The sequence below is a fragment of the Phaenicophaeus curvirostris genome, chromosome 18 (assembly GCF_032191515.1).
Source record: "Phaenicophaeus curvirostris isolate KB17595 chromosome 18, BPBGC_Pcur_1.0, whole genome shotgun sequence".
In the NCBI taxonomy this organism is placed as follows: domain Eukaryota; kingdom Metazoa; phylum Chordata; class Aves; order Cuculiformes; family Cuculidae; genus Phaenicophaeus; species Phaenicophaeus curvirostris.
Window position 1 is genome coordinate 6079423 of NC_091409.1, and position 71524 is coordinate 6150946.

At 47.3% G+C, this 71524-nt stretch overlaps 1 protein-coding gene across 1 annotated transcript; it reads right to left on the bottom strand.

The window, feature by feature from the left end:
- Positions 1–22560: 22560 nt before the first annotated feature.
- On the bottom strand, positions 22561–35209 carry GATA5 (GATA binding protein 5). The gene is made up of 7 exons (XM_069871828.1): positions 35063–35209; positions 33735–34328; positions 31671–31837; positions 26075–26200; positions 25139–25226; positions 24432–24556; positions 22561–23403 (listed from the first exon to the last, which is right to left on the bottom strand). The coding sequence occupies exons 2-7, from the start codon at positions 34252–34254 to the stop codon at positions 23248–23250; spliced, it is 1182 nt and encodes a 393-aa protein (XP_069727929.1). The 5' UTR covers positions 34255–34328; positions 35063–35209; the 3' UTR covers positions 22561–23247.
- Between the last annotated feature and the right edge of the window lie 36315 nt (positions 35210–71524).

Below are 71524 nucleotides of genomic sequence, written 5' to 3' on the forward strand. Positions count from 1 at the left end.
GTGTGAGTACCAACTTGCTCCAACCATTAACGTATTTTTCTAAAGATCTGTGACCCAGAGCTAGTGTTTCCTCAGTGCATCTACATTTCCCTCTGAGGAACAAGCCTGTAGAGCAGAGATTTTGGACAAGGAACACACAAGCTTTCCACTGATAAAGCAGAGACAAGGTTCCCTCATTTTATCATGCTTTTTAAAGGATATTGCGATAGAGAGAGCAGCATATAGAAGTAGGTCAAAGGAAGGATGTTATATTTTAAGCGACATCTGAGAAACACAGGCCCACCTTTATCCATTTGCTAAAAACAATCAAACAAAGAAAAAAAAACAACAACCCAAAAGAAATCCAGGATGTAAGCAGCGCAGATAGCTTTGGATCGAGAAGGGTCTTTTCATAAGCGAGGAAAGCAGACTTTGGACGTAGCTTGTGCAACATTTATCCTAAGAAGACCCACAGGAATGTGACATATATTTAGCCAACACGTCTTGAACTAGAGAGGACACTGCTGTGTAACTCATAACTCCCATATCCTTATGTTTTTATTAAGAAAGGCTCCCAGGAATTGCCAGACATCTGATGTGTTCCACTGTGAGTGAAGATAGGCCTTCTGGCACCAAGCACACAACCTTTTGTTTCTGCAGAGCGTTGCTGGACTGACTGGTGAAGTGGCTGTCACACTGCACTGGCGCGTTTTCCCCAAGTTAAGTGACATTCCCATACCCTTGGCAGCAGAAGACATGTTTCTCCTGTGGTGGAAAGGCTTGGAGGAAAGCCCTGCATGCTTTGGCAAAGCCAGCTGGGTACCTGGCAAAGATCACTCAACGCTGCCTGCCCTCACTCCATCCCACATTGCCTCCACTACGATAATGGAAGCCTGCAAGCACGCTTCTCCTAATCCCAACAATGAAGAGTGGAATTACATCAATCTTAAGGGAAGAGAAGGACATACCTTTCCAGACGGACGAGCTATGCTATCTCCTGTCTGATTTAGAGCAGAGAGGACAGACCACAGTCCTAGCTCATCAATGCAAGCATGGGAGCACAGCCACAATGCACAAGTTTCAACATGACCAAGGGGAATCAGACACACTGAAGACAACAGAGCTGTCATTACACATTGAGTTACCACACAGTGATCCCATCAGTGCAAACAAGAATCTAACAGCAGCAGTTAAAGATGTTTTTCTGCCATTCCACCAGCGATGGGCAGACATTTAGAATCAACATTGGGCTTACAGCACACCCAACCCTTTGATGCTGTTCAGCAAATACAGCAGTGGCATGTTTAGATGATGTGATTCAGCTGTACACCTGAGCTCCAAGTAACTGTGTAAATACAAGGAAAACTCCTTCAGGATCATAGAAGTAAATGACAGGGGTTTTGAACATTCACATTGAAGGCATAGCTCTATGCAGAGCTCTCCTGCCTCTCTGCCTGTACAGAGAGCAAAATGTTACTGGTTCCTTGGTGGCTAATGGGTCTCTGATGCCATAGTACGGCATACCTACACAGGCAAACTTTGACTTCTACAGGGAAAATATTGTTTAGGAAGAGAGGAATAGTCTGAAAACACCTCCTGTGTTCCTTTTCCAGGCACTGAACAGAATAAATTTTTTTCTTCCCCCACCTGTGCTAATTTTCTTTATCTTAACAGAGAGGGACGATTATCAGGAGGAAAAAGCCACAGCGTCACTTTTTCCCCTGCTGCATCTTGCTTAAGTTAAATCTCATCTTTGGGCTTTCACTTCAGAACATACATCTACACTAAGCCTACAAAACTCCCCTGGTTTTTGAGTCACCCTCTTCAGGCCCCATTTGCCCCAGCCTTGCCCAAAGCACGAAGTTGTTGTGGTACCAACACCACCTAACAAGCTGGCTACTGCGTAAGCATCACAAGTCCAACTCCAGTTCACAGGGCTGAGGCATGAATGGAGTTGAATGAGACATTAAGCTCCTGAAACCTCAGCTAGGACAGCACGGGACTCTGCCAACCAATAATCAACTGGCTGTTGGAGACCAGAAGACCAGAGATAGTAGGTTAATACCCACAAGCATTGGCTTCCTTACTGTCTGTTAACATGGCTTTGAGAGGAGACCCCTTGTGATTGTGTTTTACTCCCCCCTCCTTCCCTTATGAACTTAATTTAACGGAAGATGATTATGGCAGAAGAGGAAACAAAACGATATATCCAAGACTGTTATCAGGAACCATCAGAAGGGTTAGAATAGAAATAATTCCTTGAAAATTCTCAGCTGTTATCACAGCAAAGCCAGGGTTTAGCTAATAAAGCTGCCAGGACTGCCTGCATTGCCCCAGTAATCCCATACGCAGATAAACAGCTGCAGGTAAAGCTGAGTAAGTGGGCTCCCCTGGGCCACGTGCTGCCAAACTGGAGCACAGAAACCCTGTAAGTGGCAAATGCTCATTAGCAATTTGTGAAGAGGAACACACAGAGGTCTCGGACCCAAGCCCCACTGGGGAGAGTGAGAATTTCAAGGCTCTCTGCTGATAAATGAAACACCACTGGCAGAAGCCAAGATTACTTCAGATCCTGAAGCCACATCCCTGAGACAACATACAATTTAACACAGATGGTGTCCACAAGAGCCCCAGGCAGAAGCAGGTTCCTGGCTTCCACTTGCCTTAGGCTTGCTTGGACTTTGAACCTCATTTGCCGCACATCAGGAGAGGAGCAAGTACTCACACAGGGATAAAAGCTGCATTAACAGTGGCTGTTGCTTCCCTGAGCCCACCTAGGACCAGCAGTGCCTTCACCTCCTCTCTCCAGCACCCAGAGCAGCCAAGTAACCTCCATCCTAAAGCCCAGCCCCTCCAGCCAGGGCTGGGGGACATCCTGCTCATGCTTAAAGGATGACTACCTGGGATCTGGCCTGCCCTCACTGAAATAAACTTTCTTACAGGGAGATAAGAGCAAAGGAAAAGCTTTGGGGAGTGGCTGATGGATATGCTATAGCTGGGAGTGGATGTCAGTAGTGCACCCCCTCATCTAGGACCCAGAGCATTGATGGAGAATCCTCTGCTCTGTGTAAGGAAGTGTAGAATGAATATTTTATGCATAATTAGTAGTTTTTTGCTCATTGTCGCTTCTCTGAAGTGGCTCCAATCAGGAGATGATTTAGCTGGAGGAACATAATATTATTTCAAATTCCTACACTTTCATCAATTTAACATCTTCCCAGATTCTCTTCCCAGACCTGTCTCGCACTGTTCCTTTACCCATCATGGTTACCTTTTAGGCATAATTTCATTATCTATTACTTTACTCCACAAACAGTGAGGGAGTGTTACATGGAAAAAAAAAAAAATGGGAAATAGGCCCAGCAAATGGAGTTAAGGAGAGATAGGAAGGAGCCAGGGTCTGTCAGCTCCCCAGGGCCCCGCAGGATGCCTGCAAATGACAGACAGCATTTCCCAAGTATCAGACGAGGCCAAACGCATTTCTTGATAAACTAATTAACTGAATGTGTTGAAACAACATGAGTGTGACTGGGTTCTTGCTCTTCTTTCACACTGGCTGGGGCTGCTCCCAGGGCAGGAGGCAGCCCTGCGGCTGCTGGAGAGGGGGTAAATCATCCTTCCAGGAAGGCAGGACCAAATAAAGAGCAATTTGGCATCGGGTTATGACCAGGGTACCCATTATCACTGCTCAAGGGAAGCTCTTGGGTGCCCATCCCTGGGGCCACCAAGCAAATAAGGGTCATTTGTAGGGTTTGCCAGGTATAAAGTGGGAGTGCTGAGCTGGGCTGTGGCACAGCACAATCCCTGTTAGCTGGGGTAGCCCTGGGAGCACACACATGCTGGGGGCTCAACCCCAGAGCAACGTTCCAATCCCATGAGGGTTTGTGGGTGAGACTGACAGGTGGATAATAAGGGACCAGTGGAGCATTGACACTGGGAGGATGTTGTGTAGGGACTTACGGGAAATAGCTCTGGGTAAGACAAGTTGCATATATTATTTAGTCACAACACTGATGCTGCTGGAGTTGCTGGTGAGAGCAAAGAAAAAGGTGGTGGTGTCCTGGAGAGGAAGGAAGCGCAGTGCATCCATCACCTGCTCTTTCAGGCGAGCTGGAAGGCCACCCTGGGGTACATCAGTTCATTGCCATGCCTACAGTCTCCCTCCTCAGCTTACATAGCCACTCTGGACCCTGACCATGGGGCATTTATGGCTTTAGATCTTCTCTTTCTTTGCTCACATAAAGATCGCCACAGAGTTTAGCAGGATGTCACAGACATTTTCCTCACCTTTTTTTCATACAAACATAGCAAACAGATTCTCAGGAGAGCAGTGTCAGGGCTGTGGAGATGGCAGCTGCTCTCTGCCTGGGCTGGGGACTCCCTTCCTCCACCCACTTGGGGCCAGACCCTCAGCAGCAGCAAAGAAATATTCCTGTCCCACATGCTTGCTCACAGGATGAAAGATTACATCCTATCCTTCCTTCTCAGTCCTCCACTGCCTTCCAAACATGATGTTGGGCTGTGTGTATCCTGAGCAGCTTTCGCTCAGACATGACAACCTGGACTTGACCCCTGAGGTTCTGGCTCCACTGAGTCTTCCTGGCCGTTTCGGGCAGCAGGAACCTCTGTCAGCACTGGTGATGGATGGGTTCATTGGGAGAGAGTCCTACAGACAAAAAGTCTCATGAACAGAGCAACGGGCAAAAATAAAATTGACATGAGCAGCAGTAGCTTGCTACAAGCAAAGCTCATAGTTTACAGCTGCAAAGAGCCATTCCTCCTTGAGATCACTTGGTTGTCACCATCTTTTCTGCAGATCATGCAGTAGATGGAAATCTCTCCTGCTCAAGCAATGCATGTTGGCTTTCAGGATTTCCCACCCTTCAGCTTAACCACCAAGAGCTGGAAATAGAGCAAATAACAGTTAACATTTCTCTAGTGCATTAAGCAGCAGCAGTGTGGGCTTTCCAGGTGGCAGGAGTGCCACCACAGACAGAATAAATGCCTGCAGCCACATCTGTTTCTTCACAGCTTAACTCCCAGGAGAGCAAATGGTCCACAGTGGTGTCTCCAACTAAATGTGACCAGCCTAGTTTGACTAGCAGATGACTCCATCATATTGAGCAGGGTCAGGATCCACCACCCCAGGACTGCACTGACTACAAGATGTCACTGAATTAGAGATGCTCCAGCATCCCTACCCAGTGCCCACTCCTCACTGCCAGTAACCTGGATTGAGGTGGGAGTTCACACTGTGGGAGTCCCTGATGAGAGGCATCCTGGAGACTGGTCTCAGAGATATCAGCCTCTTAAGTCCTCTGCAGTGTCTGGGCAGCCAGAAGAGGAAATGAGGGCAGAGGAGAGAGGATCTGACCTTGGGTTTCTGCCTCCTTTTCCAGATTAAGCTATTTCCTTATAAGAGATACACACCCTGCCGTCCAAATATCTGACTTTCCATTTCAGGCAATGCCATCACCAGCAAACTCAATCCCAGCATGCATTTGTACCCACTCTCCATTTCATAACATTTAAAAAAGTAATAGAATTTCAGTATTAAGATGGTCATGGCGCATCCTGTGCAGAAGGCATGGTCATCTGAAGAACCAGTGACACGTGAGCAGCGGTCTAGGGGAACATCACACTGGAGGGACAAGTCACAACAACCCTTTGCTGCTGCCCTGGCTCTGCATACTGGGATACAAACAGAATGCTGCTTTGGGGAACAGCTGAATTTATATCCCTCCTTATTCCACCACCAAAAGCCACACTTTGCAAATCATTTCCTTCAATCAGGATCAAGGCTGAAGGCAAATCCTTTGGGAATACTGACTAAGGAATAGGGGTTGCTGTCAGACAGTGACTGCATGCACTCCAAACCCTTGCCCTTGCTGCCTGTGCCCCTTATTCACCTGGTACTTTATGATGGGTTATGCTAGCAGACATTAAATTTAATTTCCGGTTATTAACCCACAGAAAGGTAGTGCTGCCTTCAGAGAAATTACACTGCTCCCAATTAGTGTTGCCCTTTGGTTTATGGTATGTTGTTTTTCTTGAAAACCTTTGAACCAGGTTGTACACCAGCTGAAGGGCATTCTGGGGCTGTTAATAAAGATTAACTCTTTTGAGCAAAGATGTGTCCCAATTCATTTGCTGATTGTGCCCTCACAAAGGAAGGGGATCTCAAGAAGTGTTAGATGGCTCCTTGCTTTCCCTTCGAATTTCTCCATATATTTTTATGCTTTTCCATTCTTTCTTCTTATCCTTCTTTCTACTGCTACAGTAGGATGGTCACAACAAATTAAGAGTGGTCTTCAAAAGCTGGACACCTAGCAACCATCCTGCCTCTGCTAGAGAAAGGCTTTCGATTGGCTTTGTCCAATCCCTACGTAAAACTTGCATAGAAAAGAGGGAACTTGTAACACCAAGAGGAGGGAAATGGGGGTTATTACCACTTAGAGACAATAATATACAAATGTTCGATGTCTTGCTCAGTCTTGACTTTCACTGCCCATCTTTCCCCATGCTCCTGGACGAGGTGCTAAGGGACATGGTTTAGTGTTTGATAGGAATGGTTGGACTCAATGATCCGGTGGGTCTCTTCCAACCTGGTGATTCTATGATTCTAATATCTCATTCTCCCCTTTTTCACCTTAAAACCGTCCCCCCTTGTCCTGTCCCTGCACTGCCTGATCAAGAGCCCCTCCCCAGCTTTCCAGAAGCCCCTTTCAGTACTGGAAAACTGTTTTAAGTTGTCCCCAGAGCCTTAACTTCTCCAGGCTGAACAACCCCAGCTCTGTCAGCCTGTCCTTTATGGGAGGTTCTCCAGCCCTTAGATCATATTTGTGGCCTCTTCTGGATTTGCTCTAGTAGATCTATGTCCTTCCTGTGCTGGAAGCTTCCCCAGTCAAAATATTTAAAATCAGGGGAAAAAAAAGAAAATTTACCTTAGAAAACTCAGCTTTCATTCCTGCCTTTCAGCCAGCCACCTCTCGACTTCTGAGCTTTCAGCTCCCACAGGAGAAATGTGGTTTGGCATGTGGATGTTTGGACTCTACTTCTATACAAAGAAGGACATCAGTTGAAAATACTTCCATTTTTCTTTATTAAAGTTGGTTGCATTACCAGCATTTGATTTTTATCCTGCTCTTATTTAAATGAGGCACACAGCCTGTCCTGTTCCTCACATAACAGAATGTAGCCCTTATTTTCCAGTTAGATCACTTGAAGAGGAGACCATTGGTATTTCTGATCAGTTGATGGCAGCTTTTCTCTTTGGGCACTAGGCCAGTTGAAGAGGCTGTCAGAAGTGATCCAGCAGCTAACAACTGTCACTGCTGCAACCTCTCAAAACAGTGCAGATTTATTAGCTCTTTACCACTCAAGCTATGATGATGCTAAACAATAAACAACAGCTGGTGGATCTGAGCCACCCACTAGTGGGTCTTCCATCTAAACTCTTAGATGTCCCTTGGCTCCATATTTACCCCCTCCTGTTGGGTCTAGGTGGCACGAGGTATAATTTCATGCTTATTGGGTGCTTTCTGCCTTAGTGCCAAGCTCCCAGCACCCAAGTTATCCCACAGACTGTCCCATGTGGCTGTCCAATCTGGTGCTCCAAGACAGGAATCCTACCTTTGTGCCCATACTCCAGAAAGACACAGGCATCTTCCATCTCTAAAAACCTACCACTGAGCTCTTGGAGCACCAATGTCTAAAGAAATCCACGATCTTCAATTTCAAGCAAAACCTCATGAATTAGACATTCATTTATGAACAGGTTTGATGTGTAAGGAGGCAAGGTCTACCTGGACTTCCTTACAATGAAGGAGCATCTCAGCCCTTTGCAGATTTTTCTTCATCTGACCAGGCTTGTTTCATCTACTGACCAAGGCTAGCACTTCCCCTGAAAGGTGGTCTATAAAGCAGCAAGCCTAAAATCCTGAATGGGAAGTACAACTCCTCGATTTTGAGCAACCATGTATCTGCAAGGATGGGCAGGGAGCAAAATAGCTGCAACCATGGTGGGTCTGAGGATGTTTATTGTGAGAAGCAACCAGGGAACAATCAAAGTAATTGCTCTAGGCCAACGTACATGTTTGTAATGAGTCTCCTTGCAGAGGGACTTATTCAGTGTCTGCATTATTTATACAGGACACCACTATCAGTAAAAGGCCTTATTATCTAACTCGGCATTTGGTTTTGTGTCTTCCAGGTTAGCAACTCTCAAATTCAGTGTGGTTGGGGTTTTTTTAATTATTTTTATAGCTTGTTTCCTCTTTAGTGATATTATCATGGAGCCAATAAAAATGTTTTCCTCCTACATCTGGTCAAGGAAAGATTTTGCTGGGTACACGAGTCATATTTCTGAAAAAGCCTCTGAGAGAATATAAAAAGCTGTTGGAAGCAATTGAGTTTACTGTTGCCTTATGTACTGTCATTAATTAGGAAATAAAGCAAACTGCATTTTATATCACTTGTAATCAAAATGTTACAGTCTTAATGTGAAGCTTTCCAAGTGTGGAGCCTGAAAACAGATTCTGTTCTTGTACAGATGAGCAGAGAACAAAAGGATGCAGAGCTGCTTTAAATCTTAAAAGCCATGGCCCAGATTTTCAGAATGACAACAGAGGAAAGGATGCTATGCAGCCAGGCAGGATGGGGGCAGCTGCCCTGATGGGGCAGGCAAGCAGGATAACTGCCTTTTGTAGCTACCCAGATAACCAGGTAACCACTTACTTATTCCACCACTGCAGCATCACAGTTACTCTGGTAACCGGCTGAGCTACAGCTCATGGTCTGGCTCCTGTTCTTGGGTACCACAAAACACTGATATACCACACTCGCTCTTTTCCCTGCTTTAGATTAAATTGACATTTTTGCCCCCTAGTTCTGTTTTCATATTTCAGAGCTTTCACCATTCCTTTTACTGACTCTTGGTCCAAAACACTGAACATAAAAAATAAAAAAAAAACAAAATACTTTAAAAGAAAAAAAAAAAGCATTTCATCATCAACCCTTTTTTTCCACAACCTTTAACATGAGTTGCCTTTGTCAAATCCATTAGGACCATATCTGCACTTTCCGGAGTTTGAATGCTTTCATATATTTGGCTCCATATGAACAAACTGGTGGAGCAAACATATTAGTAGATCATTTGCCATGTACATGATTCAGATACCCAGACATGTACAAAACCCAGGCAGGGATTAACCAAGTCTGACAGCACTGAAGTGACTCCAGTTCTGTGTATGCATAAGCGATAATGAACCAAAGGCCCTGTTTGTCTTCAAATAGCACACAAAATGATTAATTAGACAGAGGGGTATGAGTAATAATCACAATATTATATGCTTTACCATAATGGAACGCTGCTCTCTTCTTGCTTTGTTTCTCTAATCTCTGTGGAGCAAATATCCACAGGGTGTTACCAACAGAGCTGGAGGCAGATTGCAGTTGCACAAAGTTTATAAGCAGCACTTCTTTCCCATTGTGATTTTATACCCCTGGGACATACAGAAAACCTCTTTCAAAAATACACATGGTTGCTAAAGGATTAAAGGTATCTGCAGGAAGAAAAAGCAAAGAGCTGTAGTCGCAGATTACAGACTTGAACACGTTCCCATTCCATTCAACGGCAAAGTTTTTAATTCAAGGCTGGATCCTAACAGAATGCTTTATCAAGATATTCTTGGGTTAAAGTCACACGCTTTGCCACATTAGAAAAAAACAAGAAACTGTTGCTCACCCCCATTTCATGCTTATTCATCTATTTCTGGAGTAAGGCAAAACTGCTTTTCTGAACTTTTATCAAAGCAGCTTTTCTGGTAGGGTGGGTTCCACCCTTGGAGATGCTCATGGTGAGGGGTCAGGCTCATGTACCAGCTGGGACTAACAGGTCCCTGCCTGGATTCGAACCCAGGAGCTCAACCCATGCTGCTGCTCCTCTCCAGGCTGAGCCTCTTGCTCTCAACCAGAGTCAGCAGAGGGAGCAGCAGCCTTGACTTGCTCGTGGCTCCTCGTCCCTCCAAGGAGCAGGCTGGATGGCAGCTCTCCAGCACAAACTGGGGAGCAAAAGGTGAAGTTAGGAGCCACCTTTAACCATCACTCCACAGCCCAGAGAGCCAGGTAGCAGCTGCTGTGCAATCCCTATCCTCCACCCCTCTACCCTACTAAATAGCAAACAGAAGGAGGTAAAATCCCCCCAGCACCTTTACACCATGATCCATACTTGCCCAGGAAGCCCACGCACTGTGTACAGCCCTGGGGCAGTGCAGCAAGGGACAGAACTCAAAGAGTTATTGGTATTGAAGTGAAACCTCCATCAAACCAGTTAACCAGCTGAACAGCCACACTACTTTTTTTCTCATTGAAGCAACAAACCCCATTTTTCTGTATTGGCTATATACAGCTCTGCCATCCTCCAAGTTTAAAAATATTATTGGCAAATTCCTGTCTCTGCTTATTTTTAGTTGCTATTGTCCAGTTTGACATTTTGGTGTACAGTTCTGACTGGGACGTATGTGGATCTGGGAGAGGTTTTGAAGGGGTTTTTCAGTAGGAAGTGGCCAGGGAACACAAGCCATGATGCATTTCTGCATTTTAATTCATAAACTAGAGCTCAGCCCAAGGGAAGCCAGGGCATTTCCTCAAGTACCACTTTATCTGCTCCCCCAGGGACCTTTGGGTTTGGAAGGAGCAAGAAGGCGATCGCTCCGCCTGCATGGGAACCAGTGCCAGACAATGCACTTAATGCATATTTGTTTTTTGCCACTAGTTTTCTCCTTCAAATGACTCCCACCTCTCCTTCCTCAAAGATGACTTGTTTTGCGGAGCACACTTTGCAAGTAGACCACGTTCAAATGGAAACAGCATGAAGTTTTTCAGTCCTCAGGATATTTCTATCTCAGCAACATCAGTTTCTGGTAGGGATTTTTATCTAGGATTGCAAGAGGGCTTTCTCATTCATTCAGAAATAAGTTTCCAGCATGACCTCTTGGTCCACCTGCGTCTTTGAAGAACCTCTTGTTGGTCACTGATAGCCAGTGTGAATGGAGATGTGAGATACCCTCACAGACTGTGCCAAACTCTTACTTGCTCAGGTCCTTTCACCATGAGCAGGAGTGAAAGTGTTCTTCTAGCCTCCTCTAGAAACGCTACCTAGAAAAACTGGTAACTCCTCATGATTTAACTGTCCTTGCAACCTTGCAGTAACCTCTGAGATGCAGAGGCAGGCAGCTCTCCCAGCACAACTCAAACACCAGCTTTTCCTTCACCACTTCTTGGCCCGCAGCACCCTATTCCTATCAGGGACTGCCCACCCAGCACCTCCTCTTCCCCACAGCCTCTGAAGAACCCTGTACCCCATAACCACACTCCTTGCCAGCCCTGACATTTACAGACACGCCACTGTGACCGACCTGGGTGAAGTTGGAGTCTGATGCAGAAGGGAAAACATTCCCTTCACTTGACATACCTACGTGTTAAAATGAAACAGACTCGTACGGGGGAAAAACCTCACCCTTATCAGTGCAACATTGCGGAGTCCCACGATCATAATCCAATATTAGCGTGCGATAGGGACCCTGCTGGTGGTGCAGCCTGTACTGGGGGATAGATTGGACCTTGCGAGTGACCTCTGGCTGGCTCACAGCTCTGCCTTTGCCTGCTGTATAACTCTCTCCAGCAGAGGTTTTTTGACTTTGGGAGAGGAACAGAAGGTCTAAGACCCTTCCTCTTCAATCACCGCCTTTCTGCAAAGTGCTCTGTAGGAGGAACCATCTATCAGGAATAACCACATCTCTGCTTCCTTCACATCCTAAAAATTTCCCAAGATAACAGCAGGAAGGACCATGGGAAATCTCTGTGCTGGGAAGGTGCAACAGGGCTGAAGGCAAATCTGAATGAAAATTAACACCTCTTCCCATCAATTTGCCCTCCAGATCCAGCCCTCTCCTCTGCCCCGGAAGCCACAAGCTCATTTGGGTTCCTACTCTTTGTCTTACACTTGCTCAATTATTCCATTTTTTCAGGTTTAGTTTCAGTTTCACCTTTTTAATGCAGTAATTACAGGAGTGTGGGAGTGCTATTATCTGCACTTTATTCTGCTGATATCCACTTCTCCCACAGCACAGGGCAGCAGTGGACAGGCCAGCCCCACTGCTCCCCTTTTTGCATGCAAATGACGTGGAACCAGGCAACTTTGTCCCCAACAGGCACATCCCTGAGCTCCAAGACAGCAGAGACACAGCTGGTTTGACCCCTGCAAACATAACATCCTATATCAGTGGTGCAGTCATCTGAAGCTCCATCTCAAGTCACTGGACTCTCACAAACCAACTGCCTTCCTCACCCTTGGAGGAACAGACTGCTTTTTAAAACACAAGTTGAGATGTAATGGCATGAACCCAGGAGCTGAATCTTCAAGGCAAAAACCCAAGCATTCTAAGAGTAAAAAGAAAGCATAAGAACCCACTGAACGGAGCAAACCAGAGTGGATTTGCACTGGCAGAATCCTTTTGCCACCCGAATAGTCCTTTCAGGGTAATACCTGTAGCCCCTGCCCAAGTCCAGGGTGCAGGTGACAGCAGTCTTTGACTCAGGGATTATTGCATGAAGCAGAGCTTGGCATATGGCCATGCTTCTGAACAGGGATGTTGGACAGAGACAGAAAACACAAGCAGCTTTTCACAGTCTCTCTTTCCTTTGAACACAGTGTGGCTTTGCTGAGGAGTATGGAGGCCACCAAGCTTACACATCCAACTGGCACCCATGAGAGTAAACCTAGTTCCCTCATCTCACAACCAAATCCCAGCCAGTATGACCCAAAGGAACTCCGAGACCTTCCCTCTTTTTGTAACTAAAATGATATATGTCAAAGCATTGTACTTGGATGTGAACCTGAGAGGCCCTGTGCCAACTGATGAGCTTTGGAGCATTAAAGCCACGTGCTCTGCAGGGAGGGCTGCAGCCAAGTCTTTCTGACCCTCCGGCACACACCAAGCCTCCCACAAAGTTGTGCCACAGCTGCCAGAGCCAAACCAGCCACATGTGCCTTTTCAGATCTATCATCCTATAATCTCTCTGGCTCAAGGAAGGACATTCCACATGTCAACCGCATTCCCATTACTGTAGCAATTCATTAGTGCAGTGGAATTAGATCCTAGGAGAAACCCTGTTGAAAGAAAGGGGAGGAGAAACACGCTGTGGAGTCTGCAAGGTTAATTTGCTGGGGAATTACTTTAGTTTTTAATTCAAGGCAAATTCAATCATGCTTGCCAACTATTTTAAAGAAAAAAACAATTACCTCAGGTGCTAACACACTGCATAACTAGGGACTGACCAACTTATACCTCTAAACCTAAAACAGATTTAAGATTTTTCCAAACAGGACAGCAAACAGCACTGCCACCCAGGCAGCCACATATCGCTTCTCCCCATTGCAAGATCTAAACCTAATCTTCAAGTCCAGCATGACAGTGCTAGATGATGCTAGAAACCCTCCTTTTGCTTTATACCCACTCGTAGCTTTGCCTGTACTAGGTAACTCCATCAAAACAGCAGCATAGGGAGCAGCCTTTTTGCTTGCACCTCACACCAGATCAACAGGATGCACGTGAGCTCCTGAAAGCACAGAATTTGTCCCTGTCCCAGACTTCACCGAGAGCCACACGTGGCTGTTGAGAGCATCCATTTATAACAGACTGTGGAGATCCTACTCAGCACTACGGAAAGGCTTTTTATGTCATAAATTGTATTTAAAGGCTCTTTCAAGAAGACAAGCAAATTTAAGAGGGCAGTTAGCTTCTGGCACCTAGATGCATAACTTTATTTGAGTATTCAATTTCCTCCTTCATTCATAAAGTAAACATCTGAGTTATCTGAAAGTGACTGTATACTTATGCAGTGTTTTCTTAAAAGAGTCAATAGGAGCAAGGCGACATAAAATGCTTCAGAGAGCATGACACAGGAAAACACAAACCTTTAAATTATACACATTCAGGAAACGGTTGAATTCAGCATTTTAGATGGAAAGGTTAAAATGTTTGTGCTCAATTGTATTAAATCTTTCACCAGTAAATCCTGTAGGAAGCAGAACATTTGAAGGAGCCTACTTATTCCCAGTGTCTAGGAAAGACTCCCAGAGTTTCAAAGGAAAACGTCCATTAATCTCATCAGACAAGTGCAATCTAATAAAAGCTGTTGTTAAATTAAGGCAACTTTGTTATTAAGCTTTTTCCAAATTTAGTCTAGTTTCCCCCCCCACAAAAAAAAAATCAGTTTTTGTTCTGAAATGAAGGAACCTTCTTGCCCTTCAGCCTGAAATTATAATTTTTAGGAAGACAACTGAGGGTTAGAAGTCCACCTACAACAGAATAATTTACCACCTATCTGCCTTTACAGGGTTTTTAGATAGATAGATGAGGTTTTGGGTTGGGCATCATCTTGGTGGTATCAATATTCTACTGACCTTTAGGCAGTGAATGATGCCCCAATGCTTCAGGGGCACAGAAGTCCAGCAGAAACCACACTCAAGCCCTAAGGACAACTGCCTGGTGCTGGCAGGGATGTCCAAGGCTGCTCTACAGTAGCTCAGCTCTGCTCCAGGATGGGTTTGCAGGGTTGGGTCCATCAGCAGGACTATCCCATACCCACTTGCTGCCCCTAGCAGTAACTATTTCTCAAACACAATCCAAACTTTACTGACAGTGTGGATGCAACAAATGAACTTTTACATGAAGGTGACACCAGCAAGTGCTTTCATCACTTCAGTGTGGGGAACCAAGCTTGAAAGGCCGATGGAGATTAAGCATTTTTCCAATGTTTTACCAAAAAATCTCTCCAGGGAAGGGAAGGAAATCAACTGACAACAGGACAACATATTCACAGTCTCTTTCCAAATCAGAACTGAATTAATACTCAATTTCAGTGGAGGACTAAGAATACAAATCTAGATTTATTTTTATTTCTTTTTTTAAAAAAAGAAGGAATTTAGCACTTCTAGAGCCCAGAGAGCCTGAGGATCTGAAGCAGTGAAACTCATGGGCTCCTCTGTGGTCAATGCAGACTTGGCTGGGAAGGGAAATGTTCAGCTTTCTTACAAAACAAACTAAAAGCAAAACAAACCACTTTTCACGGTGAGACTTTCATTCAATTCTGCAGACTCAGGAAGCTCATGAGATAAGCCTGCACTCCGAGGATATACTCTGAGCTAACTGAAGCCTAAACCCAAGCTGGTGATCAGCAGGAACGCAGCACACAATGAATTAACACATTTGGGCAACCTGACTCAGTCTAGGAAAATAACCTAAACATTTGCAGTGTTTTCTGCAGCCCAATTGTTCACCTCAAAAAAAGGCATCAGTGATAAAAACCACATTGGTCTCCCAAAAAACCTCCTGAGGAAATCCCCAAATTTCCTGGTCCTGAGTAGGACTGAGATATCACAGAGATTTCTGTGGGCTTTTTCTGGTTTGTTTTTTTTTTTTTACTCTTAATTTTGGATCTCAATGGGAAATTTAGAAGCACTCAAATACTGAGTTAAAAAAGGCTTATAAACCTCAAATCACATTCTGGTTCTGTTTAGATTTGGTTTGTGATGAAAAGATAAGTAGTTTCCTATTCTATCCAAACCAATTTCCTACTAATTACAGACTGATCTCTAGCCTGCTTTTATTTGAAAAAAAAAAAACCAACAACAAAAAATGAATTTAATTACAAGAGCAGAAGACATCTATTTTATCTGGTAAACACGGATGCTGTTGTGGTTTTATTTTTGGCTTTTGCCTCCTGAAAATGCAAGAGGGCTTGGGTACCATTTATCCAGGCTGCCTTCAAAAAACAAAAGGAACTCCATCCCCAGTGACCTTGCTCAGCAGGCTCCAGATGTAACTGATTTTGTGGTTATGTTACAAGCCCCACTGACACTGCTGTAACTAAAAGGAGTGGTGATGCACAAACCAAGCCAGAAAGGAAAAGCAAGCCAGAAAAAGAAAAGTCAAGAGGTACCTTCACTTTAGAGCAACTGTAGGCTTCAAAAAGTTTAAGAGAATCCACTCTGCAAGGACAGGGACCTTCTGAAAGCTGGAGCTCCCAGGGACAAAAAATGCCAACATCTCAAACCAGCTAGTGGTGTCTTCAGTCTGCCCTGGCTGTCAACCCCCCAAAATTGTGCGAGGCAGAGCTTTTCCTATTCCCATCTGCAACTTTTAGACACAGGTACGATTTTCCAGGGGTAGGAGACAAAGGCAGGCCAAGTGCTCCTTCCCCACCAGCACCCCAGGGTGCTGCTCACGCCCATCCAACCACACAACTTCAGGGTGATGGAGCAGATGAGGCTCTTCTCTCTCTAGGTTTATTGCCCTTAACTCTGCAAAGGTAACAACAGCTCTGAAATAGGGGTGCCCAGGGCACCAAGGAAAGGAAGCAAACCAAGGACCGATTCTGTATCTTTGTCTAAAGACAAGGGCAAGCAGCAATGTCAAAGTCAACCTCAGAGCAGAGCCTGTCCGAGAAGGAGCACTGTCATTAAAAAATTGCTGCTCAGAAATGATTTATCCATTATTAATATTTTAAATTGCTAAATCCTTTCTAATCATGTTTTAATATGAGGCAAAGCTGCATCATTTAAAAGGAAAGCTCAAGCCACTGCCAATCACCCCTGGGCATGTGGAGAAGCCTGCCTTGGGAATACTGATGAGACCAGCTTTCCAGCAAGGAGATACTTCTGAAGCAGCTTTGCTGGGTCCTCAGCCTCCTTGAAGAGAAGCTGTGTGGTTTTTTCATGCTTTGGGACTTTCTCAGGAGCCACAGTCACTGCAGGTACATCAACCTCAAACACAGAAGACAGGGCCAAGCTGACACAGAAGCCTCATGCACACTCAGAGATCTGCTGTGGGTGCAAGGCTGGATTCAGGAGCAAGCTCTGTGATGTGCCAACAGAGAAACACAACGAGGAAAAACCTTCTTTTACTCTGCTTTTATCATGGGCTTTCTACAGACTCATGTGGAACAGGATCCTTCTGGAACCACAGAATGCAGGAAGGATTTGCTCCTGGGCATTTGCCTATTTAGGGGCATGACCTGAAGCTCTGATGCACCCATGCTGAAGACAGTAAGATTTGGGTTGCTGTTGATTAGGATGAACTTAGTTATGGAAGAGCGACAGTATATTTATCACTTGTTCCTCTTGAAGGAAAGTGATGGCAATGGGTTCAGCTGCATCTGAGTGCCAAGTCAGTTCCAAACCTTGTATTGTGATTATGTCTGTATAAAATACAGACAGAATATATACTTATTTATCCACAACAACATAAGAAGTTTTAAATGCTGTAGGACAACAGAAAAGCTTGCACTCTTCCAAGAGAATTCCCATGGAGTAAGGCTCAAACACCACCATTATTCCTGAATCCTCACCACTAACCATCACCTCCCACAGAAGACCTCTGCTCCTGTTTGGTGCTGAGCCATTATTAATCAGGGAGGAAAGATGCCAAGGTCAGACAATCACCCTGCAGTCCCCATCCATGCTGTCTCATGGTGATGGCCCTGCCAGCAACAGGGCACCACAGCACTGGAATGTGCTTCCACAAAGCAAACAAGGGTGGATCTGAATAAACTACCTCCCCAAAAGGTCACTTTATGGTGCCCTTTGAGCAGCGGCTTCCCCATTTAACATTTATGCTTACAGATCCCCATACACACACAAAGTGTCTATAATAGCCTCCATCGCACTCAGGGTAAATGATTAACACTGCCGATTCCACCTTGCCACTCACCTTAGTCCTCCTGCTTGCACACGGAGGGGTGGTGTCTCCAGCACTATTTTCCTACCCCACTTACTAAGGCCATATCACTAAAAGCAGCTTAAGCACCCCTCCAGTCGGATGTTAGAGGAGGCTCCTGCAGCTAAATACCCATCATTTCCATTCATTTCACAAGCCAGAGCTATTCTTCTTGATCACAAGCAAAGATTGAACAGATGGGAAGAATGATACCAACACCTGAAATAGCAGCAACATCACAGCCCTGCTCTGCATCCCATCTGTGCCCACTTCTCCTTTCCTCCCACTCAATATTTTGGTCAGTCCCAATGCTGGGAAAGTGTTGGCACAGGTGAGACTGGGACAAGGACTGGAGGCTTCCAGCAGTGGTTGCTTTAAGCTATTTGCTTCATTTGGAGGAAAATACCTAGTAAGAGGCACCATTACTTTACTCTTTCCTACCCATCTATTCCATGCTCTTATTTGTGCTCATCCCAGAGACAAGAGCTCCCACAGCCTTCACAGGCATGAAGCAGCTAGTTTTGCACCAAAGGCAAGACAGACTTTCCTATCACAAAGATAGATTTTCACACTTTCTCCTGTTTTCTTCTGGACCATCAGGAAATGTAAACAGTATCCTGCTAAGGAAGTTAAACGTTTATAGGGGAGACAGATTTGACACCAATAACCTTGCACCACCTGTGGAATTGGCTCTGGAAACAGCTCAAATTCCAACATTTTCAAACACACAATAGTCAAAGGGGCACTCTCAACCACTGCTGTGAGAAAGCTTGTTACAAAAATCTTTAAATTCCAATACTAATGCATTTCCTAGTGACATTAAAGACAACCCACAATAACAGGGAAAAGGGTGATAAATGCTACAGTCCCACTGGCTTTAGAGCACTGTAGCACCTGTATTTTGCCAAGTTTGACCGTAAGAACCAACCCAACACTGCTCTTTTCCTTCCCTCTCCATTCCTCCTGTATCCATCACATTACCCATGGTGGTGCTCTTGGGTAGAGATTTTACTGAAGCGTGGGACCTGGGGTTGTCAGAGAAGACAACAGGATGGGAATAAACTCCCTTTAATTAGGGCCTTTTTGTTACATGCTGCTTCTCACTAAGCTTCCCCTTGAGGACGAGTTTCTTTGAAATAAAAACACTTTGCAAAAGGTGTTATTGCTCCTCATGGAGTGTTATTCAATGTAAATTTGACATTGAACAGGAGAGCTTCTTGGAGACAGCACCTTCTACCAACCCCTGGCCACAAAGCTTTCTCCAAGAAGGAACACCTGATGTGATGAAAGGAGCAGCGCTGTTTGTTTTTTCTACACATACAATGGTGAGGTTGAATATTCAGCTCTGGTTTAGCTGCTACACAAATAAATAGCCTCAACATTTAATTACTACAGCACGTTGACCTGGAAAGCAACACAAATTGTTTTCCTAGTATACAACCAACTTAGCAATAAAACGCACTGGAGAGCAGCAAGGAAGCAGTGGACAAGGACTGGGAATTAAGAGTGAATTTGCCTCTTTGCACCACAAGTCACTTCCAGAACAATTAAAAACCAGCAACAAAGCCCCAACACCCACATCATCCCCTGGCATACCTGGATTATAACCTCGTTGCTACCTTCTTTCCAGCAAAAAAACCTCTTGGAGCCACACAATGCCTCATAGAACTTCTAACCACTAGGACCAAGAAAAGGAAATACACTGCCCCCATCCTCTTATAACCATGATGGGCATGTTCCTCAGCTGGCACCACTCAGCCTAACCAGGGACTTTGGTGCACGGCTTCACCTGGGGTTGGGTGTGCCCAAAGCTTTTGCAAAAGAAGAGTCAAACCCATCTGCCAGGTGTGTGGTGTTTGCAGTTCAGGCAGAGCCTGGTCTGCAGCTGAGCTGCCACACAAGTTGTGCTGAAGATTTCTGTGTGTAACGCAGAAAAAATGATGACTCTCTGTGCTCCAATGTAAAAGTAACACCCCATTAGAGAGTCTGGGGTTTCAGGGCTCCCAGAAGAATTTAAACCACAACTTTCCTTTTCCATGCAGAAATCGAAAAGCAACAAACATTTCTCTTTTCTTGAAAGCAGCTGCTTGGGTGAGCAATGATTTTATTGTGCTATTAATATGAACATAAACAAGAACAACACGTGTTTATAGGCTCAAGTGCTTCATTACTCACTCGCTGACTTGGTAAAAATCACTGTGGTATCAGTATAAAGTGCAAAATGGAGCAGATCGTTGTAGTCATGTTGTAAAATCATCTGGGCAGGTGACCTTTGAACAAAGGTAATTGATAGCTCTGAGGCAGCTGTACAACAACAGTAAAGATAATAGTTGTCCACAAGCCACCAGACCTGTAGGAGAGCAAATATGTACCATGCTTTGGAAGGGGAGTGAGGCTGGAGAAAGGTTTGGGGAAGAGAAGTAGAAGTTGATCTCTGAAGTGTGTCCGTGACTCAGCCCTGCTTGGGGATGGGGCAGGGAGCTTGGCTGAGGAAGGTGGAGGTGGTGGTGGTCCAGAGTCAGGTAGGGCAGGACAATGGGTGCCGTGTGGGGAACCTGTAACATCCAGATCAGCTGGAGGGACCGGTTCTCCCAGATCTCAGTTTTGGGTCTGATATCCATTGCTGCCACTTCAACCATTCAAACTTCTGCAAACTTCTGTGCAACCAGGCAGCTGGAGGCTGTAGGAGCGGGACTGAGGGTGTAGCATGAGCTGAGAGGACCTGAAATTTCCTGTGTCATTGGGTTTTCTTCACACCTATTGGGGCAAATGCTCCTCTTAGTGTGTAATGAGAGGTACATAGAGATGTGGACCCCTGAAGGAAGGTCTTCAAAATGGTATATGGAAAAATGATGACTGGAAGATGCATGGGTTCCCCTGGATGTGGCTGCTGCAAGGCTGGGACTTGCACAGGGTGAGCTTCCTGGGGTGCTGGATCCTCTTGGGGGTGCAAGAACGAAGAGAAAAGGAAGCCTTCCCTCTCCTGCAGGGCTGTGCAGATGGTCCTGTCTCTCCCGTTAGGGCTGCCCAGGAGACGGAAGTCTGCAGGGTTGGCTTCTGCCCTGGGGATGGGGGTGAAAGATTGGAAGACACCCTCGAGAAATGAAAAATGAGCACTGTGGATGATGCCGTCCAGTGAGCGCAGGGAGCGAGCAGGAAGGAAAATTACACATGTCCCTGTTGTTTCACTTCTTGTCCCTCTGCCTCATTTCGTCAGCCACCAGCCCCCGGCACATCCCGACACCCGGTCGACGGTTACCAACAGGCAATAAATAAAAACGCTGGAGCCACTGGTGTCAACATCTTGGCATTGTTTGGGTCTTCTTGTTTGCCTTTAACATAACTTTCCCCCTCGAGGTCATGCAGACAAAAAAGTGAGGACCCTCTGCCATCATCCATAGAAATTATCTTGCCATGACTTGTGTTGTGCTACCTTTCATTTTGCCTGCAATCTTGGGGTCTGAGGAGCTGCCTGGGAGCGTTAGTCATGCTATTCCCAGGGTTCCTGCTCCATCCTGCCCACCCATGCCTTGACACGTCACTCTGGATGCTTGTCGGTCACCTGAGCTTGGGCCACATCACCCTTTTCCCAACTGCCAGAGGTGCAGTTTGGGCTGGATTTGTGGACAGTGTCACCCTGGCAGCCCCGTGCTGCTGGCTTATCTGCTGCATGGCTGTGCCTGGCGCTACGGGGGTTATTGGCAAGCCAGAGAGTGGAAAAACAAACGGTGGAGACATGGCTCCACGGTGAGAGCCTGGTCATGCAAACACACCGTGCCACAGCCAAGCCTGGTGCAGGTGAGAGGCCTCCCTGCGGCAGCGCACGCCCCAGCACTGGAGCCTGGCATGATGCAAGCTCTTCATGAAGCTCTGGTGACACAAAAAAACGCTCCTCCAAAGACAGTTTTCATGCCCACACAGGGCTACATTGAGGGACCAGCCACCAAGCTATGGCAGCACTGGAGAGCATCGCCTTTCCTCCAGCAAGGGCAGCGCGGTGGAAAGCATCATCCTCCATCTCAGCTGAGTCGTGACTTGCTGTCAGATTCACTCTCCCTGATCATGTTTAGCTTGTTGTTTATAATGAAAATCAAGTGATCAATCTCTTCTGACAAGAGGAAGAGTTGCTCCAGGAAGCCCTGAACAGGTCAACTTCTATATTAAGGAACTATTACTTGACAGCTTCCTGGCCATAAATAGCTGTCCAGCCAGGCTGGGGATTTTATTTAGAAATAACAAATAAAGCAGGCCATAGAAGTAACTTCATGACCTTGCTCCCTCTTCGTTTCCCACCACTCTCCTCTCCTCATGGCATGGTCTTCTCCTCACCTCCAGGCTCCTCAGGAGCTTCAGGGCCCCCTTGTGTACCCCCAGCCTGGTATATCTCCCCATCACCTACCTCCCCGTGGCAGGACAGAGAAGTTATAGAAACACGCTGCTGCCAGCTTTTGGAAGTGTGCTGTGGGCTTTGCATCACTGATGATCTTTTGCTTTGGATCATCTCCAAGAAATTATTTTCTCCTTGGCTTTTGTTAATTAAAAAGATTTCTCTGCCCTGCATGGCTGGAAGCTAGAAAACCTCCATTCAAAACATCTCAAAAACTGGATGAAAAAAAAGTATACCTTCAACACATCCTATATTTCAGTCCCTCAAACCTCTCTCTTAACTTTTGGAGGACTGACTTCATACTTTATAATGCTTGGAGTTGGCAGCATCAAAACCAACCAGGAAATAGAAAAGAAAACCACCATTTAAGTATTCTTTTATTATTTGGAGGTTTTGACCACGTTTGTCATGTGGTTTGCCTAAAATAATAATAATAAAAAAATTTTTGGAGCTGTAAGGAGCAGTGTGTTTATTCCATGGATGACTCATGGGCTCAGTGTTGATACGCTAAATGCTTCAGAAGCTAACACTCTATAGAGATGATAATTTTTAATATAAAACAGTAAATGGTTTAAACAACCTTTGCTTTTTTCCGTCTCTTTTCTTCCTATTGTGGCCAATAAAACATAAGGGAGGCCACACAGTTTGCATTTTAATAAAATTAAGTTATTTGGTGTCATGTTCTTACAGTCTTTATTGGAAAGTGGAATAAATTGCACACAGAGGAGTCATAGGAGGGAGAAATCACTGTGGATAAACATAGATTCTGGGATGCATTTATTTGCTGGTTTCATCTCAAAGGAGGAAGGCTTTCCCGGGGAAAATGGAAGTGGCCCCGGAGCTCTGGCCTCAGGGAGGCAACCCTGGGTCACTCCAGCCAAGGAAGAGCTTTCTGCGGAGCCAGTGTCACAGTGGGGCCATCCCAGCCCCAGCCAGCCAGCGCGTTCCATGAGCATCCTCTGAGAGAAACCTGTCTCCTGGCCATAGCTTGACACCCCGCCGTCCCGAAGCGCTGGGCAGCCCGTCCTCCTGCCCCTTGGCCCTTCGCAGGGCCAGCCAAAAACATTGGTCCCGAGGCTTCTCGCTGGAGGAAAGGGGTTTCTAGGCAAGCGCCAGGGCGCACCAGGAGTCCTGCCGGAGCGGCACGCTCAGCCCAGGCTGTGGGGCCATGGTGGTGGGGGAGAAGGTGTAGTCCTCGGGCTCGAATTTGAATTCGCTGTGGCTGCTGGCCAGCACCTCGTCCGACTGGCTCTGTGCCTGCCCCGGAGAGGGAAGCAAAAAAAATTAGAAAGTCTCTTATTAGCCAACCGGTCACTCTTCCTGTTGTTGTAACGCAACGGTAGAACTATAATGGATTATGAACAGGGTTGGTTACCCCTAATGCCGCTGCTGCCCTTTGGAAGACCCTGGAGCTGAGCTCCATCCATGCCCAGCAAGCACAAAGGACAAGCTGGGGGAGGCATCCCAGGGCCCATCTGCATTTATTTATTGACTAAACATGGCCAGTTTGGAGATCTCTAGGTGCATGTATATTTTTTTAAGAACACAGCAAAAATCAGATTTATCAGTTTCAGTCAAAAAAAACCCCTCTCCCATACAGTACAGGTGGTCCTGCACCAGGAATTTGGGTGCTGGAGCTGAGCTTCCCCTACATATGTGCATGTCCAGCTCAGGGAGAGCTTAGACCCAGGATAAAGACTGCTGGGTCGGAAAGTTCTGATGCATGAGTTGATTTAGAACCATTATTCTCGTCTGCCAAGACAAAATAGCAATCTGCCCCAAAGAAATCCTCAAGCCTGAAGCGCAGCCTTGCAATCAGAGGTCTCTGACAGCATTACAGCTCTGTGAGCTCTAAGCACCTCAGTGCTATAAAGCACTGATAACATGTGCCCTGGGAACCTTTTCTTGGGAGCTGTGGAGGTTTCCATCCTGGGATGATCCTACCAGCTTGGGGTTGTAATTCCCAGGATTTCATGACAGGAGGTGGGAACTAAACCCAGCTCCGTGCTGAAGCTGGTTCACCACCAAGTGCTGCTGCAGTAGCAGGGCTTGGACCTCCCAGCTCCCCAGTGCAAGATGGAAGAGCCCATGGGGATCCAACAAGCTGGAGCCCTTCCTTGTCTGCAACATCTCAGCTCATGCTCCCTGCTTTCCTCAGTCTGAAGCAGGCCAACAGGTTGGTGGTCCCCGACGCAGCCAACAAATTGGTTAACCTCATCAAAGCCCCTCAGGGTGCATGGAGCATCCACCCCAATAAACAAAGGGCGCAGCTCTCTGTGCCTTACCTGGGACACTGACACAACAGTTTGTCCAGGATACTGCGAGGTTGCGCTGGGCTCTGTCTTTAAAGTGACCGTGCTGTCTGAGTTGGTAATGGAAGAAGGAGAATTAGTGGCCGAAGTTGTAGATCCTGGAAGAAAATCAGTACAGGACAATGAGGCAACATAGCACTAAACTCCTCTTAAATAAATGTATTTTAATGGCTACCATCCCATATCATAGCACAACTCTGTTGTTCTCTTTTTCCACCGCATCTCCCTCAGGGTAAGGTTTTGTATTTGCCTGCAAAGATACTGATGGAGAAGGAGGAGCAACATTTCACAGCCTGGCAGTGCTGGTCCTGGTGCAGTATGGATGGGCTGATATTGAATGCTTCATACCTTCCCCTCAACTCTTAACCACACCATTCCTAGCCCTGTTTTTTCCCATTACACAGTTTAGCCCAGATCTGATTGATCACTAACACTGCTGGGCTGGAGCCAGGTGCCCAGAGTGCAGAGGAACCTCACAGGAATATGACCCCTTTGAGGTTTCCCACCCAGCATCCTCCTTCCATGTGAGGTCTGGGCATAAATATAGACTCTGCATCTAAGGCAATCATCAGGAAAAAAAATCCACAAGATTATTTTCTAATTATCACTATTTCTTGCAGAAGACACATTGAGGTGAATTTTTCTTCAAGCCCCCACGACGGATGGTAGCAGCACTGTACCTGTTGAGGTTTTGCCTTTGGTAATATTTTTAGGCTTCCTTTTCCTCGTCTGGATGCTTTCCTTTTTCATGGCCAGAGGTCGTGGTACCTTGACATTCATAAAGTTTGGGATCATTAGTGTTGCATTTTACTTAGCTCCTTCCCACACATGTGCTGCTCTCCTGTTTATGTGCTGTAGCTCATGCAAAGCACCTAAAGTCCTTGTCCTTCACTAAGTGCTATTTTTTTCCGCAACAGGCCTTGGCTGGAAGATGTATAAGGCTAACAGCTAAGGCTTTCCCACAAATTTTGTTTTTTCCCTTTATTTCCTATTTTCCTTTTCCTGATTTATTAGTGACCTTTATGACAGGTCCCTATTAAATTACACTGACAGACTGAGAGCCTACATGGCTCAGAGGGAACGGTCATGGGATAAAGGGACTTTAACCTTTATGGCAGAAGTTTGAAGAGGTCTGTATGGAGAGATGAAGCCTCCTCTCTGGCTGATGGATATGTTACCAACATTTCTCATTCTCTGTGGATAAATGTTATCAGCTAGCCTCTGCGTGGACTCCTTAGCATCCTTCACACAAGCTTAGTTCCCACATCTAGAAGAAATACGCTCCTTAACTTCAGTCTGGGTTTGCAGAGCTTCAGTCTCCAGCTTTCTTTTTTTGGGAGTAATTTGGCAAATGACCTAATTAAGAGCTACCTGGTGTCAGAAATCTCTCCACAATGCAGGCACCTCCTGAGAGTGTTTCAGTCCCCCTTTTAGCCTTATTTTGGAGAACCTCGGTAAACTGAGCTGTTAACTGGGACTGGGTTAACTAACAGGGCTAGGTTACGGCTTTCCTAGGTCCACTCTAGAGGCTGATCCCTCCAGACCTGACACCTTGGACCTGCTGGACAGTGATCCCAGCACCCAAAGGTCCCACCCAGCACAGACTCGCTCCTTACCCCATGGAGCTTCATGTACAACCCGCAGGCGTTGCAGACGGGCTCCCCTTCAGCATTCCTTCTCCAGAGGGTGGTATTGGTTGTGTGGCAGTTAGTGCAACATAGGCCAGCACGTCTAGATGAAGACTTAAAAACAAGCAGACAAACACATGAATGCACGCATAGGAATGATTAATTGGGAAGTTTCCTTTCATATTAAAATAAAATCTCCTGTTGCGACAATTTCCTGGAAAATGTGAAACACACACGATAGCCAATTTCAGACCAAAGGAATTACATTCAAATGAGATCACTCTAATTTGCAAGTGCTTTTTTTTATTCAGTTTGATAAACCTGGCAAATATCCTTGCAACCCACTTCACAAACTTCCAACAAATCTGCTGGAAGTGATCAAAACTCAGAGCACAGAGAACTTTCCTCCAGGAGGTCAACTCAGATGGAGAAAGAAAAGGAAAATGCCAGCCAGGCTTTATGCATATAAAGAAAACTCCTCACGCTCTAAGTGAACTCTTCTGTTTTTCTGCACTCAGAACTACCTCTAAAGCTAGCAACATCCTAAATAATGTCTCATTTAAGACAACTGGAATCAACTGGATGAACCGAGCAGAACCAAAGTGTACTGGCCCATGATGGGACCAGTGAGATTATCCTTTGCGCATCTCACAGACAATCTATTCTCTTCCAGGCTGCAGAAACACCGTGCAATCATTAATTAATGACATATTTTGTGAGTGCAGTGATTACTGGCTCTGAAACATTGATAGTTCCAAATGGAGGAGGAAAATATTCTGGCAGAAGCAACCAAATCATTTCTGACAACTGTACTCTGAGCCACTGGAAAATTCACAAGTGTCTATAGACAGACTTGTCAGCTTAATGGACATTTCACTGGAAAGTCTCTTAACCCTAGGTATTTAAACTATTTTAATAGAAGCCTTCACTGAACAGAGGATACCAGTGACATAAGTAATATCACAGGCTCTCTCTGCATTCAGGTGTTTGAATACGTTCTTCAGCCTTGAGAAAAATCACTTTGATTCCTCTCAAAGGCAGACGATAGGCAATGCAGGCAATAAAGAACTCCCTGTTTGTTTATTCTTCCGTTATTGCTCGATATCATGACTGAGCAATGAGATGAATGAGGTGGGAAGAGCAGGAATAAAAATGAAATGTTTTTACAAGCTTAGCAGTCAAATAAAGATCAGCTTTGAGTTTCAAGAGATGCAAGTGACGTGCCCAAGCTTTGATTCACTCGTTGCTCAGCAAAGAGGTCTTAGCAACTATTTGCAAATAATGGTATTGCTTTGGAAATTATTTAGCTTTCAAGACATAACCAGGCAAAATACACTGAGGTGTGAGCTGATGGGCCTGGCACAGAGGAGTGGACAGCAATCCTTGTCCCTAATAAGGGACATGGTGTCACAGCAAGGTCCTGGAGCAGCCGCAGAGCTTTCTTAAAGCTTTTTAGCTGATGAGGCTGTGCTGATCATCCCTGCAACGAGAAGGGACCTCAGCCTCGATGGGAGCCGAGGGAGGTGCTAAGCACCCAACAGGTGCCAAGGGCTCTGAGGTCCAGCTCCTGCCTCGGGTGTGGAGGGGAATTTGGATGCGCTTAGCCCTGAAGTAACTGTGCCCGGTGTGGGCTGGTGAGATCTGTCATCACCTGAGGATGGAGGAAGGCCCTGGAAAGCCCCGAGGTTTCTGAGCCACCACAGCCCTCTCAGAGGAAGGAACACGCTGCCCCTGTTTCATATAGTGTTTTGTCCACAGCTCACAGCCAAGGTAGCAATGAGACCTGTCTCCCCAGTGGCCCAAGGACAATGCCAGCCCTGCCAGAGCCTCACTGGTTTTCTGCTAAGGCACTGGTGCCTCTGTTTACACCTCCTGTACATCACCACCCAGGCTGCCTCCTCTTCCCAGAGAGAGGGAGAGCAGAAGCCATCCTCCCCAGCCAAATATTACAATTAAAATCCCAGAAACCTTGTGAGAACCTGGTCCTACACCACAACCTGCCAGCTTAGTGAGAAAGAGACAATCAAGGCTACTGTTGCTCACTGAAGGACAAGGGTACAATACGTTATTGCCGGTTTCCCAGCAATTCCCTTAAAAGAAAACACATTTCTCCTTGCCTCCACCCGACTGCCTTTGTACCATTCTGACCTTGTCTAGGAAGTTGTTGACTTCAACATTGTGCTCCAGTGTTTATTTATACAAATGCAGCATACACTCAAACAAAAACTCTTCACGCACCGGGCTTGACAGCCAAGTGCTGTTGATAAGCTCAAGGAATGGCGAGTCGGTGCCTTTCGAAGCAACCATGTGCGAGTGCTGCTTGGAGAGCCCAAAAAATTCAGAGCCAGCAGGGCAGGTTCCTCGGGGGAGCCCAAAGCCATCAGAGACTGTTTCACCTGGTTTTTAGAAGTGGAAATGAAACCACAGGGTTTCACAGAAAAAAAAAAAAAAAAGAAGCCTCTCAGCCTCCAGATATATCAATGCTTCTCTGTCCCCCTTGCTAGCAGGATGCAGGGAACCGTGTGTCGATAGCAGAGAGGTTGCAGCAAAGCATGCTGAGATACCTGAGCTCAGGTCCTGAAAACAGGCAGATCCAAGGCTCAGAGCCAAAGGCAGCAGTAGCCTCTGAGATTTGCCTTTTTTACCATGGCTCTGGGCAAACCTGCACCTTGGAGGACAAGGAGCAAGAGGAACTGAGAGCCAGGAGAAAGCCAAGGCACACGCCATGAACGCTGCGTGGTTCTAGGGTTCTATCAGATTGTCCCAGGGCTGTGATCAGTCCCATCTATACCTTCCCCAAGTGACACAAAACCCGCCGTCGCAAACCACAAAAAAAGGACAGGCTGAAAAAATACCCACTGTGAGCCAAGCCACCAAAACTCAATTCCAGGTTAGTCCTTCTGCTCAGGACGATTGGGAGCTGCTGTATCTCCCCCCTCTCCCCGTGCTGCACCGCACTGTGCGGTTCGGCTCCTAACACAGGGAAACTACGTGTACAGGAAAGGAGTCATCCACCTCCACCAGCTGCCTCCGGATAGCAAAAGTGATTTGCCTTTTAGGACTGGGTCTAAGGTATCATCTCGTGAAACATGCCAAGAAACTTTGGCTAGAAAACGTGCTGCCTAAAATAAAGCGCTGCTTCCATCCTCCTCTGAGATAAATCCTTTCTGCCGAAAACCACAGTGCTTTGAATCCAGACACAGGCTGTACAAAACGGCTGCCTCTGCCGAGTAGAGGATGTTGCCCTTATCTCATATAAAGAAACAAAAATGAACTGGGAACTACACGATATTGCTCGCCCCCTCCCACACACAAGCAAGCTGAGCGCTACTGAGCTGCAGGACGTCATTCCCGCAGCGATATCTGGGCCACGTTGCCTTCTCCAGGGCTTTCAGCAGGACTTTGCTTTGTGAAAACAGAAGTCAGAATAACTCCCAGAGTGGCCTCTACTTACAGAACAAAGGTCGTACGGTAAAGGACAAAAGCAACTACTTTTCCTTCCCGTGTCTGTATTTCACAACACTGTGAAACAGCCGATTTCACCTTTCCTAGAGCAACGTTGTGCAGTTGGGTTCAATGCTCTGCTCCCTGCGGGTGAGGTTATGAGCAGGAAAGACACCTCCTACCATGGAAATCGTTCAGGGAAGAAACATCCTAAGCCACAGGGGTGCAGGTTGTTCCCTCGGTGGCGGATTTGCAGAGTACACCCGGCACCCTCTTGTCCATCGCCAGTGGATCCCTCATCCTCTGATGGGGCAGAACTTGTTGCAACACGACATTTCAAACTCTCAGAGAAATACTATGATTTTGAAATAATTTATTCCAAAATCACAATGGAAACTCAAAATTGCAGCCTCTTTTCTAAAACAAAACCCCCTCAAGTATTTCAGCCTTACTGAAACAGTTCTCCTAGATTAAAATCTGCTCTTTTAAGGAGGGCTTTATCATTATGGTGTTGATAGCCAAAATAATAATGAAGAAGGCTGAAAATGCTTAAATAACTCTCAGCTCATCCCTGGAAAATGTTCTTATTTCTTCAAACCAGTGTTGTCCACCAGAAAACTTTGCTGAAATGTTTGCCAAAAAATGCCTCTCGGGGGTGCACACGGCGCTGTGCCGAGTGCCAGAGGAGCAGGCTGGGGGCTCAGGGTCCCCAAGTTCTGCCTGCACCACATGCTCAGGGCGTAGGACACGCCAGCCTGGCTCCCTTCCCATGCACCGAATTGAAATGCCGAATAGCAGCGAGACCTCTCCATTCCCTTTAGGGAAAAGCTGTTAAAAAAACCAAACCAAAACAACAACAACAACAAAACCTGGAAATTCATCCAGCATCACATTTTGATGCCAGTTCGAAATGTGGAGTTGGATTGAAACTGGTTTGTGCTGATCTCTCTGTGCACGGATCACATTTGTTCCCAAGAAATTAGCAGAGTAACTCCGAGATTTGCGGCGCAGCAGAGACCAGAGCCCACAGCCAGTGTGCAGATTTAATGCATCACATTAAAGGAGACCAAGAAGGGCTTGGTGAGACAAGAAAATCCTGTCAGATAAAGCAAAATGTTTCACAGAAATGCCTTGATTACGCAGGGTGATTTTCAATGGAGCCACCGCTCCTTTCATTTTGCAAATCCAGAGCCACATTTCCGGGATCGGAATCAGAATGAAAAATCTTGCTCAATCCCAACTTTTTTTTTTTAACAATTTTCTTACACAGAAACTTATCGCTCTTGAATTATTGCTAATAATTTGGTTTGCAGTGCTAAAAAATAACTGCGGGAATACACCCTGAGTGAAAGCAAAAGGAGGTCCCAGCTGTTCCCCAGCACGGCTCCAACAAACATCCTGTTTGTAATGGTGGTTTCTGATGACAGACACTAAAACCAAAACTGTTACCACCAAATTTAAACATCCCAAAGCAACTGTACAAAAAAAGAGGAGTCGCCTTTCCTCTCTCACGATCGGAATGCAATTGGAGGAAGCCTGATATCACATCGAAGTGGGGAATTAATGCTTTAACCTGCAGAAAAACCAGGAACTATCAGCCCTCAGGCATGGAGAGGGAGAACTGGGCCTTATCCTGCTCCCATCACAAGCAGTCGCAAACCTGCCTGGGCCAGGTCAAGATCAACCCAGTCTCCTGTTCATCTACCCCGCTTAAACCATGTGTGTCTGCACGAGAAGCTAGAAAATAATAATTATCACTGTAGGATAAAAAGTAACTGCAGGAACGGAGCTGGGAGAAGCCCACAGAGCCCAAAACATCAGAAGGAGCTGATCATCTCCTGCTCGGCTGTGTGGCGGCCCCTCCGTGCAGCCCCAGGACCCCTCTGGTCCCTGCTGCCCCATCTCCATGCTGCCCACCAGCTTCCCTCGGCTTCTCCTGACCTGAGCGAGCTCTGGACCATAACAAGAAGCTCCTGCTGGTGCCAATAGCATTTTATTTGTGGCATGATCGAGGGTCACACGAGCCCTAACATAAGCACAGAGACCCCAACAATGCAGGCACCGCAACAACCCCCTGCTACTACCCTCCAGCCCCCGACCCGTGCGGAGCAGGACACCGCAGTGGTTTCCCCCTTCTTACCAGCCTCTTCTGGGGCTTGAGCGGCCGGTTGATGCCGTTCATCTTGTGGTAGAGCCCGCAAGCGTTGCACAGGTAGTGCCCGGTGCCATCCTTCCTCCAGAGCGGTGTGGACATGGCCCCGCAGTTCACACACTCCCGGCCGTCCCCGGGGAACTCCTCCAGGTACTCTGGAAGAAGAGACAGCCAAGGCAGGTGGGTCAGGAGCTGCACAGGCCACCAGGAGCTGCACAGGGCCACCAGGAGCTGGGCTGCCCACGGGGACCCTGTGGGAGAGGGTCCTTCATCCTCTGCATCCCGCTGCTCCTCAGCGTCCCATTGCTCCTCAGCATTCCACTGCTCCTCTGCGTCCCACTGCTCCTCTGCGAGGGTCAATCCTTGCCCAGAGGGATAAATACACGCATGTTCCACTCTGTAAAGTGTGGCACAAACCCTTCTATTTCCTCCACACCTTAATCTGTTAATATTTTGCCCCTAACCAGAATATTCCCCATTCCCACCCCCAAGGATCCCAAAGCGCAGAGTGCAGCTGGGCTCTCCCTGCACCGAGCCAAAAAAGAAATGATAATGAAAGGGGCAAAAAGAGGAGATTTTCCCCATTTCCATCAAGGTGCGGTGGTCGCTGGCCGGGAAGGGCTCGGCAGTGCCGGCTCCGCGCCGGGTGGAATAGGGTCCCTGGGAGCATCATCCGCCCCGAACGTCCAGAACTCGCTTTTTTTCTCACTTTCCTCCCTTTCCGAAAGCCCCGGGAGGAACCCGAGGAGCCACCCTCTCCGAAACAGAGCAAAACCGAGGCACCCCTCGATTGAGCGCCGGGCTTTTCCCTCCTGCTGCTTTACTTTCTCTCTCTCTCTCTTTTTTTTTCAAATAACTTCCTACGCCGAAGAAAAATACGCTATGATTTTTCTTAAAAAAAAAAGTCTTCGATAGTAATAATGATCCAACCGAAGGAAAAAGAAAAAAAAAAGAATAAAAAGGAGAAAATGTAAAATAAAATGGAAAAAAAAAGTAAAAAGAAAGAAAACAGTTGCAATAATTCATTAAATGAAAAAAAAAAATAGTTTATGCAACCCAAGAGCGGTTTATACTATTCAAGAGCAAAAATAAACGGCAGGGAGGATGGCGACAACTATTCCGGATCCCAACCCACCAAACGCATCGAGAAAGAGATTTCCACGCCGTCACCTCCCTCGGCAGGAACGGGGCGATCCCTTCTCGCTCAAAGCAACGGATTTTCCCAGACAAAGAGAAAATCCCGGGAAGAAAACTCTCCCTTGACCCCTCGGAAAAGCGGAGCCGGGGCGGCAGCGCGGTGGGGAGGGGGCTGCTCCCCCGCTTTAACTTTGTTCTTGGGATAAAGATAAGATAATTCGGTAAAGACGATAACGCGGCTGAGGGCTTGAAGTGGCTTTTAAAGGACTTTTGCGAAGCACCGACGGAGGAGGATGGTGAAACAGCCCCGGGTTATAAACCCCGCGAGCCGAGAGCCCTTTTAAATCAAACCCCGAAACTTTATTTGCGCCGAGCTCGGTTTAAAAGGACTCTGCGGTGTGGATGCGAACGAATTGAAGTGGGGTTTATGGTTCAACGCCTGAGTGCGTTTCAGCGTCTCTGCAAAGCGGAGCAGCTGCGGGACCCGCTCGGGGAACGAGGAGCCCGAGAGTCTGTTCAAATATAAACTAATTTACCACAATAAATTACTTAAAAAGGGAGGGAGCTATAAATCTGCCCCGCTAATTTAAACACAAGGGTAAGGATTGAAGCGCAGGCACAAAGTCGATATTGTGGGGAAGGAGAGAGCGCGGGGGTGAGGGGAGAAGGGGTCGAACCTCCGCTCCTCCGTCCTGCAGGGGAAACTTTGAGACACACGGGTCCCTCTCACACCCCTCCTCTGGCCAGGGTCACCCCCGCCCTTCCCCACCCCCTTCCCCCCCCCGGGGCCCGTCTCTCCATCCCTGGATCCTTCCCTTCCCCGACGGGGCCGGCATCTCGCCCCGCGGCCGCCACGGAGGCGGGGAAACCAGCCGGGCGCCCCGAGGCGACGGTGAGGGGCGCCTTTCGACCTACCGAAGGTGGCCCTGCGGCCGGGCAGAGCCGCCTGCCGGGTCTGCAGGCTGTGCAGGACGCTGCTCTCAAAGTGTCCGGCCGTCCACGAAGGCGGCACCTCGGGGGTCACGTAGGCGGGGTAGGGGCCGGAGTAGGACCCGCCGACGGGGCGCACCAAGGCGCTGCCGTACTGCTCCCGGCCCCCGCCGCCCAGCAGCAGGGGCCCCTGGTAGGCGCCGTCGCGGCCCGGGGGGCTGCTGCCCGGGGGGCTGTGGCCGTAGGAGAAGCCCGACGGCGGGTGGGGGCTGGCGGCGTTGAAGGCCGCGGCCTCGCCGCCGCCCTGGGCCCAGCCCGGGGGGTTGCCGAGGGGGCTCTGGTGCGGCTCGCAGCTCGGCAGGTAGGGGAGCGTCTGCAGGACCGAAGGGACCCGGGTGCCGGGCACGTAGACGGGCGAGGCGGCCGACGAGTGGAGGAAGTTGCCGGAGTCGTGGGAATAAGCCGACTGGCCATGGTTGGGGGCGAGGGCCAGGCCCTGGTACATGGTCCGTCCTCGGCGGCTGCTCAGCGCCCGGCCGGCTGCGCCCCGACGGCGCCGAGGGGCTCGCTCAGAGGGACCTGGGGGGAGAGACAGAGCCCAGAGCTCAGAGCGCGGCCGGCCCCGGCCCCGCGCCTCCTCCCCGCCTCGAGCAGGGGCTGCAGTTTGTCATTATTGTCATTCCCCTTTAAACTTCCCTCCGCTCAGCTCGCCCCGTACGGGGAACGCGCGGGGCCGGGGCTAAGAAATGAGAAATAACCTCGCTCCAGCGGGCAGCAGCCCAGCCGGTGCCTCCCCGCCGCCCCGGGCACTTCCAAGGGGAAGAGAAAAACCAACTTTTTAAATTGTTTTTTCTTCATCTTTTTTTTTCCCTTTTTTTCCCCCCCTCTATCTTTTCTTTTTCTTTTTTTCCCCCTCTATCTTTTTTCTTTTTTCTCTATCTTTTTTCTTTTTTTCCCTCTATTTTTTTCTCTATATCTTTTTTCCTTTTTTTCTCTCTATCTTTATTTTTCTCTCTCTATTTTTTTTTCCTTTTTTTTTTCCCCCTATAAAAGTATTCCCATCCCCATCTCTTTCCCGAGCCCCAGGTCTGGAGCGCTCTCGGGGCTTTGCTAGAGGGGAGGGACCCAGCGGTGCGGCCCCTCGGGTGCCCGAGCCGGCCAGGAGCACCCTCGGACCGAGAGGGTTCCCCGGTGTCCCCATCTACTAGCGTTGCCTCTTTCTTATTAAAAAGCGAGATAAACCTCAGGCAGGGCCTCTCTGTGCAGGCAAGAGCATCCCCCCCCCACCCCAGGCCCCCTCCCCGGTTACTCACATGGCAGCGTGTCGGGAGCGGAGCCGGGCACGGCCGGGGGGGCATGAAGCTGCGCTCAGACCATCCAGGGAAATCCCAGGAAAAAAAAAAAAAAGTAATAATAACAATAATAATAATAACTAAAAAAAATAGAATAAAGTTTACGGAGGACGGGGGGAGGGGGAAAAAGCCCAAAACAAGCAGCCACGACCCCCAGTCAGAGAGGGGCTGCCCCCCCCGGTCCCTCCCGTGTCCCGGGGTGCGTCCCCGGCTGCGCCCCGCGGGGAAGTGGCGGCGGCGGGGGCGGTGGCTGCTCTTTACAGCGGCCCCCGGTGCGGCCCGGCCCCCGGTGCGGTGCCGGCGAGGATTGGGCGCCTCCCGGCAGCGGGGGGGGTGGGGGGGGAACGGGATCAATCCCTTTCGGCTCCGCTCCCGGCGAGGGGGAAGCGTCCGCTGCATCCCCCCACCCATCCCCATCCCCCCCCCGGCGCGGGGCTGCGGGTGCCGGGGGGAGAGGGGGCAGGAGGAGACCCCGGGGTGCCCCGCACGGTTGCCCCCCCCGCCCCAGCCCCACCGGCTGCCCCCCCCCAGCCCCACACCGGCCCGGACCCACCGGCTGCCCCCCCCACCCCCCGCCAAGGATGGAGATGTCCGCCCGCTGCCTGGGGTGGGGGGGGATCGGGGGGCAGCTCCCTCCTTTTACGGGTCCCTCTGCCTTTCTTCTGCTCCGACCCCCCCTGCGGGAGGTGATGCCACCCCGGCCGCCGGTGGGGGTTGAGGGTAGCAGAGGACGCGGCCAGACGATGTTCAGCCCCGAGTGAGCTCTGCTTTGCAATAAACCCCACACTAACCGGGAAGGGGAAGGGGGGGGAGGGTGTCTCACCAGCCTGGCCGCCAGCCCTCCCTGCCTTTCCCCAGCGGCTCCTCCGAGGCTGGGGTCTGAGGCGGCTTCGGAGAGCAGCCCCTCACCGTCCCGTCGGGGCTCCGCGCTGCCGGGCAAGCAGGGGCTCTGCTTTTCCCCGGGGTCCTCCTCCTTGCAGCCCCCTCAGCCCAAAGGCTCTGCCTTGCGACGAGGAGAAAAGCGCTTTCCCTGCTTTTATTTTTATTTATTTTTTTTTTTCCCCGTCGGTGCGACCGAGGGAAGAGGCGGCAGGAAGGGAAGGAGCGCTGAGCCCCCGCTTAGCCCGGGTGACTTGGACCGGTTTAACTCTCCTGCGGTGCCGGGGTCCTTCCCCACGGCAGGAGCGAGGAAATAATTTCATCATTATCAGGTTTTGCTGGCTGGGGAATTTTTGCTCCTTTAACCCAACTCTCTGGTTCTCTCCTCCTCGGAGAAACAGCGGGGTAAAAAGCTTCAGAGAGTGTCCCCCACCGCTTATTCCATCCACGGGAGGACGGTGCTTTCCTCTCTGCAGGCCTCTACCGGCAGGATCCATCCCGGCTCGGCCCCGGGAGTCTCCGGTAACTCGGGGGAGCCCGTCCAGCCCCGGGTCCGCAGGGACCAGCCCTGCGGGAAGGGTGGGAAATTTCAGCTCCAAAATAAACTGGTGTAGGAATGCCAGCTATTTCCCTCGGAATAAAGCAGCGCAACAGGCTGGGGATGTATTTATTTGCTCGCGAAAAGCGGCCGTTTACGGGCTCGCGGGGTATCCCTGTCCCCGTAGCAAAAGAAAAAAAAAAAAAACAAGGAATAAAAGGAAATAAAAAGGGGGGGGGGAAAGGAAATAAAAAGGGAAAAAAAGGAAATTAAAAGAAAAAAGGGGGAAAAAAAAGAAAAATAGCGATAAAAAAGAAAATAGCCCAGAGAGGCTCCTGCTCAGCGATCCTCGCGGCGGCAAAGGCAGAAACGTCCCCGCGGAAAATCAACCCCAACCCCTCCGCGGCTGCGGCTGAGACACCGCAGGAGCTTCCTTCGTTTCGTTTCGATTGTTAAAAGCGAAGTGAAGCCGTGGGGACGCGTGGGTCTGCAGCCTTTTGCGATTTCAAGGTGTAATTTAACTGCGATTTATCCCTTTTCTTTAAAACAACAACAACAACAAAACCCACAAACCAAACTCATGCGAACTGCCCTCTCCGCTCGTTTCTGGCGTTCAAATAAATATGAAAACGTTGAAAGAAACGAGGCGCTGCTGAAATCTCGAGGGATTTACCCCGACAACTCATCCACGAGGGAGAAAACCGCCGTGCGCGAAAACCTGCCCGTGGCCGTGCCGCCTGTCTGCCTTCAGACCCATCCAGCCGGTTTTATTTTTATTTTTTTTCTGTTATTTTATCACTTTCTCAGCCCATTTTCCCCCCCGCCGTAGCTTTAGCTCTGCTGCCGGGGCTGCTTGGCTATTGCCGCACTGGGCAGCAGCGTTCCGAGGCCACGGTGAGGGGCGGTGGGTTCCGCGGGCGCGGAGCAGCGCTGCGGGCAGGTGCTCGGACACCGTTGTTTGGGTTTTTTTTTTTTGTTGTTGTTTTTGGGTTTGTTTTTGTTATTTTGCAGCAGCCGCCGCGGTGGTTGCCGTCGGATTTGCTCCTTTTTCCCGTGGCAGCGGGACGTAGCATCCCAGGCTGCGGGTCACCCACCCGTAAGGCTTGTGCGGGGCTGCAGCGCGCATCCCTGTCGCTGCGGTTTGGGTATCTGCACAAATTTGCGCTGCGTTTTATGAACCGGGGGCCAGGCAGGGGTTGCGGGGTCCTTCTTGGAGGAACACCCGGCGTGGAGGATGCTGTAGGTGAAGCAAGGAGGGAAGATGCCAGCGTGGCACCGGTGCCAGCAGGGTTGCCCCGTCCACAGCCCTCGCATTTTTCACAGAAAGGGTCATTGGGCACTGGCAGAGGCTGCCCAGAGAGGGGGTTAAGTCACCTTCCCTGGAGGGGTTTAAGGGACGGGTGGATGAGGTGCTGAGGGACATGGGTTAATGGTTGATAGGAATGGTTGGACTCGATGATCCTGGGGGTCTTTTCCAAACCGGTGATTCTATGATTCTGTGATTGTGCCCGGCGGAGTCACAGAAGGATGCGGGACACGGGGAGCCCGGGCTGTGCGGGAACCCCGGGTGGCAAACAGGGGCTCCCTGACCCTTCTTGCCCCACCGAGGGGCGCAGGGCACCGGGACCCAGCTCACGGGGAGGCTTAGATGGGCATAAATCCCCTAATAAAAGCACCGGGATAGGTGATCCCTGGATCCCCCGGAGGAGACCGCAGATCCTGAGAGAGCCCGGTGGTACCCGACGGCGCTCACACCGATGCGCATCCCTCGCCGGGCTCCCGCTGTGTGAGATGGGCTGAGTCGGACCTGGATCTGCTTTTCCTGGGGGCGTTTGGAAGCCCCTACAGCCCCGTTTCGGAGGAGGGGGGCGTTTGGAAGCGGTGCCCTCTCCCTGCGCCCCCGGTCCAGGCAGAGCCTGGCTGCGAGAGGGGCCAGCGTGGCTCCCCAGGGAGCCCTGACCCCTCCAGGTGAGGCTCCCCCGGGCCGGGACAGACTGCCCGGCGCCCCGGCCGCTCGGTCCTAATCCCGCTGCGCTGATTTGTGAGCCCAGCGCGGGGCTGGACGCGTGGGAGCGTCCCGCGAGGGCCCCTGGGGGGGGCTCTGAGCTCCCCCTTCTCCTTCCCCACAGCGAAAACCAAGGGAAACGAGGGAAGTGGAGAGAGGAGGGCAGACACGTACCTGCAGCACCGGGCAGGGGAGAGGCAAAGCGCACCCTGAGCGGGGAACCGGGGGTGCTCGCTCCCCTTTGGTCCATCGGGAGGTGGCAATAAATTAAATACGTCCCCTCTCCTCCCTCTGCCTCCCCCGGGCTGCAGCGTTCTCCCCCGGGGCTCAGAGTGCCGTGGACAGAGAGCCTCGACGGTAAAGCTGAGCTCAAGGCGCTGCCCCCTGCTTCGACCCATCCCACCCCAGCACCCTGTGCTGTCGAGGGAAACCTATCGAGTATTTCTCCCCTGCAGCCCCGACGGGTGGCACTGGGCTGCTTTCTGGCTCTGCCCCTTGCTCCCAAACGAAGGGTGAGCTGCCTGGAGGGGAAGCAAGCTCCTCAGGGTCTCCTTCAACAGGTCTGGTGGGCTGTGAACGGTGGGGATCGATGGGAGGGGACCGATAGGGTCTGCATCCCTAGGTCCCCTGGTTTGCATCCCCTGTCTGTATCTGTGGTCTACAACCCCCTTGCCTGCATCCCTCCCTCCATCCTCTCCCCAGCCCCTTCCTACCTAGCCTTCAAGGTGAGGGGGTTTGGCCCCTGCCAAGGGACCAGCTCAGGTACCTCCTATGTCCTTGGCCAGGTCGATCCACAGGGCAGTGCTGGAGAGAAGAGAGAAGTGATGGATGCAGCCAGGGCTGGGAGAGGCCCCAGGCAGCAAGGGGCTGTGGGCACGGACCAAGCAGGGACAGCAGGGTTTTGTGCCTGGAAGAGTGAGGGGATGCCAGACAGCTGTGTCTCAAAAGGGTTAAATAAACAGCAGGCTCTGCTAAAACATATTTATCTCCTGTAATATGCATGTGGCAGTGGCTTTCAGGAAGGGGGGCTGTGAGAATGGAGAGAAGGATTTAAAATCTTTCCCCCTCTTATTCTGAGATCTCATTTTCTTCCTCAGCCCGTAAGGATCTCACTGGCATGGAAAATAAAAGAGGTCTCATAAAGCTGATATTGCCTGCCCTCCCCAATGGGCATGTTGTATGGGGGTGCTTCAGTCTCAGCTGTTCATCCCATTGCTCGTGAGCCAACAGTGGCTACAAAAATCACCTCATTGCCTTCAATATTTAGAGGGTACAAAGCACAGATTGCAGTGTGTGCTCCTCTAGGATGGTAACTTGGCACATGCTGCCTAAAAGTGACTTTTGTTTTTGTGATTTTGGCCTCAATTGTTTAAAATTCATTTTTCTTCCAGGCTGATTTAAAGAAATGTTCCAAGTTTCAGAGCAAACAAGAAATCCTGATGGTGGCAAGGCCTGTTGCCATGGGCTGCAGCCCCTGCTGCTGCGTGTACCCCCCGAGTGATAAACCACCTCTTTTTTTGCTGGTGGGAAAACTGTGTCCTCTAGATTTATTTGATGTACAGGACTCTGAGGGCTCTAACATTTCCCCAAGCCCAAAGAACAAGGGCATCCATCCCAGGCAGGACATCCAGCCTCAGGAGGGGCTCAGCACCTCGCAGGGGGTGAGGGTCTGACCCCACTCGGGAATTTCTCTGGGAGTTATGCTGTGAGCAGGAGCAGCGAGTGACTCAGACTGTGGCCGTGTGGGCATGCTGGGGGACGCCTTGCGTATGCAATTTCTTGTGCATGTAAAAGCTTGTGGGGTTGAAGCCCTAGGGCACCACGAGCCACTGTCCAGGCAGTGAGAGGCAAAAAAATCTTCTCTCCTGTGAAATGGAAACTATTTCCCTGAATAAACTCAACCCGGTGGACTGGTGCTGGTGATGTCAGTCTGGTCCTGGCAGAGGCTGGCGAGCAAAGAGCTCTGATGCAAAACCATGTCCAGAGTCTTCCCAGTGCTCCCCACTGCCATCCTGGACAATAAGTGGGGGGAAAAAAAAAAAAAGAAAAAAAGCGCGGCTATTTTGGTATAATAACCTCCTTGTGGCCAGGTGAAAGGTTAAATTCACATGATTCATTGGCGGCTGAGAGACAGCACTTTGTTGCTAGGATTTTGGGGAATGCGGAGGGCTCCAGTGAAGGAGTCTCGCTAATCTTTAAGGGAGGGAGCCAGGCTCCTGTCTGACGGCTGCAGGCCCAGCAGCTCTGTGTTTCATTTCAGACTGTCACTCTCCTATCTCTCAGCTCACTCCCAGCTCCAGCTTGCTGCCAGATCTTGGGAACTGTTAACTCAGACAAATTTATAGATGGAAAAAGAACAGTTAGCCATTGTTCCCGGGGTGGGGGAGGGAAGAAAGCAAGGAGCTTCGGCCACCAAAGTCATGATGTAACCTGGTTGTTGCTTGCTTTGGAGAAACGTGCAAAGGATCTTGTTCTTCCCTTGCTAGGGAAGGAAATTGGGACCATTATGTTACTGCTAAATGTTGAGAGATGGGATGCTGGTGCCCAAGTCGCCTGGAGACCTCTGTAGAGCGTTTCCATAATGTGGAATCTCCCAGCTGGCCACCTCTGGGGTATGAGCTCATTTTTTCATTTAAAGTCCCGTGATACTGGGTGTTTTTCCTTAAGGCTTCAGACGCTGAAGTCACGAGATCTAATATCAACAGCAGTGTTCTCATAAACACAGTGCCTCGCTCTGTGGGCTGCTGAGAGGAAACTGGAAATGGGGAGATCTCAAGGATTAAAAAAGAACAATCCAGTTGGCAGATATGGAGAACCTCATATTTGTTATTCTTTAGGAGTGCCATAACTTTCAGGAAGCATTACCGACTTGGGAGAAAAGTGAGAGACCAAGAAGTTGTTGTCTGGCTGGTGCTCTACCCCGGCTTCCCAATTGGATACTCTTCCAACCAGACTTCTTCGGGGAAAGACTTTTTTTTTCAGTACAACATTAAAGCCCATGTCTGGAAAAAGAGAGAGTGTTTACTCACCTTGATGTTAGGTTTCTAGGTTTTGGATGGTCTGTGGCTCCTGAACGTGGGTCTTTTTTTGGAGGTGTCTTCCAAAATTAACCCAAAGAATAGAGATACACCTTCTGGGAGCCTTTATACTCTAGAAAAGCTTCCCTGCAGTGAGGCTGTGTCTGTTTTACTGTCCTCATGGCTTCTGTAGCCCCTTCACCAGCTGGAGACATTCATGGTTCTTTGCGCTTGCTCAGTAGGAGGGAAGGGTGGGAAAGGTTTGGAGACCGTTAGCTGCAAGTGGGTCCACCTGCCCTCTTCTGCAGGTAGCTTCAGGACAGGAGGAACCTGTATCACAGTGGAATAATTAAATGATATTTTTGTAACTACTTTGAATCCAGATGCCTTTTTTACCGTTATTTGGGGGTACAGAGTAGATGGTGGTGAGAAATTATGGATTTAAAAAAGAGATAGTAATATGTTAAGTGCTTAGTAAGTGGAACTACTTGAGAATCTGCTGCATGGAAGATGGCTTCTTCTTCCAAGGTCTAAAGGGTTGCAGAAATCTGTTTTTATTTTCAATCAGCAGACTGCACAGGTTTGATTCTGAATGCCTAGAAGGTAGTATGGTTCTAAAATGTGACCTTCCCTTATTTTGCCTACTGGAGTTTTATTTAGCCCTGCAGTAACAAGGACGGACTTTCACATGCTATAAAATTTCTGTCCAAAGTCAGCTGTGACGTTGAAGCTTGTCGTCTGCTTAATTTTGTTCCCTATAACTGTAAGCACTTCTTTTTACTGTTGCAGGCTCGGTGTGAAGCTATTGACTCAAACCCCCAGCATTACCTAGATGTGCACTTACAAATACGGGTCTGAATCGATCTCTGGTGGAAGCCTTCCCCTGAAGTTAGCACAGATACCTGAGGGATGACTGTGGGACACGATCTGTACTATGGGCTAATTTTCATTTTGCACCTCCTCATATATTTTACGTGTCTAGGAGTAATCTGCCATGAGGGAGAAACGGCACCACGACATCTCATAAGCAAAGTACTGAAAGGATGTGACAAATGAATGGTGCAGCCTTTCCTATCTACTGGAACTAAATTTAATGTTCCCTGCATTGCTTTGCTACACTTAATTTAAATACCCTGATGCCTAATATTTTTCCTGCCTTTGCTCACTGCATTTGCAGGCTCTGCTTTCTTTTCACATCTCCTCTGCCACATCTGAAATGCCTTGGTTTGGGCCAGCAGATCTTCTCCTGCACCTCACGAGACTCCCCTTCCCACTTCTCTCTCTCTTCAGCTGCATCTCTGACCTCTTCTACCCTCATTTTTCACCTTCTCAGCAACCTCTCAGCCTCATGGGCTGCATTTTTCACCTGCTTTGGCACAAAACCGCAGCTCCAATTAGTTGGAAATGTGGTACGGAGAGGGAGAGGTGGATAGGCGGCTGGTTCAGCCAGAGTGGGAAGCAAAGCACTTCTTTCTCTGGGCACCCCAATTGCCCAAGAGAGGTGATTGCTTTCATGGCTGAATGTTCTGGAGTCTAGGAGAAGGAGAGGAGAGCTCTTTCCTACTTCTTTAGACTCACAAATCCAAAGTTAAGCCAGAACCTGAGCATTGCACCACGTTAAGTTTTAGGTGCGGACCGTAACTGTTACTACCCGGCCGCCTTCTCCAAGCACAGTGGAAACACACCAGTTCTGTGGTCAAAGCAGCGCTCGGGGGAAGACGCGATGATGGGCCACTTGCAATCTCCCACTCACTCCTGAGATTTTGCAGAAACAAGCTGAGCAAAGCCATGTGTTACATGGAACCACTGGAATGATTTTAAGGGAACAAAGATATGCAGAAGCAGAAGTCCTGGCAAGGCTTTATTCAGTTCCCCATGGAAGGGAAGAAAACGATGTCTGTATATCCCATCTGACTGTACACAGGCCAATCTCCAGGAAGAGCTTAGCCATTGTCCAGCTTTTCCCAACTTTCAGCTCCACATCTGGTCAGCCGGCCCTTTCCTGCAGCCAAATGTCAGGGTCTTCCTTTCAGGGGACTCCGGCCAATCTGCATACAATCGGCGCGGTGGGTTGAAGCTGAGGTCACCATTGAAACTGTGTGTTTCCAAGAGCCATTTGATCAAACAGAATTTACAGACCAGGACAGTTATTGACAGGGCTGACAAAAGTGATGTTCCAATGATTTACAGTCCAGGTGTGTTGTCAGAGCAAGTTATTTACCTGAGATCCCAAGAACTGTTAAAATTTAATCCCTAGAGACCTTCTCTGGCTTTTCTGCAGTGTCTTGAAGGGTCACACCTCCAATTGAAGTCACCATGCAAACAGAGAAGAGTTTAGGAACTTCCAAGGGAAATAAGAACAGATGCAGTGATTTAAAATGTTTTTAATGGGTATAAAATTGGAGAGGTGAACTGATATAGGATGCCCTTTCCCTTATCCCAAATGTACAATTCTCCACAATAAACCTCTTTGAATATATACACATTAGTCAGGATTATCTCTGAATGTCTAGTGGGCTAAGAATATGGATCCTGGAGATGTCAGCAGGAGGATTCATTAGAGGAGACAGCAAGTGCTTGGAAATGGGAAATGTATTCTCTTATAAACACAGCCTGCACTGGGGTTGACCTTAAGACTGAACAGAATTGGCTAGAGAGATGGGGAAGGCAGGGAATGAAAACAACGTTCATAGGCCACCGTCTCCATTTTTTGTAACAAAACCCATTATCAAGGTTTCTGTAACTTCTCTTCATGTTCCACATGAAGGAAACTCTCACTCTGAAAACTGAGACTGCTGAAAAGAGAACTAGCCCAACTTACTCTTTACTGGTAAAACATATTATATGAATTTTGGGGGTATATGATGTGGCTCCAGGAGGGATTTTCTCTCTGCTGGTGCGCTGGAGCTTCCGTGGGACCAAAGCATTACACATTTCTTGTCCCACAAACCTGATTATTAGTTATTATCTCTTGAATCTAACTGGTTATTTCAACTCTGCAATATCAGAGTTTATGCATACAGAGGAATTCTTGTATTTGAAGTGAAAAGACTGGGAAATGTTAAAGCTCCTCTGTACGTGTGTGGGCACGGATGCATATGGATGGTTTCCCCTTTATTACCACCTCTCCTTGCTCTCTCACTTGCTTACCGGGCAAAATGAAAGGAGGTAGCACCAAGTATGAAAGGAACTCAGCAAGCCAACATTGACTCCTACCTCATATCTATTAGCTGTAAATTACTTTAACATGAGTGACATCACACTTGACTCTTGGTAAAACAGTGTTAAGTTAGTGGGTAATAAAACAGCTTGACACTAATGATGGGTTCTGCGTGATAAATTACTGTCAGTGATCAGATAAGGGTTCTGGAGACTAACCTTGAACTAAATCTGTTTTGTTGCTACATCTTGTGTGCAGTGTTCCACTTCTAACTGTGGGGATTAAGGGCTCAGAGCCCGATCCTGCCCCGTGCTCGGAGGCGAAAGGGCTGCTCGTGTGCAGGAGCATTTCCAGAAGCAGCTTCCAAGCATCAGGTTGCTCTCACGAGTGGAGCAGGGAGGGTTTGGCCCTAACCTTGAGAGCAGCTGTCCAGTTACGTGAGCCTCATGGCCAGTCTGTTAGATGCAGGAACGGTTTCCAGCAGTGACTTAAGCATCAAAATCTCTGATATTTTTCAGTTAGAGAAAAAAGAAAACATTACACAATCAAGGGGTGGATCCTGAAAATTTCTTTTTTGTTTGTTTATGATGGATTTCATTATTTGATGATGTTTTTTGACCTATATATTAGATCTATTCTACAAACCATAGATGTCAATGACCTCTGTAAGAACAGAGGATGGCAGGATCAGACCCTCATTCAAAGAACTTGTTTTACTTGCAAAACTTTGGGAGAAAGCCTTATACCCAAGAGCTGGGAGCTGGCCAAAGTCAATGTAGCGCATGGGATTTTGAATATTTTTTGCATGTATTTTCTTTGGAATCTGACCAAGGTGCTGCTTAGAAAAGGCTTCACAAATTGTTTTACATTGTTATTATTATTTGAGGCTCCGTCTTCATTTATCATTCAGGTAACATGCTTGTGAGATATTTTTTATACTGCTTCTGGTATAAACCATTGTATTAAAACATTTACCATTGTTCAATTTCGTGCCTAATCACTGTTGTGCTGGCCTGTTTATTACGACTGGTCTAATTCTGGCATGCTTGTATGTTATAAATGGCTTCAAAGAAGAGAAGTTTTAACAGTGTTAGTGCAGATACCTCATTCATCTATAATTATGATAGACCTCGTATTAAGATGCACTGGTTTTAATGCGAGTCGTAATTAATTTATCATTCCTGAAGGTCCTGAAAGTGAGAGAAGAGCCCTTGGAAGGATGGATCCAGTGAAACAGAAAGAGAAGATTGTGAAGGAAATAGCTGGAAATGTCTGGGACTCTCAAGGATCAGGGATTGCTGGACCACAGACACGACATCAGAGATGCAATTAGCCTGCTCCCGCTTTTGCTAAAGAACAAAACATTTATTGGTGCTTCTAACTGAGCAGACAGGAAATGAAGAGCCCAGAGACAACATTTAAATAGAAATACTAATCAAAAGCTATATTAATATAAGGATAATGCACTGTTTACAATGCGAGCATGGTTAGTTCTCCACCAAGGGCAGTCTCGAGGATGGAGATGAGAACTGGGCTCTGGCTGTGCCCCTGTGCTCGGGACAGGAGTGGGGCTGCTGGAGAAGTCATAGGTATTTCTGAAAAATCTGTGATGAAACAAAATCCATTTTGTTCCATGCACTTTTCCCATTAAATCCTTTTTTTCTCAGAATTTTCTTGGCGTCTCAGTTCCATTAGAAAGGAGTGGGCCTTTTCCTGTGTGATTCAATGCAAAAATAATCTCTCTTGGCTTTTTGTTTGTTTGTTTGTATCCCTTCCTATCCCATATCTTGATCCCCTCCGGAAAAAAAAGGAGGTAAGGAAAGAGGAGAAAAGTAACACTTCTGTTTGGAAAGAAAGGGAGGAGTTTGTGTGGGAGATGTCAAACAGACCAGAAAATCCCTGGACTTTCTCCAGAAACCCCCATCCACTTGAGCTGTGGATGTGATCAGTTTATCAAAACACCCTCTGGTGCATCGCTGCGAGAGAGCAGAGTCATCCCTCCGTCAGGAAAGGTTTTTAAATGATCCCCTGGATTTATACGGCAGAGGCAAGATTCTTGCCTATATCGCAGCCCCTGTATGCAAAGCAAAAAGGGTCACGGAGAGATATAGGTGGGCTGACACTCCCAAACATGCCCCAGCAGGGCCAGGAGAGGAGATCTGGCAGACACAGGAGATGTGAAATCCTCGATGGGAGCTGGTCTGCACCCCAGATTTCCCCGCAGCTCCTCCAAGCCCTGCTGCTGGGTAGGGAAGAGGCACGCCAGCAACATTTGGGTAAGATCTGCAGACGCAGCCGGAGCTGAGGAATTCCTCCTTTCTTCCATCCTTTGATTTGCTGAGTGCGACTTGGGGCACAGATTTTACATCCCTGTTTCTGACAAACCAGCCCACGAATGTGTCACACACATGCTTAGAGATGTGTCCAAGCTTAAACGCTTTTGTCTTCAACGTGCCCCTTTTCTTCTTTTCTTTCCCTTAGCAGACATAACGTAGCCCAACCGACCAGAGACACTGTGACTACCATGATGTAGGAAAGAAACAATCTCTGGCTGGAGTGGTGGGCTCCAAACAGCTTATCTGACAGATGCATGAGCAGGAAATGCAATATCATGTCCAATTTCTCATACCTTATTCATGACGGTTGCGATCACAGAACACATGTAGCCCAGTGATACACAGCACATACTGCTTTGGTGTGAGTCTTTTCTCTTCTCTTGCTCCAAAACCAGGCGCGTTTGCTGGGAGACAAGAGGGCTCCTGAGAGATGCTGATTTGGCCAAGCTGAGAAATACCCATGGGCTTATGTAAAACAGCCCAGGCACTGAAAATGGAAACATGCCTACATTTGCTTTGCTAATTAACCTTAGCTCGGGCTCAGAGGGACTTGTTTTGGAGGAGTAAGTGAGATGAGATGGACCAGAGCCCAAATGGCTCTGTGTAGCTGCCTTTGGGGTCCAGGGAGGTTTTTCTCTTATCCTTTTGGACCTGGATCCGGGTTCTCATTTCCCCAGAAGCACCCTGAGTCCATCAAGCAATGGAAACACTCACTGTCACAACTTCTCAAGACATGAGCAGGACCTGCTGTCCCCAATGTCCCAGCCTTCCCCCGGCCAGCCTTATCCTAAAACAAGAGCAAGGATGAGAAGCCAGGTTCTCTGACAGCATCACGACAACTAGGTTCTCCTGGACCCGTGTCAGGAAAATGTAATATATCTCCATCACCTGCATGCCAGGAGCCTCAGCCAAGGTACCTGGGCTAGATCAGTTCCCCTGCTCTGCAGAAGGAACATTTTAAAAGGCTTATTTCATTGGGAATCATAATGTGGTCTGGGTGCTGGTCTGGGTAGAAAGGGATGAAGTGACTCTTTAGGGAAGGAACTGAGACTAATATCCATGCTGGGGTCATGGGGTCAAGCACCCTTTGGTGCTGATACTGTGTCCCCAACCTCTTTATCATCCAGTTTCAGTAAAAGCCTTTTTATCAATCTAATAATTTCCACCCCCTCTCCCCCCCCATTATATTGGAAAAAGGACTGAGTGACAGACCGATCTGAATGAAACCCCTCTGGCAGCAAGGGCAGGAGAGGAAGGACTGTGCTCCAAAACACAGCCCTGAGGGGACTACAATAATATAATCATTGAGAACTGTGGGAAAACACCAGTTCAAAAATCCCACCTGAGTGTGTTTGTGTGGAAACACCTATTTCTGCACGTCAACACCACTTGCACATATAAAAAATAACAAAGCTCAGCCCTATACACTAGGTTTTTAGTTTAAAAACCTGATTTCTGCAGTTTAACCCAAGTGGTGAGGTTTTTCCAAGCAGCATTCATCGCACTTAAAAAGGTGCCCACATATTTAATAATAATCATTCCAAAGTTTCTGCATTCTTGCCCAAATTCCAAGGTTTTCCTCTAAGCTGGCTGGCCATACTGTAAAAGTTGGTAATAAATATCTGTCTTTGGTATAATAAAAGCAATGTTTATATTCTTGACAGAATGCATTTGTGAACTTACAGTCATTAGAGATGTAAACTGAAGGCAAGAAGATAACCTCTCTCCCAAATGTTCTATTTATTTCTGTAAAGTAATTTGTATGATTTATCTTATAGACTAAGGTTTATGGTTCACTTTGAACTCCAGGTTCTTAACTCAGCAATTGCCTGTTTGGGCTGAAGCACGTAAGTGATGGCATGACCCAAAGTGCTAGATGAAAGGAAAAAGACAAAAACAAGGCAGGCTTCTGGGATTTTAACCATCATTTCTATATTCCATTGACATCTCTGGGTTAAATATTTTCCTTTAGAGGCCAATATGATCATTCCATCTGTATGCCATATCTCCCAGTGACAAGGCAAAGCGCAGAACACGGGCATCTTCAATGAGGCATGCCAGGAGGTGTCCAATGGGGAATGCAAGGGGGTCAGATGCTGGTTTTAGTCATAACTCCCAGTTTACATATACTCATAAGCAAGACAGCATCTATTTCATGATTCATAAAAGAAGCATTTGATGTGGGTGCGTGTATTGCTGCTGTACTGGGCTGGAAAGTCCGTGTGTTTTTTAAACAGGCTTCTAAATCCTGTTTGCAAGAGATATTATTTAACACTAAATAGATGCAGCCTTTCTGACTTTGCAAAGTCTAAAAAGAAACTGAGAGATGTGACCTGCCTCATTCATGCAACACCAAGAAGCAAAAGCTGTTAGCGTAACAGGAAAGCTCCTGCAACACTCGAGTCTGGGCAGATGGACACTAGGGTGATGTGTCTCAAAAGCCAGAGCAGCACTGGGGGCTCTGTAAAGCTCAGCACAGAGCAGTACCGTGCGAGTGAGGTGGTCCCAAGTTTCTGTTTGGTTTTGTAGTTTCATCACTTTTCTATAAGAAATGTCTCATCCTGGCATTTTGTACGAAGGCAGTTGAACCAGCTTTGCTATAACGTTTAAGATTAGTTTAACTCTGCCCACCTCTGAGTGTGTCTTTCTGTAAATAGGAACCACATTAAGGATAACTCCTTGAGGCAGTGTAGGACCTGGTTCCCACCATATTCTGGGTGCTAAGATTTGTTCCTTGGGAAACGCTTGTTACTTCTCCCAAGTAACGAGTGATAGGATAAGAAGAAATGGCCTTGAATTCACCAGGGGAGGTTTAGATTGGATATTAGGAAAAATTTCTTTACTGAAACAGTGGTCAGTCATTGGAACAGGCTGCCCAGGGCGGTGCTGGTGTCCCCATCCTTGAAGGTGTTAAAAAAACATGTAGATGTGGCACTTTGGGACATGGTTTAGTAGGCATGGCAGTTCCAGGCTGATAGTTGGACTTGATGATCTTAGAGGGTTTTTCCAACCTCGATGATTCTATGATTCTAAATGCTTGCTTGCATTTGGCCCTGATTTTGGCAGATTCCTGATTTAAGGATATAGTTAAACATGCTCATTTCTCACCATCTACACTAGTGCCATCAGGAGGGATGAACCTGTTTCTCCACCACTTAGCGTGGCAAAAATGCAAGAAACCCAAGTGTGTATCATGACATATATCAGTTTGAATAGGTGGGAAAACCTAGAGAAGGAGGAGTATTATCCCTCATTCCCAGACCTGGCTGAATGGTGGAGTTCATATTCTGTAGGAAACTTGAAGCATTCAAATCATTTTTCATTCCAAATCAGTGTCAAAAATCTACCTCCCCTCCCAGAAACAGCTCATAAACTGGAAATTTTGAACATTGTCCTTTAAGAAACATCTGAACCAGGTCAAAAATAGAAAAACATTAAATATATATACATGATACATGCACATACATGAGATATATACCAGAATAAAACCAGGAAAGTCAAACTATTAATTTTGTTGCATTCCTGCATATTTTCAGAGCAAGGGGGTATCTCCATGTTTTCAAGATGCCAAACAACAAGCATAGGTGATTTCAGGCAGATCATGATGCTTTGAAAAATGATTGTGTGGACTTTTAGTTGTTCTGGACAGCTGTGACGTAGGACAGTGAGATGGCTTTGAGACCTATCAGTAAGTTTAGGAGCTGTTTATAAAACACGCTGGCTTAGCATACATGGTAAATATTCAGCCACCAAATACACCCATGATGCAGGGAGATCACCATCCTCTCCAGATCTCTGTCTTTAGAGTAGTGCAGCACCAACACTTGTTTAATTGTTGCTTTACCTGGTGGCTCTGGGGCATAATCGAGGCTGGTAGCTGTCGGAGTCCTTGCAGAAATCCCTCCCAAGGGCTGCAGGATCTGGCCTCCGTCTTTTCCCCAGATCAGCGGGAAAAGCTGTTTGTTGTTCCAGGCAGAGAGCAAAGCTGCAAGTTATTGAAGCTGTTTAACCTCACAGCTAATCATTTGCATACCCAATTACCTGCCCTGCTTGGCACTTCTGCATCTGGCCCAGCTGAATGCAATTTCAGAGAGTGAGGAAGAGTTGCATGCTAAGTGCTGCCTCTATGTTGCTGCTTTTAGTTATCAATATGTGGAATCCTGTCCAGTCGTGGCTGTGAAAAATCCGTATCTTATCTGGCCTCTGCCAGGTCAACATTACTCACAATTCAGACACCATTTACCCTGCAGGGCTGAGACCCGTGTGATGCCTGGCTCTGACCAGTACTATTATTCACTTACTCTTGAGAACACCGTAATTAATCAGAAATACATGTTAACACCCTGTCTTCTCTCCCTTGCCTCCATCAAAAATCCCCACCAGCCACCCAGCTTCTGAAAACCACTGGATTAAGCGCTTACTGAAGTTAACGGGAAAAAGTTCAGCAGGAATTCATCACACTCGGGGTCAGGCTTCTTCTTTTTCTTGTCTCCTTAGGTAGGCAGAAAGCCTGGAAAATGGGAGCAGTGTTAGGAGCTCCCAGCCGCCTGTGTCTGGCGTTTGCTGTGCTGGGTACGGACATCGCTTGGTAGGCAGAAGCGAAACAGAAACTTCCCTGGAGTTGGTTTAAGCGGTGACAGAGTTTGATACCAAAGCTGCTGTCACGTCTATAAATTATTATACAATACAGTAAAAATTGCGAAATGAAGATGTTAATACGCAGTTTGGAAACTGCCATGAAGTGATTTGATTTGCAGGTGTAAAAACTCTCCTTTTTTTTTTTCTGTGTGTGTGATAGACATAACACACTGAAATCAAGTTACACATCATACTTGGGGATCTTTTTTCCTACTGATGTAGCACATGAGATGTCACCCAGCAGTTAACAGAGACGACAAAAAGACCCGCCTGCAGGCACTCCTGGGGCTCCTGGATCCAGGACACTCATTCTTCCCCCAGAGATCTTCCTTTCCACCCAATTTCTTCAGCACTAGCAGAAAAACCATCCCAATGCAGGGTGCGACCAGGCTGCTCCCCACCTCAGGAACACAAGCTGTGCTGCCCAAATTCCTCTTAGTGCGTACATTTAACCAGAAACATGGAAAATCAGAGACAAGAGCTGGCCCCAGCACTGGGTTCTCGAGAGCTGGTGCAGGCAGGAGCAGCATGTACAATGGACCATCTGTTTCCCTCTGTTTTTATTCCCAGATTGGATCAGCTGGGTTAAAGAAAAATAAAGCTGAAGTGCCAGCACCACAGCCCTTGCTCCACGAGGGGCACGGGCATAAGGCAGTTCAGATGTGCGTAGCTTCTTGCAGTGGCAAATGGAATTGAGACAGCTCACTACTTGGCTTGGAGAATTAACAGGAGCATATCTGAAATGTGAAAATTATACCAGAAACCAGAAAAAAATGAGAAATCTCCCAAAAGAGAGTGTTGAGTATTTTTTTTCGGACAGCTGTTTCAAGCCGGCACTGGGTGGTGCCGAGTTTTCAATATTTCTCTGGCTGATGGAGAGTTTGCTGCTCAGGGATGGGGTTGTTTCTTCTGAAATTGGGCCCGTTTTCCCCAAAATGTCTCTGAGCAGGACTTGGAACGGGCTCTGCCTAGGTCCCAGCCCAGCGGGTTGTGACAGGCTGGCTGCTCCACACAGGAATAATTTCATCAATGTCAGGAAAACTACTGGTGGCCTTGGTGTTAAGAACATGATTAAATGCTTCGTTCCTTTAAGCCTTAACTATATAAATAGCCTCAAGCCGCAAGGTGCATGAGAAAAAATATCAGTAGGATTCAGAGCCTTCTCTAGGGTCATCCTGTGCATCAGCAAAACTTCACTCTGTCCTGAGTCAGGCATGGAAATGTGCATAATCCCGGCTGGAAAAGCACCTTTTTTGAGCAGGGCAGGTATTTGCTGTTGCATAATGTATATCAGCTTTATGTCAAAGCTGTAACGGTGCGGGAGGTGGGCACCAAATGGGATTAATCTGCCTTGAAATCTTGTTCCCCCATCAGAGCAGCTATTAGGGGGTAACCCAGAGGTGACCCTCCTGTCCCGTCCCCGCGGCCCCTTCCCCACGCCCACCCCATGGGTGTCTCTCCACCCTCCCAAAGGACTGATAAGCAGGGAGGCGATTGCTGTTTTCTCTCTTTGGGGCTGACCTGCGGCTGACCCTGCTCTTGACAGGTCACGCTGCAAAGAGAGCGAGGCACAGGGTCCCTACGCTGGCACCGGGGGGATGAAGGGACAGGGGCACGTCCCGGCTGTCCTGGGTGCAGGGGATGGCTTGCAAGGGGGGTTAAATGGGTTCATTCTGCAACATGTGGGGTGCTTTGGGATCTGTAGCTGCCTGCTCCTGATATGTGCAGCTTTCTTATCCACGTGCATGTATTATGGGCATCTTGCAACCCCTTCCAGGCACTCCATCCCTCTCTGAGGGCTATTCTAATAGAAAAAAAAAAATCTGTTTCTCAACATCCTGGCAGAATCTGTTGATTCTGGATGTAGGAGCACTGTCTCATTGTACTCAGAGGGTATGGCTGGATGAGAGCCAGCCTGTGGGGCACAAAGCTGGACCTCAGTGGCCAAGTCCTCCTCAGGTTGGAAGCAGGAGCCTCTTGCATCAGAGCAGACCCCCAGCGCCGCCCTGGGATCATGGACAAGGGCTCCATGCTGTGGCTCAGCCACGTGAGTCCTGCCTCAGGACCTCCTGCTTCTCAATGCTTTTGAATACCTGAAACATCAAGGCTTGCCATTTCAAGCTTTTCTTGACAGCCGCAAGGTATAAAAAATTATAACAAATGAAGCTGAGATAATTGCACAATAACACAACTGCAGGAGTAGTGGAAAAAGGGAAAAGAAACATCACTTGCTGCAATATTCGGTGTTTTATCAGAAGAGCTGGAATCGTTATTATTAAAAGCAAATATTACACACCAGAAATATTTCTGTTATAAAGCCATATGGGAATTTTGCACAAAAAATAACCTGCATTTCTCTTAGTTGCGCTATGGGAGAACCTCTGGACCCTAGCTGTAAATGTGTTAGGAGTCCTGTAAATAAATAATTTCAATATATCTTTTGTGGTATTTATAACCTGCGTAAATGCAAGAGGGAAAAAAAAGCCTTTTGTGAAAGAAAGCGAGGGAGCATAAAAAGATTATAAATCCTGCACAAGAACTCACTAGGAGAGAGACGAGTGAATACAGAACATTTTATCATTAATATCGTTTCTCTTAGAGACACAGACTATTTAAATATGTGTTTTCAATGCAGTCAAGAAATACAAAGGCACCATAGAGAAGTGATTTTAAATAAACAAGTAACAAATAACTTGAGAATGTATCAACAATGGAAGCACAACAAAGAGGTTCATATAAATGAAGGTGCTGATGGCAGAAACTCCTTTTGCCTAAAAGCACCTATAGTAGAAACACTAACGCTTATCAATAGCATAGAAAGATTTGCAGGAATACTGTTTTGGGGCCACAAGGTTTTTCAGAGCTTATGATTATCAAACTCCTTCAGAAATACGACACTCATTCATTTCAGCTCATTTACCATACAGGTATTTTTTTTTTAAATAATCTCATTCATATTTTTAGAATTTTTTTCCCCTTTAAGTGCTTCAAACAAACTTTTACAAATAACACCTCATTTTGGCCTGTATTGCTCTGATAAATCACTGAAACAACACTCTAAAATATTAGAATCTTAGTTGACTCAAGGAGTTTAGCATTTAGAATTGAGATAAGAACTGAAAAGTCACCGAAGGGAACAACGACTTTGAGTTCAAGAGCAAAACCAAGGAAAATGTGTAAAGGGAATTTGCAGTTAATGGAAACACCACTTGAAATATTTACCTTGTCACTTTACAGCATTTTCTCTGTAGTTTTGTCTTATATCCAGATAAATACTAACCTCTCTGGCTAATGACCTTTTCCATTGCTTATCTTCTCCAGCAATCCCATGTCCTTGGATCTCTGATCCTCCTGCCTTTATACCCACTGCCCTCGCCCCTGCTGTGCACATGCCCATGATGGGGAAGGGTGTGCAGAGTCCCTCTGGGTGTGCAGGGGGCTGTCCTGCCTCTCCTGGGTTTGCATTCACACCAACCTGCAGCTGGGTCTTCTTGGAGACCCTCAGCCCTTGGTGGTGGCGATGAGATGATGGGGGGAGGTTGGGGCAGGGGAGCCCCAGCGGGGCTGTGCATGGTCTGGTCTCTGCTGCTGTCTCAGAGCATCATCCCCACGCTGTCTTACCTCATGGAATGACTGGGGTTTGCCTGCTGGCTCCAGGGCTGAATCCTGTGAGAGACCCCCTCACACCTCTCCAGCCTCCTGGCCACCTCCGGAGGCAAGAAGAAACTGTGCCGGGCCGCTCTGCTCCCTCTGAGCCATCCCATGTGAGCCCCTGGTTGGTGCTCAGCCCCGGATTTCGGCTGCCAAGGGGCTTCTCCCAGCCATACTCTCTCACAACCATATTTCCAAAGCTTCCTCTGCACCCAGGAGCATGTGCATCCCTGCTTGGGGCTTGGGAGAAACCCACCTACTTATTTCAACCAGATCTAGAGGGTGTGAGCAGATTAAGAGAGGATGTAAAGAAGCTGTTTCTGCCAGGCTCTGGGCAGACTGCAGTTGTCTTTCATATGGGACCCTATAGAAAATGCAAGAGCTGCTGTCTGTTCCTGCTCTGGACTCATCAAAAAAATTATTTACTTGGAGCTCTCACAGCCCAGGAGTGGTGGGCGCCCTTCAGACCTTCTCACTGCTATGGCCCTGAAGAAACCCAACCTAGTATCGTTTTCCGGCAGCTGAGAAGCCTGAACCCGTATCTATTTCTGTCCTCTGCTTTGAATAAATTAGATCCCAGCATCTCAATGTGTTTTAAGAACTTTCCAAACACTTTATTTATCCTTAGGATCACGCAAGAATAATCAATCCCCTGAGCATCTGGTTCCTTTTGATTTCTTTTCTTTCCTCCCGTCCCTCCTAATCTGGAAACCTGCTGGGGAAGCAACAGGAGACACATACGATATGGAGCCACTTCATTTAAGTGGCTTATTTGGCAAAAAATATTCATCCAAATGCATCTTTCTGTTAGAGGCAACGGCCGAGAAGGGAGGGAGAGAGAAGGGAAGGAAACTGGGCAGCGGAGAGGCGTTCATCAGAGATGAGGGTTGAGGAGAGGGAGAGATGTAGAGGAGAAAGGGCAGCAAAGGGACCGTCAGCTGAGGGCAGGACACAGGGAGCAGAAGAAAGGTGAGTGTGGGGCAGGGGTGGAGAGGGAGTTGTTGAGTGATAATTTTTCCATTGCAATCGTGGTGCAGGCACTGCAGGGTTCAATGTTACTTAAAACATTGGAGTTTCGATGGGGACGGGCAGGTTTCCTGTCCACAGCAAACGCAACTGCTATTGCTGGCTGAACTCATGCAGTTTATCTGCTGAAGTTGTACAGAAACAGCTATGCTACAGTTACAGCACGTTTTTTTCTTTTTTTTCAATTTAGTTGATTTTATTTCAAAAGGATAAACCAGAAAAGAGGCCACCAAGAATATGAAATGAGCACCCGCACGTGGGGTTATTCCAGGTGACACGTGCATCTTTAAATTATTGTGCTGGGCACAATGTCAGAGAAAAGATCTTTGTTGGGAACAAATGTGACCCCCAGCAGCAAACACGGAGCCCCGCAGCCCCGGCATGTGTCACGGGCGATGGAGCTGCCTTATATCCAGCCCTGCCCCGCGTGGATCATCCTGCCTCTGCCCTATTAATTGACGGTACTTAGGCAGGCTCTGCAAGCCAAACGCGTTTGAAGGTTAAAAAGCAAAAGTCCTACCCACTCCCACTGGCTCAGGGGCTTTCACCCTGTTTTCTTGGAACGGCGATCGCTGTGAAATGGCTCCCGTCCACGGCGCAGCTGTAAAATAAATAAATGTGTAAATCGACAGGGCACACTTCAGACTTTGAACCGCAGAGTTGGGGAGCCCGGGCTGGTGTTTTCACAAGCTCACGATTGAGCTCGAGCCCTTTGTAAACTTTTACTGGATTGCCACGGACGTGGCAGAAGCAAATAGTCTGCCTCAGCAATTACAAACACACGGGGAGGCTGCGGCGGCGAGCGGCCGCCCGGGGAGCCGTGCATGGCACTGCCAGACACGAGGCTGGTGACTCACTCTCTCCCTGGCCATAAAGCCCAAGGGACTGGTAGGAGTTGCAGCCTGATGGGACCAGGACCTGGACCAGGACCCTTGGAGTGGCTCCGCCAAGGGGGCATCTGGGCGATGCTGCTGCTCCCCACGCTGCCATATTGACCTCTTCAATCCTCCGTAGATCAAAGCGGGTCTGAGAGTGTCTTCCTAATGCCGCTTGAACTACACTGACCTTTTCCTCTGGAACCTCTGTTAACTCCTGCCCATTACTCATTGTAAACAAAAGGGAGATCCAAAGGGTTTCCAATGGCTAAGACGGATGGGAAATGTTAGGAAGCTGGTGAAGGATGCTCAGGCAGATGACATGATTTAGGAAAAGCTAGGAATTTAGACCCGCCTGGTCTGGGAGCTCCAGTCCACATCATAATGCCTTTAACTTTGGCCACATCTCACACAGAAATGGCTTAGAAAAGGTGATAAACTAAAACCCTGGATCGGATCAAATACGAACTTTATAGCTCAGTTGTGGGTCAAACTGGAAAATGATCGCTAGCCCTGCTGAGCACGTGCCAGTGCCATGTCATGGTTTGCAGCTATATCAGACAAAATCATCCCATCGAGTTGGAGGGACCTTGAACTCTGGAGGAGCTTTTGCTTGGAGCTTTGAACTTTGTAGCTCAGCTCTGCTTCCAACACAAACACTGTGTTGCCATATGCATATTTGACATCACAGTTTATCCTCTCCTTTCATATCTTATCCTCTTTGGGAAGTCCCCTGGTATACCTCACATTCTCCTTTCACTGGAAAAATCATGTGTAAGGGCTTGAAATGACATTAAAACCCAACATGGTTTGTTGCTTTTGTTGTAAAAATGGTGGTTTTTTATTATAATGCATCAGAAGTGCCTGCTTAAACTCTAGGGATGTTTCTGCATGGGCTGCAGAGGGGAGGAACAGCAATGTATCCTTCTCCCCCGACACGAGCACGTGCTTGTCCTGCAGTGCAGAGGAGAGAACTGTTGATGCACATTGGCCACAGCGAGTCCTGGGCTGAAATCCAAAACCTCCTGAGCCCTTCCTAGTGGTCTAGTAACCAAAAGTCAAAGGGGTTTTGTGTGTGATGGCTTCTCAGGTTCTTATTCAAGCACAGGCTTAAGAATTATTGGACAGTTCAGGTGATTCTTCATGCTCCCCAGTGAACTGATGGTGAGCTGAGCCTGCTCTCCTGCTTGCTTCTCCTGCCCACAGCCGAGCTCCTGATGCAGAGGGAAGACAGGTGACAGCGAGAGCAACCACCCTGCTCCTGGCCGTCTCCAGCAGGCTTTTGATTTTAGTGGGGGTTAATTTTCCCCATCCATAACCCTACTGGCTGCCTGTGTCAAGCCCTTTATTTCCCCTCAGCTTGAACAAAGCTGCAGGGTGCGACGTGGTACCAGCAACGTCAACTCTCCTTTTGATGGTGAGCGATAACACGGAGCTGCTCTCACCTACTGCCACGCTGCATCTATCCCTCTGTGTCGTTTGCTGGCATAGATCAATTAATCTCTGATTTATCCCCATTCTTTTCCAGTACAATCTGGCCATTGGCCCAAGAATCCTTTCCTCGCTGCCCATGGAACCCACTGGAAACCCTCAGGGAAGTGCTTTTGAAATATTTCTGCCTGAACAGTCTTTGGGGATCTTTGGCATTAACGTCCAGGGAATTAGTATTTTGTGAGCCACGTTTCATGGCCTGGTAATGCGGGAAGGAGACACAGTTTGCTGTGTGGAGGCTAAGCAGCTTCATAACTTCTTTGTGTTGTGGGCTGTTTTTAAAGGAGCTGCAAGCATGGGATGGGGAGGGATAAGAGAGGAGGAATAACTTCCCCACTGTCCTGCCTAGATACAGGGTGAGGGTGTTACAGTCACTTTAACTGCATCCTATAAGCCTGTGTGGTACCATTTACACGAACAAACTAAAATTGCTGCTACAGTTTCACCAAGGCAAGAACAAGATGTAAGAAATGTATGATCACGGAAAGCAAGAAGCCAGTTTCTTCCCAGGAAACTTGAGTTTTCCAAAGGAGAGGGAGAACCCAGCCTTTGCCCAGGGATTTGGGGTTTGCAGTCTGCCAGGCACGCAGTGACCTCTACTGTCATCTCCCCAGCAAACCTCAACCCAGCAGGTGAGGGCAGAGGGACACACATCTTTTATGAGGAATCCGAGCTGGGATTATTGGCCAGGCGGTGTTGTATTAATCGCACTACAAGTGCAGCCTCAGCCTGGACGCTGCACGCTCACCCCAGCCATTCTTTAGTGCCATCTTCAGGCAAAGCTCAAATATTGCTGAGATCAAAGAACTGAGCGTGGCACTGGCCAGGCAGCCAGCAGCTTGTCCTGCGATGCTCAGGTGCAGGAATGGTTTCGACACTTGCCGACGTTCATACAAGTTAGTGATTTGATCAAGGTCAGCAGGGATTTTCCAAGGGTTTGGTGACAGGCACAATGTCTCCTATTTGAGATCAGGGGCTGAGAAGTTTTTCCGGGAGCTAGAACTGGCATTAGGTAAACTCCAGCCCAGCGAGCTGGAAGTTGGGGTAATGTCAGTATGTTTATGAATAAGTTATTCACCTACAAAACCTCCCTTTTAGGTCCTATTTAGAAAGGGGGTAGCAGAAAGAGCTGGGGATTCTCTCTGTGCCGCATCTCCCATTCTGCCGGATGGGATCCAGGGGGCAGGATTGGGGGGTGGGGAGGGTGCAGCCCTGGATGGGCTCTAAGAACAGAAGCCCCAGCACTGCAAGCCCTGAAATACTTATTGCATCTCTCTCTGCTCAGCCTGCTCCCAACAATATTTACTGGTGTGTATTAGATTTGCGGGTCTGGCTGTACAGCCCAGATGGCCAGGCTGGGGTGATGTCTGCTCTCTCAGGGAATTCTGAGGCTCTGGAGCAGGCAGGGTTTGTATGATGCTGCCTGCTTGGGGCTGGAAGCAACAACGCTACAACCTGGCATGCACATGCTGGGAGCAGCTCCTCCACTCTGGATGGAAGTAGAAACTGGAGCTGAAGATCCCTCCGTACCTGGAGCCCAGCAGATCCCGGGGGGCTCCCCAAGGTTGTCATGTTGTATCTCAGAGCTATGACCTCCAGCTTTGCCAGCATAGAGACGCAGGGTGAAAAAGGCTCCAGCCGTGCCTGCCTCCTGCACACATCTGGCTCAGACATGGAGCCGATCCAGCAAACTGCTGCTCGTGTTCCTCTTCCGCTGGAGCATTTTTCAAAGACCAGGCTTCCTACAGCTGATTTACAGCGCTTTTTAAAGCAAAGGGGCGATTCCAGAGAAGCCACCAATTATGTTGATGAAGAGCCTGACAGTAAACAGTGTCTTTTCTCCCTCTAAAAGAAAAAGACATGGAGGGAATTCAGCATCTTTCCAACATCAAAGCTAATAACAGAAGTGAAGTGAGACTCTGACCTTTAACAGCCTGCCTGTTAGTGTGGATTATATCATGTCAGCAGCCATCTGCAATATAAACTATACCTGGCTTTGATGAGACCTCTTACAGACCTTTAAATGAGTAGAAATACTGCACGGCTTTCTGTGGAGAGGAAACCACACCAATACCAAGGTATTAGCTATGAGGCACGTGGGATGAGGGTGTTCTGCCTGAGCTGCCGGATTGCTGGGGCTGCTGGGATGCTCGCACAGCTGTTTCTGGGAATCCAGAGCCAGGGTAGGTTGTGCTTGTCCCCGTCAACCCCAGGGTCTGGATATTTCTGAATATTTGGTTCAGTATCACCTTGTGTGCCTTTTCCTGAAAGCAGAATGAGGTCACATCCCTAATCTCATATTGAAGGGATGGCTTTCTAGAGACTCTAAGATTTATCAACCTCGTTGACAAATTCATCTATTTGGGCAGCCTCCATCTCACTTTTTTTGGTCTTTTTCTTCTGTCTACCCAAAATGTCACTCCTCACATGCCTGGGGTTGTGTAGCCCCCCGAAGATGCAGCACCCATCCTCCTGCAGTGTCCTGTCTGGTCTCATCAAGTGCTGTAGCAAAGCTCAGGTTCCTCAGGCGGTTAGCCAAGCTAGTAACCTTATATATTCCCATGTTCCCTGGGGTTTACCTTCATCTAAAGGCTGGGAAACAAAAATATAAAATTGCCGGGCTAAATATAGCAGGAACTACTTCCAGTAAAGTATTAATTTAAGTGTCCAATAATTAAAGCTAAACGGGAGTAGAAAGTCTGCAGAAAGCACACACATTTTCCCTGCAAATACCAAGCCATGTATCTAACCTGGTTCTCCTGAGCGAGCTGCAGGTGTTTAGAGCTGCCCTGCAGTTTGGCAGTGATTTTTTTTGGAAGTCTCATCAGTCTTCAGCATGGCCAGACCCCATGGTCCTGCTGCTGCTTCTGATAAGACCCAGCTTGGGTGAGGGGGCAGTGCATGAAAATGTTCCACCTTGAAGTAAACTGCCCTGCTTTGCTGCCCTCCTCCTTCCACTAAGGATGAACCATTTGCTGGTTGATGCCAGAGGCAATTTAGGGAACCTTTTGTGCTGTCTTAGCTGTGCTGGCCATAGCATTTAAGGCTCCAAACCCCATCTTTGCCCCCATCTAAGGCTTCTGTGCAATCTGGAGACTGATTTGTGATCCTAATGGCACAAGGCTCAGTGCTGGAATGTCCTGGCACTGCTCTAGTGTGGTAAGAAGTGGGTAAAAGCTTTTGTGCATTGAAGTTTTGGGGGTAGATAAGCACAGAGCAGGATCAGTGACTGCAGGTGCTGGTGGCAGGAACTTTCCTTGTACACAGACGCATCACAATGTGTTGGAAGGTGATAGCCACATCTCCCCAAAGAGGATCCAGAAATAGTAGATCTGATGAAGCCACAGAACATCACTGAGAAGTTGATCTAGTTTCCTAATATGTATCCCTGGAAAGGAAATTTTCTTAATCATATAAGAAAGAAAAGAAAAATAGAGGAGGGAAAAAAGTCAGTATTAATCAGACACCTGGAGATAACATTTAGAGCCAAGCACTGAGTTGGATAACTCTGCTCCTAAACAAAACTGATTTATTACGAAAACTCATCCATTTACAGTCCATAAGTTAAGGGCTCACAGTTCTGCACACGGTGGTGTTTCAGTCATTAAGAAATATGGTAATAATGTTTTATGAAATGTCTGAAGCTTTGTCTCCACGGGGTCCTGGCCATTTCTGTTAAGAAATACACAATGCTTTCACGTCTTGAAGTCCTACACATTGAGCCATAAGACAAACATGAGTGATCTTGTATCTTCTGGGGCTTTATGGTGTTATAAAATAAGTTTTATGTTCCAATCAGCAGTGACAATTTATGAACAGAGAGGCTCGAAAAGATATAACATCAGACTATGTATTTTAATATAGTTTGAGAGAACTGTAATGCCTTGAATGACATTTGCTCTCAGCACACATGGAGAATGAATAGTAATGCAGCAGAGATTGATGGCTTATTTCATCGGGAAGGGTCTTCTCTATGAAGAGTTTTATGAGCATTATAGACAATAACTAGTTGGCTTAAGGAAGATGATTTATCGTCTGTGTGGCTACCTTCTCCTAGAGCGCCCACATTTTCTTAGTGCCTTGTTTGTGAAATTTGTTAGCATCAATTCCAAGAGGTTTTTTTTCCCTCTCCTTGTAAATATAAGAATTAGAGCTGGAGGTAGACGCCAGCCATTTTTATTAATGTTTCATTTTATTTACACAATGTATCAGTTATAAGAATGTATTATGAAGTAACACTGAAATGATCTATTTTATATGCAACTCCTAAGGGGAATGAAAATAAACCTGCTCAGAAGTGGAAGCAACGCGGGTATCAGACAAGAGTTAGAGCACGCTCTTTGTTGAGTATTGGTCACATTTAAACATCCTGTTTTTAAGATTACACTGAGTATTTATTGCCAGTGCTGGATTTTTGTGAGTTCAGCATGTTTTGGTAAATCATCCTCAAAGCTTCTGTTGTAATTCAGCTTTGGTTAAGCATTGCTGCAAAGCACGATATGCAAAAGGATGCTCAGGCTTGGTGGCAGTGCAAGGGCTCGGCTCTGCTGACTGGCAGTAACCGTTGAGTCCACAACAACCAGCCTGTACTTCTGTGCCTGTGCTCAGACTCTGGGATGGACCCAGCTGCAAGTAGGCTTTGCCATCCCATACCTGAGTATCTTTTTGTGCACAGCCTTCACTGCCACTTCTTGTGCCCAAACCACCACTGAACATCACTTCCCGTGACAGCAGAAGAACCAAGATCCCCATTTTCAGATTAAAGTACTTTTTTTAGCCATCACTTTAGCAGGGACAAAATGGAAAATACGTTTTCCTAAAGCCAGTCTGGCTTTTGAAGTTGGTGGGAATGTCCTGAAAGGACCAGCTTATGATTTGTTAATGCTGGGCGCTGCAGCTGTAACTTGGTAGTGTGCAGTGAAGCAGAGCAGAAGATGGCTTATCTCCAACAAGGTGAGAGGTTTTGGAGGCTGAAGTATCATTGCACGGGCAGGGGATGGAGGGAACAGTGAGGATCTTACCCAGCTGATCTTGCTGCAATGTCCTCCTCCTGCTGCCAGCGTGGTCGTGGGAGCTGTGTTCTCAGGATGGTCGAGACCTGACCCATACCAGAGGTGCCACAGACCTCATCAGCACCCACACCAGCTGCAGCTATGACACCAGAGCAAAACCTGCTCTGTTTGCCACCGCTGATGCATTTATACGAAATTTCCCATGCCACTCGCACTGTGAGAGTGGCACAAGAGTCTATTGGTGCCTCCAGAGCACTCATACGACAGCATCTAAAATCTCTCAGCCCCTGGTCCCTTGAAGCAATGCCAGAAGTGAATGCTCCATTCCTTAACATTTCCCTTATTGCACCTCCTGATTTATTTTTACTCCAGAAGTTTTATTAATGCTGTTAACTCTCCTGTGCTTACTACATGCCCCTCCACAGTAATTAAGAATTAGCTAAAAACTGCTCATTGAAAACCATAGGAGAGCTTTATTATCAGGCAGGAAAAGACTGCATTGATTTAGAAGACACAGTTCACATGGTAATTTCCGTGCCACCTTAAAAATCACTGCAAAGTGATCTCTGGAAGGTAATAAACAAGATGCAAAATCACCATGATAACATAAATCATCATGAACTCCCTTGATATTAATAACAACTATGCCATGGATTCATCCAAGGGAATTGCCTTGTAATATAGTATCAATGTCCCATCATTTTACTAAAGTAAAGGAGAAAATAGGGTTCTTTATAGGATATGTGGGATTTTATTAAGCTCTTGTGTGTGGAGAGCAATGGGAGTGCACGGGTGTACCCAGCAGTGGTGCCATCTGCTAAGGATGATCAGTTTGTCCTTTCAGACCTCTGTCACCTCAGTTCCTCTGTGAAACATCCTGTCCTTAAAACCAGAGCAGGAGGAGCTGAACCAGAGAAAATAATCACAAGCATCAACGTTTTTGTTCCAGAGCCTAGGACAGACCGGGAAAGGCTGATGGATGCGTGTCCTCTCCTGCCGCCTGCTTCTGATGCACACAACACAGTCCCAGCTCCCGGGCTGTCTTGAGGAGTTAGGAGCAGAGGAGGTAGATTAGACCCTTCTGGCTGGCATGCAGTGAATTATGTGTTAGCTCTACATAGAGCCGTTCATTAGAGATTTACCAGCTGCTTTTTGCCTAAATATTTGCTTAAAACCCTCAGCATATTTCATTCCATAGATTATTTTTTCCTACCAATTATGAATCAGGGCTAAAAGCGTTTTAGAAAGAAAACACACTTTGCTGAAGTCAGATGTTGCATTCAATCAAAATCCAAGAGAAACTTAAGATGAAATACGAAGGGGATTTGTGTTCACGGGGCTGGCAAGCTGGTTGTTCCAAACTCTGGCTGTGGCCAGTAACTGGGATCAAGTCACCTGGGGCAGATGCAGACAGAGCAGAGGTCAGCTCACTTCTGCCATTTTCAACCTCTTCCACTCCAGAAGAACCAATAAGAAAAATGATTCTTTTTATTTTCACTGTTAAATTTTTCCTTTTCAGTTGTGTAAGCCATCTTTCCTGCCGTTCCTTTAAGTACTCAAGAATGCAGTCAATTTTGCTGTCAGTCTGGGAACACTTCTCTAGCAGCACTGGAGCTCTCAGCTGATGCCAACCTACTCCAAGAACGGTCTGTTGAAGGCAGCTGTATTAGCCCAAATTAGGTGGGAATCACTGTAGCCAGGGATATGGGAAGACAACTGCATTTTGTCTCTTTATTTAAGTTTTGTTTCTATTATAAAGTCAACTTATCAAACTTACACCGAAGTCAGTAGTCTGACAAATTTATGAGGGGTTGAAAAGTATATATCTCTCAGCTATCCCAGTTTATCCCCTGGAGTTTCCTGGTCACAGGGTATTTGTTGTCACATTTAATTTAATCCAATTTTAAGGTGTTTCAGGATAATTATATTTTAGAAGCTTTCCTTTTTAGTACAGCCTGAATTTTGATGCCACCCCAGCAGAATGAAACAAACTGAGACGATTCAGACAATCCCCTAATTCCTATGAAAAAAAATCCAGAATTTGGATCCGAGGTCAGGATCCATCTCCAGGCTCAGCGAGGAGCCAAACCCTCCTCTTATGCAAGTCAAGAGATAGTGAACCTGGATGAATAATGTTCACCAAGGAGCTGAAACCTTCACTTGCTGGACTTGATGATCTTAGAGGTCTTTTCCAACCTGAATGATTCCACAGTTCTCTACCGTGGTGGAGCAATGCTGATGTCCCCCGCTCAGGGGACTGGTACCAGTGGGCACTGCAGGAGCGTTGCCAATTCAAACCAGCTGCAAATCCGCTCTAAGTGATTTTTTTTTTTTCTTTTACAGGTCCTTAATCCGCTGGGTTAAAGCTTTACAGTGAACAGAGTCCAGAGCAGGACCGTCCAGCCCTTCAGACTGCAGCCGCTAAAGCCAGTCATCCCCCTCATCTCAGAGTTTGAAATAAATCCTTACATGGGTATCTTAAAGAGCTGGCCTAACTCCCCAAAGCATTAATGGGTGTTAAGTGGTGTGCTGAGATAAGAGTACATCCCATTGTTAGGAATGACCGACAGAGCACAGGGGTCAAGTGAAATCGTGCTTATCTGCTGGCAATTCAAGCTTTTTTTCTTCCTGTGTTGGCTGTCTAGAATTTTCTTCTGGACGAGCAAAAAAAAAAAGAAAGAAGGAGGAGGAAATTGTAAACCAACCCCTATTTTAAGCAGGAGTCAAGCACAAGATTCTCCAGGGACTATGGGCAGATGGAAGACAGACACAGCACTTTAGGTGGAAAAGCCAGGGGATGCTTTCCATGCATGGTGAAACTCTTGGGACCACAAAATTATTACAAATCACAGGGAAGTCAGAGCTCCCTTCATGAATGGTGCAGGAAAAGTCCCCTTCCACTAAATAACAAGCAGACAGAAACCTCACCGCTTTCTTTAGTGCACAGAAGTTGGCAGCTATTCCTTCAGACTTTTTCCTGGTGCTTCCTGGGTGTCTGGACCTCCAGATGATGGTGAGAGCCCTCTGGGGACAACTTCTATACTGGGAAAGTAATGACAGCTCCAGAGAGGAGCTGCATCTTTCCATGCTTTGCTGGACTCAAAGGTTTTTGTAGCTGTAGCCAATGAGTTTTGGAGTGAACTGGGTGGGAGAAGGTCCCCAGCTCTGGAATGGACTCGTTGTTCTTGGCACAGCAAAGCCCACTCTCGCTACCTGGGACATTTGCCCAGGATTTGATTAAAAGGTTGTTGTAACCAGGGAGAAATGAGGTTCTTATGTACTGGGATAGGTCCCAGCACATCCATTTCACGGGGATGGCTTGCAGCGCGAGCAATGGCAACGGTCTGGATCTGCCTTACCCAGGGGCACCTTCACTGGTGTTAGGGAACCGCTTTGATAGCGAGGTGACATCAGAAGAAAGGGTGAGGTGGGAGAAATGCTCTTTAGAAGGAAATATCTAACATTTCTGCTTCTGTGGAAAGGGACCAACTTTTTTAAAACAGGGTCTCGAAGTCACAGGTGAAACAAGCAGCCGACCTTGTCTTTATTGCAGCTCTCACGACAAAGCCTGAGGGCTTTTGATCACTCTATGGAACAGTTCAGGCTGCTGGGGTGCACACAAACTCTCCTAAATAATCCTACCTTGTTTCCCAAGCTCTGCAGTCTTTCTGAGACCTAAATCAGCGTTAAATGGCTGGGCAAATTCCCGGGCCCGTTGAGATCAATGGATGCTTTGCACTCACCTGAGGCGAGACCGGGATGTCACCTCCCTTTATTTCTCTCTGTTTTCTTGCTGGCCACTACACCAGGAGGTTTTCATAGTTCTCACAAGTGCAGAAACGAGTTTTGACATTAGTGGTCTGATTCCACAGAGCTAGAGTTGAGATTTGAGATTAAAAGGAATAACTGAGAACCCTCGAGCTCCGGACTCTGACCTGCTTTCTGCCTTAATCGCACATCGGGAAGGCAACAGCTACATCCCCCATTTACTGGAATCTGATTAATCCGTATAAATACATTATTTGAAGGCTGAAACACTCAAGTGTGTTCTTTCTCATGCATTAAAGTACCATAGCTGCACACAACCGCAGTTATTCAAATAGAGTGGCAAAGAACAGGTTTCTCTAACACAGTGTGTTAAAGCAATTTGTTTATAACCCTGAAGAAGGCCGGGATCTCCCTGCAGATCTTTAGTTTCAGTGATGAAGTAACCCTGAAGTGTTGCAAAGTTTTGTAAGGAGGCTTTTACTGAGCTATCGAGGCTAAGCACAGAAATAAGAATGTATATTCTCCCTGGTTCTGATTAATTGTCCCAGTCAACATCAGCTAACTTATTCCTATTGACAGATCTATGAAATACTTGCAGAATCAACAGCTATAAAATGGATGGCAATGCACTGGCACCATAAAGCCGTAACGCTCGTGTCTATTGCAATCAAGGCTTTTAAAACCTAATTACTTCTGGGTGACATCAGTCATATATTTTCATGTGAAATTACAGTGGCATGCAAGTGCCCAGCAAAATAAAAGAAAACAAATGATGTCCTACAATAACGGAGGAGTGAACTATCATTTTTAATCTGGCACGAAAGCTCCAACTGATGAAGCTTAATACAACTTGTTAAAACACCTAACAAGCGAGGAAGTGATTAAGTATTGTCCTTTTGCCTCTGGGAAATAGGATCTGCTCTCAGCAAGCTCGGAGTGACTGAGATAGCCCTTTGGAGCTGATTGAGCTGCACATAAAGTAACTTCTAATGATCTCAGTCCACTTTGAGCCATAAAGATTTAGAAGGGACAATATTTTAGAAATGATCAAGTTCCACTCTTTTTATTAGTGAGGATAAAACACCTTTGTGGAGGAAATTAAACAGAATAAATTGCTGAAGCCTTCTACAGCTTCCATCGTTTAGCGGCATCAGAAGAGTGTGGCAGACACCAAAGGGGAGTGAGAGCTCATCCACAGCAGAGTGAAATGAGGGGAAAACTGCCTTTTGCTACAAAACTGAAACATGAGGAGTTTCCAGGATGAGTAAAATCCCATTTCTGGTAAAATCCTTATGAACCGCTCTATTGACCTGATGCTTTAGAGAAGCGCGTGAAGATACCTCACAGCCTCCGGCTCATTTACCTTTCCAGCATGCCTGTGTTTTCTCTCTCCATCCCTGTGGGGAAACTGAGGCACTCGGAAACCACACTGAGGTTTTGGTGCTGTGCAGGGCAGACAAACCCTGAGGCTGCCCAGGCTCCGTCTGCAGCCGAGTCAAAGGAGGAGGGTCCTTTGGAGAAGCACACTGAGGGCTCTGGGATGCTTCTACCCTGCTCTCCAAATCACTGCGCTACTGCCAAATCATCTCTGGTGCTGATCATTCCGTGGGGACAAACCCGCAGAAGGTCCAAGTTCGTGCAAAAGACCATGGCAGAACTTGCTGCAGTTTGTTCTTCTGTCTTTTACTAAGGACACGTTTTTCAGAAGATGTTTCTTTTATGGTGTTTAAATTAAGTTTTCAAGGTTAATTGTCCAATTTGATGTCTTTGGTTCAATAAATAATTCAGAGACAGTTTACATCCTCCCATGTAAAAATGCCTACTGAGGTTACAGTCGCAGCCAGGCACTTCCTCTGATGTGCTATTAGCTAATGTGCTGAAGGTTTTTCCACCTCATTTTGGAAGCATTTGTGCTCTTTGAGAGGACATTTGAATGGAACTGAAGTTCACTGGAAGGGACCATGGTGAAGACAGCCAAAGCCACCGAGCTATCGATAAAGTCACTGCCAACGCCCGTTGTCCAGTGATTTTCCTGTTGTTAGCCACCAAACAGCAATAGCACAGCAATAATTTTCGGTCTTAATAACAACCCACCAGACTTTAGTTCAGCAGGTCAAATTGAGGAGCTTTTTACATGCTCTTTGGGGACTCTTTGTAGAGCAGCTAACTCAGACAAGCCTTTTCTGCCAGCCTCTGAACTGTCACCAGAGCTGATAGAGACGCAGTTAAAAATTTCACGGTGCTAAGCTGCTCTGTGGTATACATGAAGTTGCTCCTCTTCGTCACATTTTTATAGCTCTCCTGCAAACAATCTACAAGACTGGTTTTCCTATAGGCTTTGTGTAATGGGATCATAACCCTGCTGGGACTTCCAGATTCCAAAGCAAAAAAAGCCCTGTAAATCATATATATTCCTGCAGTGCCTTGGTGTGACTTCCAGGGCTGGGAGAGTCCCAGGGGAGCGCTGCTGGGAGCAGTGCTTGCTCCTACTGGGAGCAAACAAGAAAGAGAGGTGCTGCTTCTTTTATCAACATTGGAGGACTCTCGGGGGACCAATTAGTTAATGTCTGTACCACGCTACTAATATATAAAGCAAAAGATTTGCAGTGCTTACTAAATATCAGTCTTTTCCCTGTTAATCAAACTCCACGCTGAGTTAACAGCATCAGGATTTTCAGCAATGCACCAGCCCCGGTGCCTGTAGGTGCTTTATAATATCAAACCCCATCATCCGTCTCAAGGACCCGTGCAGCTCTGCTGGCACCCTGCTCGCCTGCGGGTCAGGAGGTTGTGAGGGATCCAGGTAGGAGCTGTAGCTGGATCAGCCCCGGTGCTGACACTGCAATGCAGCTCCGATGCAGAGCTCCTGGCAGAGGGACATTGATTCAATGGTACGGTTGCCGTCCTTTAAATAAAGGTCACGTTGCAGAAGCTGGCTCTGCTCGCGCATGTATGCGTGTGTACCTGGAGGGGAAGGTTGGCAGTTTGGGTAAGAACAAGCTGCTGTGGCCTGTGTTAGTGTCAGGGATGGGGACATTTATTGGGATGGAGCCCTTGGCCTGTGCGCCCTGTGCTGAGGATGCAGAGCTCTCCCAGGGTAACCAAACAGAGGGCACGGGCATGTCCTCACTTTATCAGAACCCAGGGGCTCAGCAGAGCAAAAACTGGTACCCGGAGGATGCTATTTCCATAGCTGTCTGGTTACCCCATGACCTATTTTTTTTTACGTAGTCATAGAGAGAAAAAAAAAAAAAAGTCTGAATTTTGCCTGCTAAAGCAAATTACAGCTACAAATATTCTCACTTAAAAAAAAATGCAGCTATTGGCAACCTGGCTCATAGCGGAGCAGTGCTCGCAGAGCAGCAGATTGTGAGGTTTGTAACCAGCAATGTATTCAGGAGGCATCTGATCAAAGCTATAAAAGGGGGAAAAAAATCATCAAGGCAACATTGTAAAAGATGATAGTTGTTAAATCTAATTTCAATACTGTGTGTGCATAACCTCTAACTCGGAGGCATCTAAGCATTCCAGACATGGACGGTGCATTGTAATTTTTGCATCGTTTCATATTACTCACAAGGTACATTAGATGGACACTGAAGGATGAATTATTCTTTTCAGCAAAACATTTTTGTGGAGTAAGTAAATTTATCTTGCGGGGAGAGTAAAAGGAAGAAATATGGCATTAAAATGTGCAGATCTGAGTTGAACACATCTCTCTTTTACAGGGAAACCATGATTTAAGTGCACTCTATTACTAATGTTTAATAAAAGCCATAATTCAGAATGTCAGGCTGAGGCTGTGTGCATTGAAACTATGATTTGGGGAAAAAATGACATGGGCATTTTTCAGTACAGTAGCTCTTCTTTAAGCCATTTGTCTGCAGGCCTAAATTAGCTTTGAAATGTACTTTATCTTTTCTAAAAGGCATTGATACAGCGATTATGTTTTATCAATTAATTTTACCCAGAGCACTGGCGAGGACAGAGGTTCCTGGAGCTGGGTGCCTGCTGACCTTCCCCTCCC

Coding starts and splice junctions, on each gene's coding strand:
- GATA5 (XM_069871828.1), bottom strand. CDS start 34,254: ATGTACCAGGGCCTGGCCCTCGCCCCCAACCATGGCCAGTCGGCTTAT. Junction 24,557..25,138: donor CAAAGGCAAAACCTCAACAG/GTACAGTGCTGC, acceptor ATTTTCTTCCAG/GATCTACAACTTCGGCCACT. Junction 23,404..24,431: donor CTGTTGTGTCAGTGTCCCAG/GTAAGGCACAGA, acceptor TCTCCGGGGCAG/GCACAGAGCCAGTCGGACGA.